The sequence below is a fragment of the Caretta caretta genome, chromosome 5, assembly GCF_965140235.1.
Source record: "Caretta caretta isolate rCarCar2 chromosome 5, rCarCar1.hap1, whole genome shotgun sequence".
NCBI lineage: Eukaryota > Metazoa > Chordata > Testudines > Cheloniidae > Caretta > Caretta caretta.
In genome coordinates, this window is record NC_134210.1 from 387,899 (window position 1) to 457,964 (window position 70,066).

The window sequence follows — 70,066 nt, forward strand, 5'->3', positions numbered from 1 at the left end:
TCATGGAAAGTGGACCCAGCTCTCTGGCCTGGACAGGCACTATGTGGACTGATTGGGGGGTTAGAAATACTTAAATAGACAGGACAGGCACTTGTTAATAAGTAAAGGCCACAGACTGGATTTTATTGCTTTTCTTTTACCTGTAACCTTATGTTTCCAAAGCCTTTTACTTACTTTTATTTGAATCTTTATCTCAAGCTCCATTAAATAAACTTCAAATTTGTTTTACTAGAGCCACGCCCCAGAGCTCTGTGCTAAGGCATGTGTCGAACTGGGTGAAGCCTGTGACCTGGGCTGCCCTGCTTCCACAGAGGCAGTGGATCGGTGGACATTGCAGGTGTCCAGAAGACAAGGAAGTGAGCATGTGACTGTAACAAGGTGGGCTGGGTAAATTGCTAGCTTGCAGCAGGAAAGAGTGGGGCTTGCAGTATCCCAGAGTGGATCACCTGTATTGCCTGCAGCCGGTAGCTTTGGGAGAACTTCCCCTGGTGGACACAGACAAGATGCCCTCACACCATAAGCAGGTGGTAGCAAGTCACCCTGGACACCTTCATTAACCCTGAAAAGTGTCACACTGGCTCCAGCTCCCTGCACAGAATGATCGTGAAAGCACAGACCTGCAGAATTCTGGCAGCCTCTCAGCAAATCCAGACTCAGAGACTGTGCACTGGGGTGGGCTGGGGAGGCACAAAGCACAACAAGCGAGGAGCGACAGGGCAGCCAAGGGGACAGAGAGATTCTAGCTCAATGTCCCAGATGTGACGGAACAAGATAAATTTATTTCCTCAAACTACCAGGAATCCGAAGTGATGTCTCTTCAGAGTGAGAAGGAAAAACTCCCTGCCTTTGGGAGATGGAGAGAGATGGCTCCGTGCTATGGAGGTGCCTGCTCTAGAGCAGGGACAGGCAGCAATGACAAATTGACGCAGGAGATCAAACCCCAAAGACAGGAAAGCCCTGATGTGGGCAAGTCCCCCCCTCCCCTCAGCAACAGAGACTGGAGGGGGCTGGCTCCTATACTTTGGCAAGATCTGTCTACCCAGTCAGGCCAAGAGCCCCACTGAAATGAGCTGGGGAGGGGGGCGCAGAGGCTCCCAGCTGTGGGCAGCTTCTCCCCACCCCTGACCCCCCTTGGCTAAGGACCAGACACATCTGTCTATCTTGTTAAACTTGCTTTAATATTTGGACATGAAGACAGGACAGAGCCGATCTGGCTGTGCACAGACAAGATGCCCCAGGGCCAGGGTATGGGCCGCAGGGTTTCCCTTCTCATGGATGTGTGGCTTTGGCCATGACGCAGTTCACTTGGTGCCTCCAGAGGGTGCCAATGGGGTTCAGGTGCAGGGGCAGGTGGATAGAGTGGGGCTCTTCAAGCGGCTCAGAGGTTGTTCAGCTCCAGCAGGGTCTGGTCTAGAACTTGGTGAATGCCAACGTTCTCCTCTTTGGCACTGGCCAGATTCTCTGTAAACACAAAGGACATCCAGACACACATCCAGACAGACAAACGCAGATGCCAGCCACACGTGATCAGCCACACGGATGGACAGAAAAACGGACACAAATCACACACAGACAGACACGCAAGGAGACAGGCCCACCCATGCTCAGGGACAGACCAACCGAGCCACCCGCCCAGACAGACCAAGCCAAGACACACGGAGACAGACCCATCCATACACAGGGACAGACAGACCAAGCCAAGACATACACACGGAGACAGACCCACCCATGCACAGGGACAAACAGACCGAGCCAGACAGGATCAAACCCAGACACACAGACACAAATGGACATTTCAGTGTCGCTGGGGAACAGCATTTCCACACAGCACCATAACGTACCCCAGCTCCAAGCCAAGGCCTTACCAGGGACACGGCCCGACCTCACAGAGCAGCAATAGCTCAGAGGCCAGGTAGGGTGCTTAGACCAATCAGATTCTGGCAGCCTAACTTCACACCCACGGCTTCTGCCTGTGCTCCCTGCAGGGTGCTACTGCACATGGGGCTGTCAGATGGCACAGCCCCATTTCCACAGCCATGTGCTTCCAGCAGAGCCAGGTCCATCCCCAGAGAGTCCTGCCCACGGACCGATGAAAGGTGCATAGCACTGCCCAGCTGCTCCGTGATTCAACTGGGAGTGGTGATCCATGGAGCAGTGGCAAGGCAGCAGCTCAGGAGGAGAGAGGACAGCACAGAGGGAAGAGAGACCAGCACTAACGAAACTGCAGGAGCCAGTTCTTCCAGCCCTCGTGTACAGAACATGCTACAGGGGAACCTGCCCACAGCCAGCGCTTCTGCGCTGTCCCCTACATCACTTCCGCTGGAATGAGACTTGCCATGACACCCTCAGCTGGGAGCTCACCCTTCCAGAGCCTCTGTCCTGCTGCCTACCGGAGCCTTTGCTGGGACAGGCGTTTCCATGAGGTCCACCTGCAGCCAAAGCCGCTGCCCTGCTGCCTAGAGCACCTGCTGGGAGAGGCTGGGGCCGGAATAGCTGGACTCCCACCCTGTTCCTTACAGTTCCTGGAGCTGGAGAAGCTGGATTTAACTGGGAATTGGTCCTGCTTCGAGCAGGGGGTTGGACTAGATGACCTTCTGGGGTCCCTTCCAACCCTGATATTCTATGATTCTATGACCTGCAAGAGCAGTATCCAGACAGCCTTTGCCTGCAGCAGTTGAGTGGTTTAGGAAGAGTGGTTTCCTGGTAGAGCCGGTGGGGGGCTGGCTGTCCCCTTGCCTTGGGGAGCACTACAATGTAGGGAGGGAGTAGGCAGGGTTCAGGTGGCTCAGCCCATCACATGGGCACTCCCTCCCCAGCCTGGGCAGCTGGTGCTGGCTCAGCAGTGCCCCTGTGGGGAAGGTGGGGGCTCTGGGTCATGATGGCAGCAGGCTCCCCCCTGGGCAAAATCAACCAGCTCAGGAGGCAGGAGTCTCCAGCTGTTCAGAGCAGGCTGGTCACTCTGAACTGTAAGGCCAGGGGGTGAGGGTCCATGTGCCAAGTACCCAGCAGCAGGGTGAGGGCAGGGACTCCCCAGGCCCAGCTGGCCTGGTGGAACCTGTTACCAGGACTCAGAGCTGCAGGGAATGTCCTGGGCAATGGAGGGGGCGGGCGATGGGGCTGGAACACCCCAGGAGACACAGGCTACATGACATAAGCAGGGCATGGGCTGAGGCTGGCTCAGTTGTTAAGTTCGTTAAGGATGACCCGCAGTTCGTTAGTGAGAATACGGTTTTTCTCCGCCTCCTGCTGGGAGCGCGCTATAGAAAACAGACATCAGCGGCAGCAGAGGGAGAGAGAGAGAGAAAGGAGAGAGTTAGTGCAAAGAGAAAGTCAGGTCAGCACAGAGACGCTATCAGCGTAGCTGAACCCCGGGGGCGCATGTCCCGAAGCCCATCTGCTCAGTGCAGGAAAGAGAAATGAATTCAGGTCTACAGGCAGAAGGGGAGCAGGCTCTGGTCTGGCTAGGGGATGGTGCAGCAAGGAGGCCATTCGAGAAGGATAGAGGACATGGTTCCAGGAGGTGGGGAGATTTGTAGCACAAACTGGGGTGAGTTCTGACCCAGAAACATAAGGCTCTTTGAAGGGGAAAATCAATCAACCTCCAGGAAGGAAAGTGCTGCCCTACTCAGCTACACATGAAGCCAGGTCAGGGCTGTGAAAAGGTGTGTGCGCTGGGGCAAGTCCAGGCAATGAAAGAGAGACAGGGTTGGATCTAGCTCAGTTCAGGCTGGGACCCGAGAACCAAGGACCAGGAGAACTTTCCTCTCAAATGGAGCTAGCTGTGCGTTCGTCCCTCTCCCTCCCCCGATGCACCGGCAAGGCTGAGGTCAAGGACTTCCCACAGGGTCTGTCCAGGTTCTTATGCTCGGCCCTTCCCCGCAGGGTCAGAGCACCTGTGGCTATCTGTGCTGTAGAGCACACCTGGCAGGAGAACCCCCCATAAAGGGCCATGTACAGGCATGAAAATGAGACATGGCTAGAAAATGAGTGTGAAGGTGAAAAACCAAAGCAGCATGAAGAAAATAAAGGCGAAACCAAGGAGAGAAAATGCTTTATTGAGACCAACGCATCGACCCAGAAGGACAGAAAAGAAAGTAAGTCATGAAATGTGAACTCAAGAGTAACGTGTGAAGGACAGGAAGAATGCAGAGCAGGGACTGGGAAGCAGTAAGGGCTGCCAAGCCTCCCACGTGTTTTCCTTCCACCCCATGGGAGTGACCCTCTCCTCTCCTCCTGCCCTCAGCTTTGGAGAGGCTGCTTCCAGCTGGGGGGAATCCCCTTCAGGGGGGTGTCAATGGGGAGCGGAGCCCAGGCAGATTTGGTCAGAGGACGTGGAGCCCACGCTGTCCCTCCCAATCCCAGCACTAGCTACTCCCTTCTTGTTCCCAGCAGCTGGGCTAAACGTGCCCGTTTCTTGGGACCTGACATAAGTAAAGCTCCCTTTGCACCAGGGCACGCCCCTCTGTCTCCTCCCCCTGGCCCCACGGCTGCCATCTTCCCCGGGCGTGTTAGAACTTGGCAGCCCTTTGACACAAAGCATGCCCCATGGAGCAGGTGAGGCAGAAGGGAGCCAGAAGGCTGGTACCCTGGGGAACCCTGGCTGCTTCTCCTGGGCTGCAACAGGAGCTTTTCTCTAGTTTACCGTCTGCACCAACTGCTCTTGAGGAAAGAGAGAAATCCAAATCTGCAGCCGTCCCCCCGCCCATGCCCACGGAGCGAGGATCAGCCCAGGCCAGCAGACAGAGACCCAGCATGTGGGGTGAGATGGGACCATGCACCTTCCATCCTCAGACCCCACCCCCAGGCAAGAGGTCAGCCCACTGTGTAACTGGACACTTCGCTGCAGCTCGGCAGATCAGGCTAGCTGGCCACACGCAGCACCCGAGCAAGGCTTATGCATGGCACATTGCAGACGGGCTGATCCTGGACCAGGGATGCTCCCCAGTCTGGGTTATGGGCTGCTCCCTGCTCAGGGACCCTCCTCTTCTGCAGCTTTCACTGAGCAAACTACAGCCACCCAGCAGCACTGGAGCTTGCGGGGACAAAGAGGGGAATGGACAGACTGACAGAGGTGGTGGGGAGCAGAGACCAAGGGATAGATGGAGGCAGGCAGGCAGGGGCAGCCATGGCGACTGAGGTCACAAGCAGGCAGGGTGGGAGGGGGTGGGCAGACAGCATGAGTGGAGTGCCATGGTGCTGGGACCGCTCAGGGGCTCAGAGGGAGGTGATGTCGTTAAGTGCATTGTCCAGCTCCTCACTGATTGCCTTATACTTCATCTTCTGAGCATACACTTCGTCTGCAGGCAGGAGGGTGTGCAGGGGGTGGCCCGTGGCAGAGAGCAGAGCAGGGCAGTGGCAGGGAGGGAGAAAGAGAGAGTGAATGTGAGAGAGAGAGAGAGAGAGAGACCTTGCTGCCATGGGAGGGTGCCGGGTAGGGTTCACACAGGTGCATGGGCCTCTGATAGGCCAGACTGGTTCCTCCCACCCCTGCCCTTACCTCATTGCTCCAGGGTTTCACTTGCCCCTTCTCACCAAGGGACTCTCCTGGCCCGGCCTGAGCTCCCTGGCCACTCTTCCTTCCCTCCCTGGCTATTGTGCTCCTGGCCAGCCCCTTGTCCTGGGACGCTTCCTGGCCCATGCCCATCGCACAGTGATCCTGCCTCCCCTCCCTTCAGACTGGGATTCCCACCTGGGGGACAGCTCGTTCTGTGAGACCCACCCAGGCTCCCTGTCCCTCCCTCCTCTCCAGATCCCAGCACTCAGCCACAGCCCCACGGCCGGAGGTTTCGGCTAAGCAGACCCTGAGGCATGTCCTGGGCCTCCTAGGCTGGCTGTGCTCTGTGGGGAGGGGGGCAAAGGGCAGGCGGGGTCTCTACCTTCTAAGTCGTCAATGGTTTTCTCCAGCTTGGCCACGGATCGCTCAGCAAACTCCGCTCGGGTCTCAGCCTAGGGTCAGGAAACGGGGCGTTAGCTATGGTACCGACTGTCTGATGGAGAACCGGGCAGAAGGTAGCATCTTCAGGGCCAGAACTCTCCACAGGCAAAGGAGGGCCAGATGCTACCCTGCTTGGCCCCATGGAGGCCCCCTTACTGGAGCTGGGACATGGCGAGCTGCCGAACCTCCTGTTGGACTCACTCCCCCAGCATTTCTGCAAGGCTCGGCTGGCCTGCTTTCTTGTATCTGAAGTTGCAGCAGATCTAGCCTACCTGTCAGCTGCTCTGCAGTGACTCCTGCCCTGCAACAAGGGGCCCAGGCCATGGCTGGAGGAGCAGCAGCATTCAGAGCCATGTATCTGTCCAAAGCAGAATCTGCCTTTGTACTGCTAATTTCAGCTCCGCTCCAGGAATGACTGTCTCTGTCCCACCCCCAGCACCCCGGGGCCCCTTAAGTGCATCAGAACCACATAGCTGGGCAGGGGAAGGGCAGTGGGGACTGCTCAGGTTTTGGGGCAGGGGAAGCCGGCCGTCTGCACAGTCCGGGAATCCTGCCCAGGCAGATGGTGGCTTTAGCCACTCAGGGGAGCGGGGCAGTAGACTCAGAGTGGGTCAAGGATGACCTCAGGGGTTGTGCCCACAGAACAGGTGCCGACTCTCCAGTGTGCCGGGGGGGGTGCTCGACCCCCAGCTCTGCCTCATGCCCTGCCCCCACTCCACCTCCCCCAACGCCCCACCTCCGCCTCGCCTCCTACTGCACCCTGCTCCACCCCCACCTCTTCCCGCCCAGTTCCGCCCCCTCCCCGAGCACGCCACAGCCTCGCTTCTCCCCCCGACCCCCAGTGCACTGAAACAGCTGTTTGCGGCGGGAAGGTGGGGGAGGCGCTGATCCGTGGGGCCTGCCAGTGAGGGGAGAGTTGATGGGGGGCTGCTGGTTGGTGCTCAGGACCCATCATTCCCACCGGGTGCTCCAGTCCCAGAGCACCCACGGAGTCGGCACCTGTGGCCCACAGCCAGTCCCACTCTGACGGGTGGCAGCAAACCCATGCACCCTGTGGAGGATGGGGCGATTACACCAGGCCCTGCCCTCCTGTCAGGGTCCCTGATTCTGGGCATCTCTCACCTCCTTCAGTTTGTCTGTCAGCAGCTTGATCTCCTCCTCGTACTTATCTTCCTTGGTGGAGTACTGTGAAGAAAGACAAGCCTGAGTCGCTTCCCAGTCCCTGTAGCACCCGCTGGGTCCCTCTCATAGCGACAGGCTGGCAGGCCCACCCCTAGGTGCCCCACCATTGCCCAGATCCCAGGGCATCTCCCAGGAGAGCAGCACTCTGCTCTGCTCACTTCTCGGGCCCTGCTCCTCGCCAGCCGCAGGGCCAGGTGCTGCGCTCCTCCGGTTCCTACCTTATCGGCCTGGGCCTCCAGGGACTTCAAGTTGTTGGTGACAATTTTCAGCTCTTCCTCTAGGTCCCCACATTTACTATTCCCAGCAGGCCAGGGCGCGCGGAAGAGAGAAGGGTGCAGGGTGGTGGGAGGAATGAAGGAAAGGAGAGAGAGAAAAAGCTCAGGAGAGAGAAACAGCAGTTCAGATGGAGAGGAAGCAACAGCCAGCCTGGCCCGTGGCCCATGACCTCAGGCAAGCCACCATCCCTGCTGACCTACCCCGGTGACAGCTCCTAGGAGAGTCCGGCTGGGACGCAAGAGGCAGGCTCAGACCCCCAGACTGCGCCCAGGCAGCGAAGGAGTAGAGTGAATCACCTGCCTGAGCAGGCTCGGCAGGTAACTGGACCTAAATAAGGGCCAAAAGTCCAGAGCAGAGATGCCAGAGTGAGAGGGCCACCCAGCCCAATTTGCCTCTGCCAGCTCAGCCCCACCTGGGGCCCTCACAGGACCGCGAGAACTCCTCCTGCAAGCAGCACAGTGGGAAGTAATTGGGACAGAGACTCTTGCGGTGCTGAGACAGATGTAGACAGGGAGTGGGAGAGGTCTCACTCCCCACCAGGGCCTGCCTCGCGCCCGCAGGGCCCCAGCCCCGGCCAACGCTCAGCTCACCCTGTGGCACAAGGAGTGGCCCTGTGACGCAGGCAGCCAGGGAGAGGTGTGGGTCGAACCAGGCAGCAGCCAGACCAAGGGCTGCCCAGCTCGCCTCCAACCCCAGCCCCTCAGTGCATCGAGCCCCATCTGTCTCAGCCCCAGAACTAGGACCAGACCCAAAGCCGCACAGGATGGCAAGGGAAGAAGGAGAGGGCTCAGAGTCATCTCATAGGAATGATGGAAAGGAGACAGCACGTCCAGAGGGTCAGAGAGGCGGAGAGGGACAGAGAGGAAGCTGCGAGTCTCCCCAGTTCCCTGCCCCAGTACCTCTTCCTCTGAGGCCATCAGGGATTTGAGGGTTTGGTCCATGGTGCGCAGCTCCTCTTCCAGCTGTCTCACTCGGCTAGGGGGGTGAGAGGGGGCATCCCAGGGGGACCGTTCAGCCATGGGAAACCGAGCAGAGAACAAGATCAACCATTCCCAATCCTTGCACCCCCACCCACCTGGCCGGGCCCCATAGGGACAGGGGACAGCGACAGGGCAGGAGCCAGCTGCCATTCAGCCTGATCAGAGACAGAGAGCCAGGGGCCCCCCTAGGATTGGGCCACCTGCTCCGTCAGCCCCATAAAAACCTCACGGCGCTGCACCTGGATTCTGTGCCTCTAACGGGGTCAGTGTCGCCCCCTGCTGGAGAACCAAGGGAAGGGACTCACCCCAGCCATGGGCTCTGGCTGCCCGCTGAGTGCCCTACGTGGCTTAGCTCCCCGAGGGCTGCATCCCAGCTCAGCCTCATCTGGGGGGGCGGGGGGAGAAGCAGAAAGTAGGGGCCCGAGAAACCCCATCCCCATGCCCTCCCCCAGTTGCCCGGAGGGTAGAGACAGTACTCACCTTTCTGCAACCTCCGCCCTTTCTTCCGAGCGCTCCAGCTCCCCCTCAATGATCACCAGCTTACGGGCAACCTGGCAGGCCCGGCAGAGGAGAGACTGTCAGTCTGGCGCAGGCCCCGCCTGCGGGAGCACAGCTCGGCAGCAGCCCCCTGCACTGCAGTGGTGGCTGCAGATAGAGGCCTCGGGGTGGGGGGGCACCCCCCAGGGTGGCAGTGGCAGCCGGCAGAGGAGATGCCCCCCAGAGACAGTGGGAGCAGGCAGAGAGTGGGCAGGGGCCGCAGCAGCAGGACCCACTTGCTCGTGCTCCATTCTCCTGGGACCTCTCCTACGAACGGGGGTGTTGCCAGGAGCTGCCAGCCCCCAGAGGCATGCACCCCCCCCCCCCCAAGGCAGTGCTCCAACGCACTAGGCCATCCTCGGTGTGAGCCAGCCGGAGCCGTGGGTGCTCCTGGGGGTGTCAGCAGGAGCCCCAGGAACGATGGTCATTGGGAAGGGCTGGTTCTCACCTCCTCGTATTTGCGGTCGGCCTCCTCAGCTATGTGCTTGGCCTCTTTCAGCTGCATCTCCTGGAGCTCCATTTTCTCCTCATCCTTCATGGCCCGGTTCTCGATGACTTTCATGCCTCTGAAGAAAATCCAAACCACAGTGTTACGGCTGAGATCTAGACTGCCCCGAAATTGAGGCATGATCTAGAGCACCCAACTTGCCTCACAGCAAGCTAGAACACCCCAGCTCTGCCCCACGCCAGAGCGTCCCGGCTCTGCCCCACGCCAGAGTGCCCCACACCTGCTGCAATCTGGCACATGCGCCCTCTCTTTTTGCAGCCCTGCGCACCCCACCCCTCCCAGTGAATTAAATCATTCCCATGTTCCAGATCATCTTCCAGTCTTGGGAATTAGCCTCACACTTATCCCAGTGCCCATCCTGCCACATCCTTCACCCCTCTCAGATCATTGCCACATGGAGTCAGATACTCCTAGCATTGAGCTAGCAGCCCCCTTCAGCCCCATCCTAGCTCACACACAGAGCTAGTTCTGCACCCTCTGTGTTAGGTATCTGTCCTGCCACCCATCACCACAGCATCTGAGTGCCTCCTTCAGAGGCAGTAGTAAGAGCGAAACCACTAGTGGGCATGGGCCCCTCTGGGACAGTGCAGATGACAAAGCCCAGCCCAAAGCCTGGGAGAGCTGGGAACAGAGCATTCTCCATCAAGGGGAGCCAGCTGCAGAAAAACCTCCCAGTGGAGATCAGGCAAATTCAGTCTGACCATCTTCAGGACACCCTTACACCCTCCTCTCCCCCACTAGTGATACTCACCGCCCTGACACCCCATCTGCCCAAATAGCCCCCACATAGTACACAAAAGCCTACAGCAAAGGATCAAATCATCCAAACGGGCTGGGAGCCCATGGAGGGACAGGAGCAGGGGCCCCCTGTGCAGACAGCCAGCAGTAGCCCTCAGCTGTGAGCCTCTGAGCCAGGTCGACAAGCTCGGGCTCATGGGGCCCCTGCTACACTCTCAAGTTGCAGCTCGGGCTCTAGTGTGGGCTCGAAGCCCAGCCCCACCCTAGGTTTCAGAGTCCGAGCTCCAGCCGAGCCACGTCGACCGGCTAGTGTTAGCAGGTAACGCAGGCCCTGCCAGCTCAGTCTGTCGACTTGGATCAGCAGCTCACTGGTGTGGGCAATGCAGACCGGTGCCTGGACCATGGAGAAGGCAGGCAGCCAAGGGAGCTACAGTGACCCAGCCTTGAGTGATGGACACAAGGGTCATCGGGCCCAGGCCCTCGGCCAGGGGGAAGGGACAGAGAGTCCTAGTGAACTGGAGGTGAAATACGGCATTTTTAGACAGCTACTCCCTGGTCCCCCAAAACTTAACAAGGAGTCAAACAGGACCCCAAGGCTTTGCACAACTCTGGTGAATGGAAGGTGGGGACAAAATCTTTCCAACAGCATCACTTTGGTCTTGTCTGGGGTCTCCAGCTGCAAGCCAACTGCCCTCCATCCAAGAGCCGATCTCTGGGACGTACTGTGAGTGACATCTTAGTCGTGGTGGTGGCTGCATCGGTGGTGAACTAGTAGATAGTTGAGTGTCGTTAGCAACTGAACCCTGGTGTCTTCCTCTGTCTCCCAGTGGAGTCACGTAGACATTGAGGAGAGGCCTCATGGATCAGGTCCTCAAGGAATCAATTCTGACGCACTTAGAGGAAAGTGATCAGGAACAGTCAGCATGGATTCACCAAGGGCAAGTCATGCCTGACTAATCTAATTGCCTTCTATGAGGAGATAACCGGCTCTGTGGATGAGGGGAAAGCAGTGGACGTGTTGTTCCTTGACTTTAGTAAAGCTTTTGACACAGTCTCCCACAGTATTCTTGCCAGCAAGTTAAAGTATGGGCTGGATGAATGGACTATAAGGTGGATAGAAAGCTGGCTAGATTGTCGGGCTCAACGGGTAGTGATCAATGGCTCCATGACTAGTTGGCAGCCGGTATCAAGTGGAGTGCCCCAAGGGTCGGTCCTGGGGCCGGTTTTGTTCAATATCTTCATAAATGATCTGGAGGATGGTGTGGATTGCACCCTCAGCAAGTTTGCAGATGACCCTAAACTGGGAGGAGAGGTAGATACGCTGGAGGGTAGGGATAGGATACAAAGGGCCCTAGACAAATTAGAGGACTGGGCCAAAAGAAATCTGATGAGGTTCAACAAGGACAAGTGCAGAGTCCTGCACTTAGGATGGAAGAATCCCATGCACTGCTACAGACTAGGGACCAAATGGCTAGGCAGCAGTTCTGCAGAAAAGGACCTAGGGGTTACAGTGGACGAGAAGCTGGATAGGAGTCATCAGTGTGCCCTTGTTGCCAAGAAGGCTAATGGCATTTTGGGCTGTATAAGTGTAGGGGCATTGCCAGCAGATCGAGGGACGTGATCGTTCCCCTCTATTCGACATTGGTGAGGCCTCATCTGGAGTACTGTGTCCAGTTTTGGACCCCACACTACAAGAAGGATGTGGGAAAACTGGAAAACATCCAGTGGAGGGCAACAAAAATGATTAGGGGACTGAAACACATGACTTATGAGGAGAGACTGAGGGAAATAGGATTGTTTAGTCTGCGGAAGAGAAGAATGAGGGTGGATTTGATAGCTGCTTTCAACTACCTGAAAGGGGGTTCCAAAGAGGATGGCTCTAGACTGTTCTCAGTGGTAGCAGATGACAGAACAAGGAGCAATGGTCTCAAGTTGCAGTGGGGGAGGTTTAGGTTGGATATTAGGAAAAACTTTTTCACTAGGAGGGTGGTGAAACACTGGAATGCGTTACCTAGGGAGGTGGTGGAATTTCCTTCCTTAGAAGTTTTTAAGGTCAGGCTTGACAAAGCCCTGGCTGGGATGATTTAGTTGCGGATTGGTCCTGCTTTGAGCAAGGGGTTGGACTAGATGACCTCCTGAGGTCCCTTCCAACCCTGATATTCTATGATTCTATTATTCTAAGCGGGTGATGCATAGGGAGTGGTGATGGGTAGAGCCTTCGGAGCTACACATCACCACTCCCCAAGTTCTGCTGGAGAGGAATGATCACCCACTGGAGTGCTGGGCCATCGGCTCCTCTGTCACGTAGGTGAGTTAGTACCTGTGGTCCACTGCAGTGCGGCAGCATGAGCATGGTGACCTTACCTGCATCCATGGCCCAAGGCAACCTCTCAGCGCCACTAGAGCGGTCTCTGTGTTGTGCATTAGTCTGAACCCAGAATCCCGTGCATCCACAATCACGGCGCATGTTGGAGCTTGGTTGGAGCCCGTGCATCCACAATCACGGTGCATGTTGGAGCCTTGATTATTTTACCATGGAACAGGAGGCTGGAGAGGTCTTCAGCGTTGACTGGTGGCTTCTAGAGGACAGGGCAGACTACTGGGCTTTCCAGGAGACTACCCTGCGCTACACTAGTGCTGAATTTGTACATCTGACCAGTTCCCTGCTCTCCACACTGGTTTCCCGTAGAAGAGAGAGTCCGGCTTTGGTCCTTATTTCCAAGATGCTCAATGGCCTGGGTCCAGCATATCTAAAAGGACCTAAAGCTCCAGGACGAAGCCCTGATCACCAATTCTGCTCCTTGGCACAATGGGACTCTCCCCCTGGAGGCAACAGTGCATCTGGATGCGAGACAGAGCTTTCTGGGACCAGCTGAGACTGTGAAAAGAACTCCCTCAGGGGCCTAGTACCATCACAAACTCCCCACCTTCCAGTCCCAGGGCCAGTGTGCTTTTCCAGCTCTCCTTTGCTGACACAGACACTGGGCAGCATGGACGTGTTCAAAAAACCTAATAGCCCTACCAAAATCAAGCCCTGCACTGCACAACTGGGTCCTCACCTGGGGAGAGGACAGGCACGCGTGACAGATGTTAGCCACAGGCCTTAACGCGCAGCTGGAAGGTGCCCAGAGACCTCAGCAGTCAGCGTGGGGAAAGAAAGAGTTTCAGGGCTGATGAGCCCTGCCTGAGACAACAAATATCACCTAGAGCAGGACTGTCACTTGCTCCCTGGGGAAGGCCTAAGTCCCCTTTTAATTATGGCCCGCAGGCTGGGTATATATTCTGAACTCTAGACACTCCGCCATGAATGGCGGAGCCCACTCAGGGGTCACTAAGAATTTGCATAGAGCATGGGGGAAACTCTATTTGTTATCTGCTCAGCACCTTACAGCCACAACCAGCATCACCCAGCGGGAACACGCTCCCCTTCAGGACCATTTCTGGGAGCTGTTTCTGTCCTCTGCGTCTCCCTTCCCCAGCCACGTTTGCCATCCGCTCCCTTTCACTACCTTTGTGTGTGTGTCTCCGCATTATCTCCCTTCTGCCCCCTCCTGAAGGCCAAACGATTAGCAACTGACTAATTAATGAGGACATTGCAAAAGTGTTATCGTTAGGCTTTAGAGTCAACACCTTGGTGAGGTCCCCAGCATGCGGGGCAGTTCACACCTCCCAGAGCTCCCATCCCAGTCGCTGTGATACTTGAAGTCTAGAGAGCTAGACCCTAGCTTTTGAAAAGCCCCATGAAATCTTAGTGCTGGCACAAGCTGAGCCTGCTCCAGGGGCCACGTGACCCTGCCGAGCAAGAGAGAAGAGGCCGGAGATGCCCCTGTTTGAGAGCAGTAACTGGCACTTTCAACTGTCCAACATACCGCTCATGGCAACCGAGAGCACAGCCGGCCTCGGGCAGGCTGCTGTCGTGCTGCAATCTTATCTGCAGCCTGATCTCCTGCCCCAAACTGCCCCCGTCCAGGGATGCCAAAAGGGGCAGCTAGGGGGCCATGGCCCCTGCACTTTTAAAAGTGGGAGGGCTATGCACTTCCCCTAAGAGCGAGAGACGGGGGAGGAGGCCAAAAGGAGTGGAGAAGAGCAAGCGGGGTGTTGGGGGCAAGAGGCGGCATGGGAGCGGGGCCTTGTGGGAAGGGGCGGGGCCTTGTGAGAAGAGTGCCTGTGGGCCCTCCACCTTCAGGGCGCATCCACCGCTCCTGCCCCCATCTCGCCCTGACATGGGGCTTAGCATGGGGCCCAGCTGCCCGTTGCTGTCTGTGACACCAGCAGGACCCCACTTCCATGGGACGGGGGGGTTGGAGCAATCCCGGAGCAATCCCATGGGGGCAAGCGGCCACATCCAGGCCAACTCGTGCCCTCCCCCCGCAGCTGCCAAGCCACATCCCCCTCCATACTCCTCCCTTCCCACCAACCACACACCTCTCGCTCTCATCAGCTGCTTTCTCAGCCTCCTCCAGTTTCTGCAGCGCAGTGGCCAGGCGCTCCTGGGCTCGGTCCAGCTCCTCTTCCACCAGCTGGATACGGCGGTTCAGGGAGGCCACATCAGACTCAGCCTGAGGGAGAAGCAGCACCAGAGTCAGTCCCACCCCAGAGCTGGAAAAGGGCCGAGAGCCACTGAAAGTGCGTGAGCCCCTCAGCACTGGGACCCTGCACAGAGGCCACAGGAATCACTGCCTGGATCAGCCAGGGGTCCATCCTGCACAACCGCCGGCCTCTGAGAGGGGCCAGCATCAGATGCTTCAAAGGTTCGTGCAAGATGCCCACAGTAGGGAGAGGTGGAATAATCTGCCCCCACACCAAATCTTGTCCTGGTCTCGAATTCTTTGAGATTGGCTCAAGCCCCTGAAGCACGAGGTTGAGTATACTTGCCAGAATTTATGGTAGCAGTAACTAGGATAGCCCTGGATATTCTTATCTATATAAGGATCCAATCCTTCTTTGAATTGGGCTAAATTTTGGCCCGAATGTCTTGTGGCAGTGAGTTCCACAGGATAATTATGAATTGTGTGACAAAGCATTTCCTTCTGTTACTTTTTAATTTGCCACCTTTAAATTTCTTTCACTGACCCTGGGTTCAGGGATAGCAGAAGTTCCCAATCTACATTCTCTAGATCAGCGGTTCTCAAATTTTTGTATTGGTGACTCCTTTCACACAGCAAGCCTCTGAGTCCGACCCCCCTTATAAATTAAAAACACTTTTAAAATATTTAACACTGTTATAAATGCTGGAGGCAAAGCGGGGTTTGGGGGTGGATGCTGACAGCTCATGACCCCCACATAATAACCTCGCGAGCCCCTGAGAGGTTACACCCCCCAGTTTGAGAACGCCTGCTCTAGACCATTGATTGTTTTAGATGCTTTTGTCATGTCCCCCTCTTATTTGTCTCTCTAACTCACAATCTTGATCAGTGCACTCTCCCCTCACAAGAGTTTTTCCAGGCCCCTGATCATTCTCATCGCCCTTCTCTGAACCCTTCTAATTCTGCAATATCCTTTCTGAGACAGGGTGCCCAAGGGAGGCCAAACCATTGATTTACATAAAACCATTCAAAATTCTCCATCTTACTCTCCATCCTATTCTGTATTCCTGACATCTCATCTGGGTTTTGGACCACACAATCTAGCCAGCGCCTGAGTCCAGTGAATCCTGCACCTCTCCCCAGAGTCCAGCTCAGCCCCAAGGAACTGCCCCCAGTGGACCCTGCACCGTCCTCCCAGACATAGGCGCTGACTTCTAGTTTTCCCGGGTGTGTGTGTGTGGGGGGGCACTCTCCATCCCTGCTCCGCCCCAAGGCCCCGTCCTCACTTCGCCTCTTCCTGCCCCTGCTCCACCCCGAGGCCCCACCCACCTGCTGCTCACTGCTCTCCGCCCTCCCCCAAGCCTCTCCCCCAGCCATCAAACAGCTGTTTGGCAGCGCTCCTGATTAGCTCATCAGAGGTGCTGCCAAACCACTGATTGGCGCTGGCGGGTGCTGAGCACCCTCTATTTTTTTTCCGTGGGTGCTCCAGCCCCAAAGCACCCCAGAGTCGGTGCCAGTGCTCCCAGAGTCCAGCACCGTCCTAAGAACGGATAGACAGATGGATGGATGGACAGACAGACACCCCCCCCAACCCCAAGCCAAAGCCCAGTCCGGTCAGCATGCCAGCCTGGGCAGACAGACTTGTGCGAGCAGGGCCTTCACGCCCGGCCGATGTTGGCTCTGAGCTCAGGGGGCCGCAGTCTCCACACTGCTTGTTTAGTGCCCGACCTCGGGCCCCACCAGCACACGACTGTCCCAGGCTCGGAGGCTGGCTCCCCGCTGCAGGGCAGACACAGCCCAGGAGCCCCCCACACGCCCCTGTGAGCCAGAGCCCAGCCCGGTCAGTCCTGGCTGGCCCCCACCGGCCCCCTGAGCCCAGCGAGGGAGGTGGCACTCTTCCCCGGCAGGGTGGCGCGGGGCAGCGTTTGGGTTTGCAGAGCGCTGAGTAAAGGAGCAGGAATGCCCGGCACAGATTCGCTCCCAAAAAGGAGATTGGAACAACTTGTGGGTTTCCTGTTTACTGAAGCCAGCAAGGCTGCCCGTGCAGGGTCCCCTCCCCCCCCCCGGCTGCCGGAGGCAGCACTGGCCAGGCTGGGGAGGGGACCTCGAGGCTGGGGGGCCTGCGGATGCCCTCGGGGCCCCGGTCACTCTCTGCCACCTCTGGCCGGAGGTTGGCTGGGCTCCTCAGCCTGGGGGGCAGAGCTGGGCCAGGCCTGAGCCCTCCCTGATTTACAGTCCCCAGGGACGGAATCCGGCAAAGCGCCTCCATGGGGCTGGCCCACAGCCAAGGCCAGGCTGCAAGGAGCCCCAAAGGCCAGAAACCAGCATATTCCCAGGCTCCAAGCACCACCCCTTCCCCACAGGCTGGGTTCCCTGGGGTGAAGGGAAGGGGGTAGGCGAGCCAGGGCAGAGGAGACTGGGGTGGGGCGGGGCGGGGAGTGGGATGAGAGCATGGGCAGTGGGGGGGGGGAAGAGAGGCCAGAGAGAGCTCTTGTGGGGAGTACAGGCACACTCCTGCAGCGGGAGCCAGGGCGTGGACTGGGAGACAGATCCCTGCCGGCCCCATGGACAGACCCCCCCCAGCCCCGCACCAGCCTCCCATGCCATATGCCAGCTCCCCAGCCCCACGCTAGCTCCCCCAGCTCCATACCACTCCCCCCTCCCCCCCTCCAGCATCTGACCAGCTTTTCTTTCCATTTGGTAACTCTCGCCTTGCTCCTACTCTCGGAGGCCTGAGCTCTGCCCCGGAAATGCCTCCAGCGGGTGCAGCAGCCCCCAAGCGCTGAACTCTGCGGGGAGAGGAGAGCGTGGCTCAGTGCTACTCAGCACCCCCCAGGGCACAGGCCACCAGGCTCCGTCACCCCAGCACTGGCTACTGAGTGCCCTGCCCAGGAGGCTGGGATCTGTGCACCAGGACCCAGAAAGCAGAGCACACAGAACAGGGGTGAGCCTACAGAGTTAGGTACACCCCCTCATGCCATCATGACCCTGCCCTATGTCCCCTTCCCTGGCCTCCCATGTCCACAGGGGTGCTGGAACTAGGGGTGCTGGGGGGGGCACACCCCCAGCTTGAAGTGGTTTCCATCCATACAGGATTACAGTTTGGACCAATGGCTCTCAGCACCCACACTATGCAAAGTGTTCCAGCAGCTCTGCCCTCAGGGACAGACAAACCCCCCAGGGACCTTGCCCCCTCCCCAGTTACAGCCAGACCCAGACCTGCCCTTCGCTGGCTGTAACTCCACAATGCCACCTCCTCCCCGGCCAGACACCAAGGCAGCAGAGAAAGGGGGTGGGATTGGCTTTAGAAGGGGCTTTGGGCAGAAGGCCCCAGGGAGACCACAGTGGCCTGCTCTCCTACCGCAACCCTCTCCCCCTGGAGCACTGTGCTGCCATGCTGGGGTCCGGGCTGGGTTCGCTGGCTCCACATCATGCCACAAGGGCTGGGAAGGCTCCCAAAGAACAGTCCCTGCCTGGCACAAGGCACAGCAGTGATGGGGCTCCAGTGGGGCCCCCCAGCACCAGCAGAAGGTGTTAGCCAGGCCACAGAAAGCTACCTGACCCCACAGGGCCTGCAATAATGTACTTGGCCTATGTTGGTTACAGGGACTCAGGGGGTGGGCAGAGCCCCCTTCTCCCGATTGGGGCCCCCTTCCCCTCCAGCCATGCTCACTCCCCGGCATGCCAGGGTTTCCCTGCAGCATGGTCATAGAACAGAGGAAGCCAGGAACAGGGCAGGACTTAGCACACACTAGTAGGGAGATCAGAGGAGACAACCTCCCCACCCCCACCCCCCACCTCCACCTGGCCAGGTTCAGCCCTTGGGACGCGCAAGCCAGGACTGGGCCCTTCCAAACCGAGGTCCCAGGTCCCTTCCCTCCTGGAGTCAGGGCAGGAAGCCACGCAGCGCAACTGCTCTATTGAGAGTTTCCGGTGGCTCCTGGACCTCAGCCAGGCCCAGCGCTGGAGTGACCTGCCAGGCTCTCTCCTAGAGATCATGTTACTGGGCAGGGCAGCCCGGCTTCCCCTGCAGCCAATGAGCACCACAGCGTGAGCAGACTGGGGCTGCGGGAACAATAGGAAAGCTCCCTGCAGGGCACCCTGCCCAGGAAGCTCCTGGCAGAGTCTGCTCCACCCAGCCTCAGGTACACGATCCCAACAACACAGCCAGGAACAGGAGCACTTGGGCCTGCTAGTGCCGCCCCAGGAAAGCAGCCTCTAGCCCAGCCGCACCCAGCCAGGGAATGCCCTCCTCTGCCCAACTGAACTCCTCCCAGAGTCAGATCAGATCAGCAAGGCCCAGTCCTGCATGTGAAGTTCCCTGCTGGGACCCCCTCCCAGGGGACTCTGCCCAAGACACCCGTAACCCACCTATAGGGCTCTCTCTCTAACCCACCTATAGGGCTTTCTCCTCTCCTCTCCTCTCCTCCTCATGCTACTTATGGCAGGAGCAGCTTCCCTGAAGAAGGCCTCTCTGGTATGGACTGAAGCAGGCCAGACTCCTGATTATCCAGACTTCCTCTGGGAACACGAGCTCCCCATGTGATGCTGTGGCGAAAAAGGCTACGGCAATCCCTGGATGTATAAGCAAGGGCTAGCAAAGGGAGTAGGGAGGTGGCATTAGCGAGACCATTCCTGGATCCCATGGTCAGTTTCGGGGGCCACACTTTGCTGACAAACTGGAAGGGTTCAGAACAAAGTTACAAGGATGATGCGAGGTCAGGAAAGCTAGCCCTACAGCGAGAGACTGAAGAAGCTCAATCTAAGAGAAAGTCAAGAGGTGACTTGACGATGTTCTACAGCTACCTACATGGGGAAGGGCTGCCTGGTAGCACAGGGCTCCTGCACCTGACAGATAAAGGCAGAGGGAGAGCCAGTGGCTGGCAGCTGAAATGAGACACATTCAGACTAGAACTAAGCTGCAGTTTTTAACAGTAAGGGCTCGGTGGATTCTGGGTTCTCTCTCCCAGACCTACCCCACTGGAACGGATGGGCTGGAGGTGGCAATCACTGGGTGACATTCTCTGGCCTGTGCTCATAATGGCCTCTTTGGGTCCCCACATCTCTGAGTGTCTGAGTCTAACCCCTCTCCTGGCAGGCAGCCCTGCACTCCCCAGCAGTGGGGATACCATGGAAATATTTGAGGCACCTGTCGCTCTGGCATCCGGGAGGGCATTACAGATGGAGTGCCTTTTCCGCACCCCCTCCCCCGCCAGCACTCAGCTACAGGGCAGGGCTAGGGAGGGCGCTTGCAGCCAGCGGAGGCCTGGACACCTGCGTCTCACAGCCTGCTTTGGAAGTGGCCAGGCTTGGCCACACACATATTTCCATTGGTGAGAATCCCAGAGGCAAGGACGCCACCCCAAGAATGGTCGACACCCCTCCTGCAAGTCCCTGCAAGAGAGGGGGCCTCTGAGATCACTGGGGCCTAGGCCAGCTAGTGCTTTTTGGATCCTTGGGGGTCTTTCTGAGCAGAACCAGTCCCAAGCTACCCCTTCCCCCATGGCTCGTCCCTACAGCTGAGTGCAGCACGGAGGGGGCGGTGGAGTCGAAGGCTGCTGGGAGAACCAGCAGTGTCAGCAAGGGCGGCCGATCTGTCCCTTGCTGTGAAGCGACAGAGCTGGCCACCAAGCCTACTGCCATTCCCAGGGACGAGGCCTAACTGATCTGGGTCGAGCACAGAGCCCTGGATGGGATCATGTGCTTCTGGAGCTCCACTCCCACCCGACTCAGGGCCGGGTCAGGCAGTTACACCAGCGTTCGAGGACAGCTTCCCAGGCCAGATCCAGCCCGACAGGCTTTCAGAGCTGCCTGCCCCTTGCCCCCCTTAGGCGGCCCAGCACTGCCCACTGCCTGTCCCCAGCCCCACAGGGCAATGAGCCAGCTCCCAGGGCCTCTCGAATCCCTGCTCAAGTAACTGGCTGTGACTCCACCGGGGAGCACAGTGGGACTGTCCCTTGGGCTGCCCTGAACCCTGGGAGCCAGTCGGCACCGAGAGCCGGTCGGGTCAGCTTGGGTTAATCAGGGCTGCACAGGTGCGGCGCAGCAAGGGAGAAACTCCTGCACCCACCCCACGTCATTGCCAATCATCCAGCCCCCACTCCCACCAGCAATGCCTCCGGCTCTTCCCCTCACCTCCTCTGCTCCAGGGCAAGGGGAAGCCACAGTGAGCCCGGAGGGAGGGAGGGGTAGATGGGGACACAGCTCTGCATCCTGTGTACCATCCCGGCGGGGCCAGGACAGCAGAGGCTGAGGCTGAGGCCTGGAGCAGGAGATGTTCCCTCCCCGACAGAGAGCCCGCTGTACCTCCAGCCAGACCAGAGCATGGCCAATTCTGGACTCGGGGCTCAGCAACTGACTGAGGTGAGCGCGTGGTGCAAGGCCTAGGCAGTGAGTCAAAGCTGCCAGAATGGGCACCCAGTCCGCCAGGATGGTCAGTTGGGGCAGCCAGCGGTAGGCCTGAAACTGACGCCACAGTGATGGGGACCCCAGAAGCACCCAGGGTGCAAGAAGGGCTTCATCCCTACTGGGGGGCACTTTCCCAGCTGGGTCTGGCCACTGTCCGAGATGCAGGCGCAGCCCGTAGCTGGACAGAGAAACTGAGCCTCACAGGGCCTGCTAAACCCACAGCCAGGTCAGGGGGCACATGGATGGGGATGGGCTTTCCTGGCAGCCAACTGCATCCAGAGTGCCATGAGTCCGGCACTTGGGTCATTCTTGGCTGTTGCCCTGCCCTGGCATCACCACAGGGACAGGCACCGGATACCCACCTACTAGACCACACACCTGGGACCAGCCCATGGGGAAAATCCCCCTACCCCCAACTCTATATAACCCCCAGGCCTGAATTACAGCACCAGGCCCCATCTCCCAGCTACTTCCCAGACCCCTCCCCCCGAGTCCTAACCTTTCCCTGGCTGCATCCTTGACCCAGTCTGCTCCCCGCCTTCCCCAGCTAAACCCCAGCAGTGTACACCCCGGCCCCTCACTGGGTCCATCCCAGACCCCCATCCCAGCTCTCCCTGCTGCAGCTCAGGCCCTACAGCCTGCTGCCCCGGCGGCTGGTTCGTTCTGCCTGGAGCAGGTGAGGAGAGCCCTGGCTGAAGAAGTTGGGAGTAAGTGGATCTGAGCGCCTGGCTGCCCTTTTCTTTTCCTCTTGGTCTGCCCCACCCTCCCGTGAGGGATGAACGGAGAAACCTCCAGTGCTGCCTCAGACTCTGGCTGGCTCTGAAACCCTTCAGCCCCCACCCCGGAGCCCTGAGGCAGGTGTGATCCCTGCTGGGGGGCCTTGTTTGCATCGGTACCCGGAGAATTGAATCCATGCATGCTGGGGGCTCCTGGGCCCATTGCACAGCCAGGGTAACCCTTGGCAGCCTGGGTCTGATCACTGCAGACACTGCAGTGCCCATGGCTGGGGTCACCACACAGAGTCTGGGGGGGGGGCGGTATTACTTGCGGGAGACAAGGAGAGCAGGGGGACAGGCGGGTGGTGGGATGCTGGGATTGGGCCAGACGGGGTGTGAGTGCAAGGAGAAGCTCCCTGGATGGGGAGTCCAGCATCAGGCAAGAAGGGTGCCCGGTGAGCCCAGCAGGGCTTGGGGTGGGGCTGACTGGGCCTGCCAGGCCCTGACACCACAGGGAGCGGAGGGGACGTCAAACCCAGGCTGGCACCCAGGCCTCTGGGGGAGCGGGGCAGGAAGGGCATTGGGAGGAGCTGGCTGGGACCTTCAAGCCCTGGACCGCCTTACCCGCTCCCTGGCCTGTCTCTCAGCATCCACCTCCCTCTGCAGATGCTCCGCACGCTCCTCAGCCTCGTCCGCCACCTGCTGCAGGCTCTGGATCTTCTTCTTCACCGCATCAATGGAGGTGCTCCCGGCCATCGTCCACCCCGGGGCCACGCCCAAGGAATGAGGCCTGAGGGTGCTGCTTGGGGACCTGAGCAGGACAGAGGCGTCCCCGGCTTGCCTGGGGCAGGGTCTGTGGCCTGGGGCACAGTCTGAGCTCCAATGCAGCCTGGTTCCAACCCACTGGGTCCTGCTGGCTGTCCCTAGCCAGCTCCCTGCTCCAGCCTGAGCTCGCTGGGTCACTGACTCTGCCGGTGACAGCTCCGCGGCAGCCTCCCCAGCACACTGTGCTTCAGCCCTTTGTGGGACTACCACTCCCGCTCCAGCAGGAAGAGCTCAGGATGCGAGCTCTCCCCTCCCTGCCTTCATCCCCTTTCCTGCTCCTCCTCCCCCTCTCCTGCATCTCCTCCTCAGGAAACCCAGTGTCAGAGCTTGCATACTTCCCTCCTCTTAAAGAGGCAGCACCAGGTATCCAAGCTGCTTTTCCCACTGCAGCTGCGGGGCTCCCCTCCCTCCCCCAGGGAACCAGCCCTCACCCTCCCCACGCCCAGAGAGCATTGCAGCGGGGTGGGCCCACAAGCGCCTGCTCTGGGTGCCTGTGTGTCCTGGGGAGCAGCTTGGCCTGCAGAGCCCAGAGAGGAGTGCCCAAGCAGGGGCTCTGCTGTAGGCGTTTGCTCTGTCTCTTTCAGGTGGGGCTGAGCAGAGAGGCCCCTTTTTGCATTTGCCACTGCTGTAGCCATGGGCATGGTTTCCGGACCCTACTTCTGCTCTCCATGGAGTCAGGGGGCTGGGAAATTGGGAGGGCTCCTTCCTGCCCCCTGGTGGGTCCTGCGCACAGCACTGAGGCCCTGGGGGGTGTAGGAAGGGGGAGCCAGGAAGTGGCGAGAACAAAGTTTCCCATAAACGTATGTCCATGAGTCAGGGTTTGTGATGTGTAAGAGAGGAGCAAAGCCCGAGCCGGGGAGACTGGAATGAAGGCCCAGGCGCAGAAGAAGGGAGACACATCAAGGGAGCTCCTGGAAGAAGCAGCACCTCCTTCCCCTCATCCAGGCTGCTATCGCTAGTATCTTTCTGAAAGGTCTCTAGCTTGCCCACAAGGGAGGGGCTGAATGCAGGAGTCACCGGGTCAGATCTCTGGCCTGGAGGGTCCTCCTGGGCCCTATGAAATCATTGCAGGGCCTCCCCATCCGACCAGGGGCTCTGACCTTAGCCATTAGAGGGGCTGCTGAGACTGCAGCCCCATGGGGGTTCTCAGACACTTCGCATTCATTTCTCGCTGGGAGCTGTGCACCCTTGGATGATCCTGGTCGGCTGCAATGCATCAAGTCCAAGAGCCAGAGCCAAGGTGCGTGGCTGCTCCAAATGCCAATGGAAGGGAAGGTTGTCTGGGAGGTTTAAGCCCCATTTGCCCCAGGTTCCAGCACTATTTCAGCATCCCTGCACTGTGGAACAACTGAAGTAGAACCCCGTGACACGCAGGAACCACGGGGCCTGCGGATGTGAACCACATGACAGCCTGCTGCATGCAATGACTCCTACAGCACAGCTGGGCCTTTAGGGTCAGCAGCCAGATATGAACGACTTGAGCTTCTGCCCGTGCTTGGACCACATCTCCATGGGAAAGGGTCTCCAAGCCCCAGGGTCCTGATACCATCCACCCCATTGCCTGGGATCTACAAGCCCCTTGGACAGACCTGCGGATTTCATGTCTGCAGCCTCGGTCTCTACTCTGCGCAGGATATAAGAAATCACACACACAGCTCCCCAGTGCTCAGACACATTTGCTATCTTCATCCCTGGTTGTCTTGGAGTGCATCACTGATGCTATCTGGTGTCAGGGGGTATGCCCTGGTGTCCCATGCTCTGGGACATGGTCTGATCCGTTACAAGGGGAGCCCTCCTGGAATTACACTCAATCCCTCCTTAATGAACAGCGACAGACAGCAGGCAGCTCAGCTGCACTTCACGCCTGCATTTAAAGAGCTCAGCCAGCACAAGGATTCCTGGGCTCCATATGCAACAGCTGAGCCCAGCCGCTGACCCAAGCCAGCGCTTGAGGGACCCCAGCAGGGCCTATGTCTTCACTGCTGAGAAGTCTGTTTTCCTTGCAGGGTAACAGGCAGGTGAGCTGTCCCGGTTGCACTGTACCCTGCCTGGGGCTGAGCTCGGCTCATTTACCTCAGGGTACAACCCAGAGCCTTGGCTCCACTCGCTCACGCATTAGTCACCCCTGGTCCTCAGCCGTGCAAGCAAGGCCTGTGCAGAGCCCGGCTGCAAGCATAGCACTTTCACACCAGCCGCAGGACAGGGCAGGGAGTCAGGGCCTGGCTGTCAGGAGTAGGGCAGGTTCAGGGGCCAGAGAGACAGTTCTTTGAGCAGCTGCTCTGCTAAGTGGCCTCTGCTCTAGCCACACCCTGGGACGCCAGCCAGCTCCCTCCCACTGGCTCAGGGAATCACCAAATAAGAGCAAAGTCTGGACTAGGAGGTGGGCTGGGGCGGATCCTGTCACAGCCTCACTGAGAACTTTCAGGATCATAGTCCTGGAATCCAGCAGCTTCTTTCTCGGCACTCTCCCTGCATGCCCCAGAGACACACACCAGCCCTGCTACTGCAGCTCCTGGCACAGCCCACTTATGGGCACCCAGACCAGCTCCTGCCCCAGGGACTGGGAAATGGAAGAGACTGGAGCAGCAGCTGGGTGCCTCCCACACAGCCAGTTCCACTGCAGGTTATTGGGCTCGCAGTGTTAATTACAGAGCAGGCAGGAATAATTCCCTCCACGGCCAGAGTCACTGGGTGAGGTTCCCTTGCCCATGCTATGCAGGAGGTCAGCCTACAAAAATCTAAGAATCAGTGCTCCCGCCCTGCACCCACAGCGCCTCCTGCTGGGAGAGGCTGGCACTGGAGAAGCCAGGCACGGCCCCCCCAGTGGCCAGCACCCGTACACTGAGCTCTGACATGCCCCGCTCTTGGGATTGGAGAAGTCAGCCCCCCCCCCCCCCCCAGCCAGCACCCCTAAACCAAGCTGTGACGCGCCCCACCGTTGGGATTTCAAGGACCTGCGAATCCCTGAGCCTGCCACACTTGGATTTATGCTGGAAGCTGACACCCCTCAGCAGGGTGTGCAGAACGGGGCTCACATTAACACCCATTAGCACAGACCCAATTACATTAGCATGTCGCAGCCCCATCTGCAAGCAAGCCGCACTCCTGTCTCCAGACAGGCTTGACAGCTCAGGCTGTGGGCCAGGGGCACGTTCCCGGTGTCCCCAGACGAGCACTAGAGAGGGTTAGTTATTTTAATGTATTTGTCAATATTTCTACAGAGAGCAGCTGCCTCTCTGGCTATCGAGGCCCAGGGAGCTGGGAGCAGCCCTGCATGGGTCAGGCGCTCCTGTCTTGCCCTGCTAGACTCACAGGAACGGAGCATCTTTCCATCTCCGGAGGTGCAGGCTCCGCAGGCTCCAAGGAAGGAGCTGTTCCAGATTCTCAGCCTGGAGGTTTATTCTCCTCCTTTCCCAGGTGCCCTCCAGCTCCTGCTGCACCTGCCCCACCATCTCCTAGCACCGTCCTGCCCTTGGATTCACTCGCGGGTGATTAGGCAATGAGAGATCCTGGAAATAAGCTCCAGCAGTCATGGAACAGGGTCCTCTCCCAGAACAGAGCTCCCCCAGAACAGAGCTCCTCAGGGGCTCCCAGAGAGAGATCCTGTTCAGACAGGCTTGGTCCCTGCACTTCATTGTCCAGGGTTCTGGTCAGTCCCGAGCAGTGAGGCTCCCAGCCCCACGCTGGGACACAGGTCCCCAGCCAGGTTGGTCCATCTCTAGCACCCATCACCGCAGGGCCTGCACTCTTCAGCTCACTCCCGGCAAGTTTTCCCCAACATTTCTTTCTGTTTTTCCTTTTCTGAATGGGACCCCATTCCTCCTGGTCTCTCCCTCTGGTCCCCGAACAATTCCCCTCCCTCCTGGAGGGTCACATCTCTCAGATATGTGGAGAGAGGTCGCAGGACTCCCCCTCGCCCCCGTTGTCAAACTAGGTAGGTTTGTACAGCCCTCCTTGAGTCTTCCTGTTACTCTTCTCTGAGCGCCCGCCAGTTTGCCAACACTAAGCACAATATTTCAGGGGTCGTCCCAAATCAGAGTCACATAACGAGGGACTCTCCCCCCCACCCCCCTTCCCGGAGCATGCACTGCACATCACGCTGCAAACTACACTGCGAACTCTGCATCCGCCCAGGCCTCTGACATCCCCCAGGGCCATCCCCTTTCCACCGCCACCCATCTGCAGCTCAGTTGGACCCCCGCCATTTGCACTCCGCGCTAGTCCACACCACGGGGTAATCTACATGCATATTTGCACATCTTTAGTTAAAGCAGTGCTAACCCCTTGGTGGTCACTTAGGCTGCATCTACACGGAAGACCCCCCCAAAACCCTGCAGTGGGAAATCTCAGAGCCCTGGGCCACAGCCTCTGGCTCACGGGGCTCCTGCTACGGCTCGGCCCAGAGTTCAGGCTCTGAAACCCGGTGAGGGGGGTGGCGCTCAGAGCCCAGGCTCCAGCCTCAGGGGGAATGGCTACACTGCTATGTCTAGTGCCCTGCCTACAGGCTGAGTCTGTAGATCTGGGTTTGAGATGCGCTGTTGTGGGGCTTTATTTAGTGGAAACTTACTTTAAAAACTGCTCTTAATCTTCACCAGCCGAACTGAAACAAGCCTGTTTGGAACCAGAGTGTCTGTCCACAGGTTTCTCCACTGGCTTAACTAAATCAGCATGCAGACAAGCACCAGGCCCCAGGCAGACCCATGTTCCGGAGGCCCCTTCCCCCTTCTCCGCCAGAAGAACAACTGATTAATAGATTCCTAAAGTTTTAGGCTAGAAGGGTCCCCTGTGATCACCTAGTCTGCCCCCTGTGGAACCCAGGCCAGAGAACTGCCTTGCATTAATTCCCATTTGAACTACAGCAGATCGACATCCCGTCTTGATTTAAAAACTGCCAGGAATGGAGAAGCTGCCATTGCTATGTTCCAATGGTTAGCGACTGTCACTGTGAGTAATCTGCCCCTTAGTTCTAGTCTGAACCTGTCTAGTTTCAGCTTCCAGACTTTGGGTCGGGTTAGATCTTTGTCTGCTAGAGACGGATGAGCCCATTATCAAATATTCGTTACACACTGGGATCAGGTCACCCCATAACTTTCCCTTTAAGCCAAGCAGATGGAGCGCCTGGAGTCTCTCATGATCAGGCAGGTTTTCCAGTCCTTTAATGCTGTACAGCCTGGCTCCAGCTGCCCAAAGCCCAGGGGAGCCTCTGCCAAGAGCCACCAGGGTGAACTCCTGGCTCTGTGGAAATCAATGGCAAAACTCCCATGGACTTCAGTGGGCCCAGGATCTCACCCCAGGACCCCCCTAGAACAGCTGCCTCAGGTTAAAGGGAGACAGAGGCCAAGAGGAGCTTCTCCTCGTCTCAAGTGCCCGGTTGCAGATTTCGCCCCCAGTTCTGCTGGGCTCCGATGCAGGGTTTGGCTCACGCTCCAAATGGAGCAGACCGTCCCAGAGCCAGAACAGCCAGAGAACAGGGAGGAGGTTGTTACATGCCAATGGTGGGCCCCAGACCAAAATGGAGTTACATGTGCTAACTTTTCCTTAACAAGGTAACAGCCTCCTCCACGCCGCCTTTATACCTGGAGCACTCGCGGGGACCAGGGCCAGTAGGCCACCACCTGCAGCCCTCCTGGCGAACTAGCCCCAGTTCCTTGCCTGCACGGACTCCGCCAGCTAGTGCTGGTTCGAGGGTCAGGAGTAGGTGCCGGGCACTTGTGCGCTGGGACTGTAAGCTCTTTGAGGCAAGGTCTGTCTCCCTGCATGTTTATTCAGAGCCTTGCACAGTGGGGCCCTGATCCTGGACTATCAATATGTTTGTGGGATGGGAGAGTCCTTCTGCCTGAACTCAACCAGGGCTTTTTGCTGCTCCTGGGAGTGGGGGAGGGGACGTATCGCACTCCCACAGCCTTGTCCTTCTCCGGACTCCCCTGTCCTTGGTGGCTGCCTCGGAGATTTGACACATCTCCCCCATTTAGCTCCACAGACCAGCTGGGATTGAATTTTTGCTCTTGATCCTAAAAAGCTTGGCCCTTCCCCCACTGGCTGTGCTCCAGATGGCTCCCTTCAGCTTCTCTTCCACTTGTCATGGGTGGTTTTCATCAAAGAAGGGCTGGCTATGAAAAGGAGGATTTATTTATAGGGTGTCAAATACCCTGGGTGGCACAGCGGGTCACTACACCCCATTCCACTCCCTGGAGCAGCCGGGGGCTGCACACAGCTGTTCCTCACTGTGCCCTGCCCCGACACAATGTCTTCCCCAAGGCAGGAGCTGCTGTCTCAGGCGAGAGAGAAAACCGTTCCAGGCCTGTCCTTCCAAGGGGCTGGGAGGGAGCCCTCAGCCCCTGGTGCTCATGGAGGAAAAGGATTTCCCCCAGCACAGCTATGACCTCCTTCCTTCCAGCCAGCCACTCTCCAGCCCCCCTCCCCCCCCCCGCCCCCTCCAGCCCTGGGTTTCTTTCAGACGCACAGACATGAGCGGTGTCTGATCCCTCCCCTTGGCTCCCGGCTCTCCTCAGCTTTCCCAGAACAGGCTAACAAGCACCCTGGAACTTTATGGGAGGCCGATGAGCTGTTCTGTATCCCGCAGATACCAACTGCCGATTTGAAGATACTCAATATTGGCTGGTGCTGTGACCGCTCCAGTCCTGGCAGGGCCGTATCACTACTAGAGGGGTGGGCCCAGCCCGCTGGAACAGCAGAGGCCTGCAGAGCTCCAAGCATATCTAGTGTTGTCAGCAATGCATTCCATCCATGAGCAAACTCCAAACAGCTTCTGACCTCCCGCAGGTCAGAGCTCACTGCCCCCCATCAAACTACACCCCTCTGCCCCTTCCCCCTCCTGACTGTGCCCTTACCTCCTATCGCCCACCAGACTGCACCTCAAACTGTCTCCCCCATCGCCCGCCAGACTGCACCCCAAACTGTCTCCCTCATCACCCGCCAGACTGCACCCCAAACTGTCTCCCTTGCCCTCCATCTCCAGCCAGACTGCACCCCAAACTGTCTCCCCCATCACCCGCCAGACTGCACCCCAAACTGTCTCCCGCGCCCTCCATCTCCTGCCAGACTGCACCCCCTCGCCCCATCCCTCCCATCGGGCTGCACCTCCCCACTCCAGGGGTCAGGCCCCTATTGTCCATTTTCTAGTGTTTAGTCCACTTTAGTGTAAGTGTCCCAGGTGATGAGATTTCGACTGCTTCCACCAGGAAAGGTTTCCCAATGGGGCTCCCACCCCTTAATCCCCCAGTGACAGGGCCCCACCCCTCCCACATGAGATGCTTCCCCGTCTCATGGGGAGAGGGGCTGGCAGTAGGTACGTACATCTGCTGCCTTCTTCTCCGCCTGTTCCAGCTTCTCCTGGGCCTCTTTGACGGACTCAGAGTATTTATCCACCTCATCCTCAGTCCCCTTCAGCTTCTTCTGCAGGGCCTGCTGCTCCTCCTCCAGCTGGGAAGGGAGATCAGAGCAAGGGGGTTAGGGGCCCGGACAGAGCTTCAGCGGGAGCCAGGCAGCATGCTAGATAACAGGAAAGGGGCAAGGCGAGCTTGGGTGGCATCCCAGAGTGGCTGCCCCAGGACTGGCCCCAATACAGAGCTCGGTTCTTGGCACCCGAGGCCAGTGGGAGAATGCTGGGCAGAGTCTCCAGAGACAGTGGCTCCCAGGATTGTCTCTTTGGGCTTCCAAGAACTAGGGGAGCCCAGGGCAGCCTCTCCCCGGTCCTGGCACAGACGTGGGGAAGTGATGTTCTCGCCCCACATTTCTGGTGAACCCGCTGCGTGGAGGAGAGAACCCCAGACTCAGCCCGAGATTCTGGCTCCATCCCAAGGGCCTGAGCTGCTAAGACAGGCAGTGTCCAAGGGGGGTGGGGCAGGATGTGCCCAATGCCTGGATGTGCTGGCGGGGGGGGGGGGGGAAAGGATGCCTGTTTGCAATGGGTCCCCTACAAGTCTAGCTCCAGGAGGGGCCAACATGATACCTGGTCAGGGGATAGAACTGAGGGTTCCTGAAGTGGTCCCCAACAGTGCAGTGACCCCCACTTGGTCCTCACCCTATCAATGGGGGTTTAAGGGGGAGGTGCCCTGAGGGATGAGGGTATCGGTCCTCACCCTGCTTAATCTGTCACTGGATGGGGATACTGGGCAGGGTTAATCCCAGCTGGGGGGGCTGGACAGGGGGCTGCCTGGAAAGTAGAGGGGCGCTACTCGGGGGGGGGTACTGGAGGGGGCTGCCAGGGTGTGTGCCGGGGGGGAGCTTCCCAGGGACTGGGGGGGAGCTGGGGGGTTGCCTAGGGACTCAGGGAGGCTGCTGCCCAGGTGTAGGGTGGGCTGGGGAGCCTGGGGACTCGGGGAAGTGTTGGGGCTACCTGGGGACTGTACTGCCAGGGTGCTGGGAGGGGCCCCGTTGGGGTTGCTGCCCAGGGACTTGGGGAGCAGGGGGGTCCCAGGTCTGCCTGGAACTTAGGGGGGGTTGCCTGGGAACTGGGGGGCTGCCTGGGGACTCGGGGGGGCACTGACGGGGGCTCCCGGACACCCCCCACACCTGCTTGCAGCGATCCTCTGCCTGCTTCTTGTCCGCCTCCGCCTGCTCGGCGCGGTCGATCGCGTTCTCCTTGTCCAGCTTCAGCATCTGCATCTTCTTCTTGATGGCGTCCATGGCTGCGGCGCGGGGCGGAGACCGGGCTGGGAGCGGGGCTGGAGCGGGCCGGGCGGAGCGGGGCCGAGCGGGGCTGGAGCGGGCCGGGCGGAGCGGGCTCTGGGGCCCGGGCGCCGCCGCCGCGCCTAAAAGCCGGGGAGGGGACGGGAGGAGCCGCGGGACCCGGACCCTCCCCCGCCGACCGCCGAGCACCTTTTAGGGACAGGCTCGCGAGCCGAGCCGCGGGGAGGGCGGGATCGGCGAGCAGCGGCAGCACCCCGTGAGGGACCGGCTCGGCTGCGCACCCAGGGACCCGGAACCGGAGACACCCCCCTGCGCCCCCAGCCCAGGGACCCCACACCCACTGCACCCCCTGAGGGACCCCCAACTCCACAGAGATCCCCAACCCCACTGAATCACATTGATCTCCCCCGAGACCCCCCTAATCCCACTGAAATGCTCTGCACTCTCCAGAGGGACCCCCAAACACCAGGGACCCCCATCCCCAGAGACTGACTCTGTTAGCCCCAGAGATTTCCATTTCCCAAATACAGAGGAAGCTACTTAAACAGAAATCAAAAGGAAAAGGCATGAGTGCAATGCCTGGAAGCTGCATGGAAACTTTAAAAAAACACCATAATAGAGGCTCAAATTAAATGTATACCCCACATTTAAAAAAATGATACCATGGCTCAACAACAGAGTAAAAGAGGCAGTTAAAGGGGAAAGGAAAAGGAGTACTTGTGGCACCTTAGAGACTAATTGGTTAGTCTCTAAGGTGCCACAAGTACTCCTTTTCTTTTTGCAAAGACAGACTAACACGGCTGTTACTCTGAAACCTGTCAAAAGGGGAAAGGGCATCTTTTAAAAATTGGAAGCCAAATCCTACTGAGGAGAATGGAAAGGAGCATCACTCTGGCAAGTGAAGTGTAAAAGTGTAATTAGGCAGGCAATAAAGAATTTGAAGAGCAACTAGCAAAAGACACAAAAACGAACAGCAAATTTTGTTAATGGCATCAGAAGCAGGAAGCCTGCCAAACAATCAGTGGGGCCACTGGACAGTAGAAATCCTAAAGGAGCACTCATGGAAGACAAGGCTGTCGTGGAGAAGCTAAATAAGTTCTTTGCATTAGTCTTCATTACAAAGGATGTGAGCCATACTTTTAGGGGATAAATATGAGGAACTGTCCCAGATTGAGATGTCAGTAAAGGTGGTTTTGGAACACATTGATAAATTCAACAGTAATAAATCACCAAGACCAGATAGAAAAGGAGTACTTGTGGCACCTTAGAGACTAACCAATTTATTTGAGCATGAGCTTTCGTGAGCTACAGCTCACTGCTCAAATAAATTGGTTAGTCTCTAAGGTGCCACAAGTACTCCTTTTCTTTTTGCGAATACAGACTAACACGGCTGTTCCTCCAAGACCAGATAGGATTCACCGAACAGTTCTGAAGGAACTAAAATATGAAATTGCAGAACTAAGAACTGTGGTATGCAACCTTATCATTTAAATCAGTCTTGGAACCAGATGATTATGGGGGAGGAATAGATCAGTGGTTTGAGCATTGGCTTGCTAAACCCAGGGTTGTGAGTTCAATCATTGGGGGGGCCATTTGGAGAAAAAATTGGGGATTGGTCCTGCTTTGAGCAGGGGGTTGGACTACATGACCTCATGAGGTCCCTTCCAACCCTGATATTCTATGTTTGGAGAATAGCTAATGTGATGCCAATTTTTAAAAAAGGTTCCAGAGAAGATCCTGGCAATTATAGGCCAGTAACCCTAACCTCAGCACTGGGCAAATCGGTTGAAACTATAGTAAAGAACAGAATTGTCAGACACATAGATTAACATGATTTGTTGGGGAAGCATCAACACAGTTTTTGAAAAGGGAAATCATGCCTCACCAAGCTATAAGAATTCTTTGAGGGGGTCAACAAGCATGTGGACAAGGGGGATCCAGTGGGTACAGTGTCCTCAGATTTTGAGAAAGCCTTTGACAATATCCCTCATCAAAGACTCTTAAGCAAAGTAAGCTGTCATGGGATAAGAGGGAAGGTTCTCTCATGGATAGATAACTGGTTAAAAGACAGGAAACAAAGGGTAAATGGTCAGTTTTCAGAATGGAGAGAGGTAAATAGTGGTGTTCCCCAGGGATCTGTACTGGGACCAGTCCTATTCAACATATTCATAAATGGTCTGGAAAAAAGGGTAAACAGTGAGGTGGCAAAGTTTGCAGATGATACCAAAACTACTCAAGATAGTTAAGGTCAAGGCTGAATCATAGAATATCAGGGTTGGAAGGGACCTCAGGAGGTCATTTAGTCCAATCCACTGCTCAAAGCAGGGCCAACCCCAACTAAATCATCCCAGCCAGGGCTTTGTCAAGCTGGACCTTAAAAACCTCTAATGATGGAGATTCCAACACCTCCTGAAGTAACCCATTCCAGTGCTTCACCACCTTCCTAGTGAAAAAGTTTTTCCTAATATCCAACCTAAACCTCCCCGACTACAACTTGAGACCATTACTCCTTGTTCTGTCATCTGCTACCACTGAGAACAGCCTAGAGCCATCCTCTTTGGAACCCCCTTTCAGGGAGTTGAAAGCAGCTATCAAATCCCCCCTCATTCTTCTCTTCCGCAGACTAAACAATCCCAGCTCCCTCAGCCTCTCCTCATAACTCATGTGTTCCAGTCCCCTAATCATTTTTGTTGCCCTTCGCTGGACTCTCTCCAATTTATCCACATCTTTCTTGTAGTGTGGGGCCCAAAACTGGACACAATATTCCAGCTGTGGCCTGACCAATGTCGAATAGAGGGGAACGATCACATCCCTCGATCTGCTGGCAATGCCCCTACTTATACAGCCCCAAATGCGGTTAGGCTTCTTGGCAACGAGGGCACACTGCTGACTCATATCCTGCTTCTCGTCCGCTATAATCCCCAGGTCCTTTTCTGCAGAACTGCTGCTGAGCCATTTGGTCCCCAGCCTGTAGCAATGCATGTGATTCTTCCTTCCTAAGTGCAGGACTCTGCACTTATCCTTATTGAACCTCATCAGATTTCTTTTGGCCCAATCCTCCAATTTGTCTAGGTCCCTCTGTATCCTATCCCTCCCCTCCAGCGTATCTACCACTCCTCCTAGTTTAGTGTCATCCACAAACTTGCTGAGGGTGCAATCCACACCATCCTCCAGATCATTACTAAAGATGTTGAACAAAACCGGCCCCAGGACCAATCCCTGGTGCAGTCCGCTTGATACCGGCTGCCAACTAGACATCGAGCTGTTGATCACTACCCGTTAAGGCTGACAATCTAGCCAGCTTTCTATCCACCTTATAGTCCATTCATCCAAACCATACTTTTTTAACTTGCTGGCAAGAATACTGTGGGAGACCATATCAAAAGCTTTGCTAAAGTCAAGATATGTCATGTCCACCGCTTTCCCCATATCCACAGAGCCGGTTATTTCATCATAGAAGGCAATCAGGTTGGTCAGGCATGACTTGCCCTTGGTGAATCCATGTTGACTGTTCCTGATCAGCTTCCTCTCCTCCAAGTGCTTCCAAATGGATTCCTTGAGGACCTTCTCCACGATTTTGCCAGGGACTGAAGTGAGGCTGACTGGTCTGTAGTTCCCCAGGTTCTCTTTCTTCCCTTTTTTAAATACGGGCACTATATTTGCCTTTTTCCAATCATCCAGGACCTCCCCCGATTGCCAAGAATTTTCAAAGATAATGGCCAATGGCTCTGCAAGCACATCAGCCAACTCCCTCAGCATCATTGGATGCATTAGATCTGGACCCATGGACTTGTGCATGTCCAGCTTTTCTAAATAGTCCTTAACCTGTTCTTTCACCATTTAAGGCTGCTTACCTCCTCCCCATACTGTGCTGCCCAGTGCAGCAGTCTGGGAGCTGACTTTGTCTGTGAAGACTGAGGCAAAAAAAGCATTGAGTACTTCAGCTTTTTCCACATCATCTGTCACTAGGTTGCCTCCCCCATTCAGAGTAGCAGCCGTGTTAGTCTGTATCCGCAAAAAAAAAAAAGGAGTACTTGTGGCACCTTAGAGACTAACCAATTTATTTGACCATAAGCTTTCGTGAGCTACAGCTCCCTTCATCACTTCACTTCAGCTCACGAAAGCTTATGCTCAAATTAATTGGTTAGTCTCTAAGGTGCCACAAGTACTCCTTTTCTTTTCCCCCCATTCAGTAAGGGTCCAACACATTCCCTGACCTTCTTCTTGTTGCTAACATACCTGTAGAAACCCTTCTTGTTCCCCTTCACATTCCTTGCTAGCTGCAACTCCAATTGTGCCTTGGCCTTCCTGATTACACCCCTGCATGCTTGAGCAATATTTTTATACTCCTCCCTAGTCATCTGTCCAGATTTCCACTTCTTGTAAGCTTCTTTTTTGAGTTTATACTCACCGAAGATTTCACTGTTAAGCCAAGCTGGTTGCCTGCCATATTTGCTATTCTTTCTGTACATCGGGATTGTTTGTTTCTGCACCCTCAATAAGGCTTCTTTAAAATACAGCCAGCTCTCCTGGACTCCTTTCCCCCTCTGTCACAGAGTCCCCGGGCGATGCTCTGGAACTGCTCCATACGAAGCCAGGCAGGACTCTGGGGAAGTCTCCTCTCTGTGAGCAGCCTGTCTGCAGGACACACAGCTCACACAGCTTCCACCTTCCTGGGTCTGACCTCAGAGCATTCAGCCTCCTCTGCCCCTCCGTGCGCTTCCCACAGCGAGTCCGCTCAGGCGGGGTCCTGGGGAAGCCAGAGGGTCCTGCCCCCCAACTCCGCAGTCAGACGGGACTCTTAGCCAGCCAGTAAAACAGAAGGTTTATTAGATGACAGGAACATGGTCTAAACCAGAGCTTGTAGGTACAGAGAACAGAACCCCTCAGCCGTGTCCATTTTGGGGGGCAGTGAGCCAGACAACCACATCTGCACTTCACTTCATCTCCCCAGCCAGCCCCAAACTGAAACTCTCTCCAGCCCCTCCTCCTCTGGGCTTTGTCCCTTTCCTGGACCAGGAGGGCACCTGATTCCTTTGTTCGCCAACCCTTTAGCTCTCACCTTGTAGGGGGGAAGGGCCAGGCCATCAGTTGCCAGGAAACAGGGTGTCGGCCATTCTCTGTGTCCAGACCCCTGCACACACCTGCCTTCTAGGGCTCTGCAATGATCATACACCCTTATCCCATCACCTAGATACTTAAGAACTGCCTAGGGGAAACTGAGGCACCCCCACAATATTCAGAGAAAACATTAAGAACAGTCCCACTTTGTCACACCCTCATATTAGCCTTCCAGGGGATCCTGCCCATCAGTTCCCTAAGGGTGTCTAAGTCTGCTTTTCTGAAGTCCAGGGTGCATATTTTGCTACTCTCCTTTCTTTCTTTTGTCAGGATCCTGAACTCGACCATCTCATGGTCACTGCTGCCCAGGTTGCTACCCACTTCTACTTCCCCTACCAATTCTTCCCTGTTTGTGAGCAGCATGTCAAGAGGAGCACGGCCCCTAGTTGGTTCCTCCAGCACTTGCACCAGGAAGTTGTCCCCAACACTCTCCAAAAACTTCCTGGATTGTCTGTGCACTGCTGCATTGCTCTCCCAGCAGATAGCAGGGTGATTGAAGTCTCCCATGAGAACCAGGGCCTGCGATTTAGTAATTTGCATGAGTTGTCCAAAGAAAGCCTCGTCTACCTCATCCCCCTGGTCTGTAGCACACGCCCACCATGGCTTCACCCTTGCTGCTGTCGCCTCTCAATTTGACCCAAAGACTCTCAACAGGCTGTTCTCCAGTTTCAAACTGGAGCTCTGAGCAATCATACTGCCCCCTTATACTCAGTGCAACTCCCCCACCTTTCCTCCCGTCCCTGTCCTTCCTGAACAGTTTATACCCTGACTGCGAAGAGTTACAAAGTGGAGAGTCTGCCGAGACTCATCAAGCCCTCGGACCACTACCCCTTCCTGCTTTTCCACATGGGCACCAATGATACTGCCAAGAATGACCTTGAGCGGATCACTGCGGACTACGTGGCTCTGGGAAGAATAAAGGAGTATGAGGCGCAAGTGGTGTTCTCGTCCATCCTCCCCGTGGAAGGAAAAGGCCTGGGTAGAGACCGTCGAATCGTGGAAGTCAATGAATGGCTACACAGGTGGTGTTGGAGAGAAGGCTTTGGATTCTTTGACCATGGGATGGAGTTCCAAGAAGGATTGCTAGGAAGAGACGGGCTCCACCTAACGAAGAGAGGGAAGAGCATCTTCGCGAGCAGGCTGGCTAACCTAGTGAGGAGGGCTTTAAACTAGGTTCACCGGGGGAAGGAGACCAAAGCCCTGAGGTAAGTGTGGAAGCGGGATACCGGGAGGAAGCATGAGCAGGAGCGTGTGAGAGGGGAGGGCTCCTGCCTCATACTGAGAATGAGGGGAGATCAGCGGGTTATCTCAAGTGCCTATATACAAATGCACAAAGCCTGGGAAACAAGCAGGGAGAACTGGAGGTCCTGGCAAAGTCAGGGAATTAGGATGTGATTGGAATAACAGAGACTTGGTGGGATAACTCGCATGACTGGAGTACTGTCATGGATGGTTATAAACTGTTCAGGAAGGACAGGGAGGCCAGAAAAGGTGGGGGAGTTGCACTGTATGTAATGGAGCAGTATGACTGCTCAGAGCTCAAGTATGAAACTGCAGAAAAACCTGAGAGCCTCTGGATTAAGTTTAGAAGTGTGAGCAACAAGGGTGATGTCGTGGTGGGAGTCTGCTATAGACCACCGGACCAGGGGGATGAGGTGGACGAGGCTTTCTTCCGGCAACTCGCAGAACTTACTAGATCGCAGGCCCTGGTTCTCATGGGAGACTTCAATCACCCTGATATCTGCTGGGAGAGCAATACAGCGGTGCACAGACAATCCAGGAAGTTTTTGGAAAGTGAAGGGGACAATTTCCTGGTGCAAGAGCTGGAGGAACCAACTAGGGGCAGAGCTCTTCTTGACCTGCTGCTCACAAACCGGGAAGAATTAATAGGGGAAGCAAAAGTGGATGGGAACCTGGGAGGCAGTGACCATGAGATGGTCGAGTTCAGGATCCTGACACAAGGAAGAAAGGAAAGCAGCAGAATACGGACCCTGGACTTCAGAAGAGCAGACTGACTCCCTCAGGGAACTGATGGGCAGGATCCCCTGGGAGAATAACATGAGGGGGAAAGGAGTCGAGGAGAGCTGGCTGTATTTTAAAGAATCCTTATTGACGTTACAGAGGCAAAACATCCCGATGTGTAGAAAGAATAGTAAATATGGCAGGCAGCCAGCTTGGCTTAACCGTGAAATCCTTGCTGATCTTGAACACAAAAAAGAAGCTTACCAGAAGTGGAAGATTGGACAAATGACCAGGGATGAGTATAAAAATATTCCTCGGGGATGCAGGAGTGAAATCAGGAAGGCCAAATCACACCTGGAGTTACAGCTAGCAAGAGATATTAAGAGTAACAAGAAGGGTTTCTTCAGGTATGTTAGCAACAAGAAGAAAGTCAAGGAAAGTATGGGCCCCTTACTGAACAAGGGAGGTAACCTAGTGACAGAGGATGTGGAAAAAGCTAATGTACTCAATGCTTTTTTTTGCCTGTGTCTTCACGAACAAGGTCAGCTCCCAGACTACTGCCCTGGGCAGCACAGCATGGGGAGGAGGTGACCAGCCCTCTGTGAAGGAAGAAGTGATTCGGGTCTATTTAGAAAAACTGGACGAGCACAAGTCCATGGGGCCGGATGCGTTGCATCCGAGAGTGCTAAAGGAATTGGCGGATGTGATTGCAGAGCCATTGGCCATTATCTTTGAAAACTCATGGCGATCGGGGGAAGTCCTGGATGACTGGAAAAAGGCTAATGTAGTGCCAATCTTTAAAAAAGGGAAGAAGGAGGATCCTGGGAACTACAGGCCAGTCAGCCTCACCTCAGTCCCCCGAAAAATCATGGAGCATGTCCTCAAGGAATCAATTCTGAAGGACTTAGAGGAGAGGAAAGTGATCACGAACAGTCAGCATGGATTCACCAAGGGCAAGTCATGCCTGACTAATCTAATTGCCTTCTATGACGAGATAACTGGCTCTGTGGATGAAGGGAAAGAAGTGGATGTGTTATTCCTTGACTTTAGCAAAGCTTTTGACATGGTCTCCCACAGTATTCTTGTCAGCAAGTTAAAGAAGTATGGGCTGGATGGATGCACTACAAGGTGGGTAGAAAGCTGGCTAGATTGTCAGGCTCAACAGGTAGCGATCAATGGCTCCATGTCTAGTTGGCAGCCGGTATCAAGTGGAGTGCCCCAAGGGTTGGTCCTGGGGCCGGTTTTGTTCAATATCTTCATTAATGATCTGGAGGATGGTTTGGATTGCACCCTCAGCCGGTTTGCGGATGATACTAAACTGGGAGGAGAGATAGATATGCTGGAGGGTAGGGATAGGATACATAGGGACCTAGAAAAATTGGAGGATTGGGCCAAAAGAAATCTGATGAGGTTCAACAAGGACAAGTGCAGAGTCCTGCACTTAGGACGGAAGAATCCAATGCACTGCTGCAGACTAGGGACCGAATGGCTCAGCAGCAGTTCTGCAGAGAAGGACCTAGGGTGACAGTGGACGAGAAGCTGGATATGAGTCAGCAGTGTGCCCTTGTTACCAAGAAGGCCAATGGCATTTTGGGATGTATAAGTAGGGGCATTGCCAGCAGATCGAGGGACGTGATCGTTCCCCTCTATTCGACATTGGTGTATATGAGGAAAAACTTTTTCACTAGGAGGGTGGTGAAACACTGGAATGCACTACCTAGGGAGGTGGTGGAATCCCCTTCCTTAGAAGTTTTTAAGGTCAGACTTGACACAGCCCTGGCTGGGATGATTTAGTTGGGATTGGTCCTGCTCTGGGCAGGGGGGTTGGACTAGATGGCCTCCAGAGGTCCCTTCCAACTCTGTTATTCTATGATTCTATGATATCCCAAAACTGGTGACTGGGCAAGAAAATGGCAGATGAAATTCAATGTTGATAAATGCAAAGTGATGCACATTGGAAAACATAATCCCAAGCATATCTACACAATGATGGGATCTAAATGAGAAGTTACCACTCAAGAAAGAGAACTTGGAGTCATCATGGACAATTCTCTGAAAACATCCACTCAGAGTGCAGTGGCAATCAAAAAATCTAACAGAATGTTAGGAACTATTAGGAAAGGGATAGATAATAAGACAGTGTGCAGTTCTGGTTGCCCCATCTCAAACAATATATATTAGAAATAGAAAAATACAGAGAAGGGCAATAAAAGGATGGAACATCTTCCATGTGAGGAGAGATTAAAAAGGCCAGGACTTTTCAGCTGGGAAAAGAGATGAATTAGGGGGTATATGAGAGAGGTCTTTAAAATAATGACTGATGTGGAGAAAGTGAATAGGGAAGTGTTATTTACCACTTCACATAACACAAGAACCAGAGGTCACCTAGTGAAATTAATAGGAAGCAGGTTTAAAACAAACAAAAGGAAGTACTTTTTCCACACAACGCAGAGTCAACCTGTGGAACTCACTGCCAAGGGATGTTGTGAAGGCCAAAAATATAACTGGGTTAAAAAAAGAACTAGATCAGTTCTTGGAGGACCATCAGTGACTATAAGCCAAGATGCTCAGGGTTGCAATTCCATGCTCTGGGTGTCCCTAAAGCTCTGACGGCCAGATACTGGGAATGGGCAACAGGGGATGCTGGGCCCAGCACTGCTCTGGAGAGTCCTAAGGGGAAAAAGCAGCAGAAAAAGCCTTTAAAAACAAACCAAGCAGTCAACCCTCCCTGTGCAGCGTGAAGCAGCCGAAAGGCAGCCAGGCTTTGCCTTCACATCACTGCTTCAGGGAGGGACGCAAACCCTGAACTCAGCAACAGAGCGCATATTCCAATTCTCACCCTGAAAGCGGGTAACACCATGAGCTGACTATCTGCCCTTGTACTCCTCCTGCAGTCCACGTCTCAGAGACACCCCCTGCTGCCAGTGTGGCCCACAAGGCTCACTGCACAGCGCTCCGTGGCTGCATTCTGCTGTGGACATGCTTCCCAAGGCAATACCGATGCCGCTGCTGTGGTTCACCGACCCACCCACGTTCTAGGACTGTGCTGAACTGCAGCAGGCAGTAGGTTGGCAGCTCTCCTGCACTCCAAACACCCTGCCCCACTCCCTCACCCTGCAAGGGCCAAGGCACCCTGAATGCATTCTGCTCAAAATCAATCATATGCAACAGGCTACACATGTAAAACCCCCAGACACAAGAACCTCTAAAAATCACACACACTGAACAGCTCATAAATGCGTCCAGTGTGAGCCAGGACAAGCCAGTGCTTGGGCCCTGTGGGTGCGCAAGGAGGGGCTGGGGCCACGGCAAGAGAAGAGGAGCTGGGCGGGAGGCTGCAGGGCGGGACATGATGGGGCTGAAGGGTTACGGCAGTGCTGGAGCGGTTGCTGGTGGAGCGGCTGAGTGGGGGTTCCCCGGGTATGGATGGGTTACGAGCGGACAGCCAGGGTGCAGCCATTGGGGATGGGAGTGGGGTGGTGATGCAGTAAATGCAGCTAGAGTGGGCGAGGAGAGAAGCTGTGACGGGGTTATGTCTATAACTGGAGTTTGTGATCATAGAGCAGGAATAGCCCTGCCAGGTTCCCTCCAGCCCATCTCCAGGGCCAGGGCAGGAGTCTTCCCTACAATCCATTTTCCAGGGCTCTGGCCAGTCCTATGCTGTGGGGTGCCCCACCTGGATCCACCCCCTCACCCCACACGGAGCAAGGGGCTCCTGACCCCTCCCTGGAAGATGATTCCTTAGCTTGATACATGTCGTGGCTGGGGAATGTGCCCTAAGATTCTGCCTACAGGTTCATTATTCACTTTTAATTTCAATTTAATTTCATTCCGACCCCTTGTACCAACCATGCCTCACCCTTCCCAGGTCCCTGCCCCTCTGCTCCAGAGTAACCCTGTCCCTTCAGTTAGCTCAGCTACCAGTATTTACCTGCCCACAGCCTGCGCAAGGAGTGCCCTCCCAGACCAGCATGCCCTTACTGCCTTCCAATGCCTCCTAAAAAGTCACGTCTGCCACGAGGGCCACAGGGGAAGGAATTAGAATTAAATTATCCACTGAGCAGCACACAAGACACTCCAGTCACTGCACTGTCTGATGTGCAGCCCATCCCACCCAAACCCACCTGGGCTGTGTTCTCCCTCGCTTGGGCTATGTCTAAAGGCCTGTTCCTATGTGCCCAGTGTTTGGGAAGGCACCTGGCACACCTTTGGGTGCAGCACAGAGACGGAAATCCAGGATTGGTTACAGTCCCAGCATCATGTTCGTTGCTGTCTGAATTCCTGAATTCCTCGCCAGGTGTTCGCAGGCTTCTCGTACGGAACCGAACACTGTGTTCAGGGGAATCATCACAAACCTGCATGCCTGGGGGCTATCAGCAATGATCTCTACAGCAGCAGCTCCAAAGCGATAGCAGGCTGCAGACTCCGGCCTCATTTGCTGTCCCCTCTGCTCAGGCACACGGAGAGGGGTGGGCAAGAGAGACGCTGCTTCCCTGGCTGATTTACTGGCATTCAGTCGCCCAACAAGCTGCCCAACATTTCTTACCTCGCCAGGTGCCTTTGGATCATTTCTCTCTCCTCAGCGCTGACCACAGCTCAGCCCCGGCTACCAGCATCCATAAACTCCATTGTGGTGGTGGGTCCCCACCTGTCCCAGCTCATTGCTACACACGCGGCGGGGGAGAGGGGGGCTGGCTGCCAGTGCTGCAGAGGTAGTGGGGGGCTGCATTTTCAGGCAAGATGCGTAGGTGGTTGGGGGGGACGTACAGGACAATGAAAGATGGGGTGATAGTGAATGAAGCCTGAGCTAGTGCTGGGCCCATGCACAGTGCAGACTCAGGGCTGACGGGTTACTGTACCCAGAGCAGGGGGGTGGTAAATAGGGAAGCTTCACACCACTTCACACATTTACAGTCAGACGGTGAGGGAAATGATCCAGGATATTGCTGTGCAAAAGGAGGAAGCTGTCTCCTCCAGAGCTCTGCAAAGAAAGAAGCGTTGGGGCGGGAAGGCGAGCAGAGGAGCCGATTTTAAGAAAGGGATGGAGAGTGCTGGGAAAGCGCTAATGGAACTGGAGCAGACAGAAAAGGAGGACTAGTGGCACCTTAGAGACTAACCAATTTATTTGTCTCTAAGGTGCCACAAGTCCTCCTTTTCTTTTTGCGAATACAGACTAACACGGCTGCTACTCTGGAGCAGACAGTGAGAGTAGTGCAAGGAGCAATGGGGATGGACAGATGCATCAGCCTGTCTCATTGCTGCCAGGCCTGGCAGCTCCCTTCTGATCCCCAGTGAGTTACAAAGACCAGGGGCTCAGGCTGGAACTTGTCACGCAGCAGGAGCCCTGAGAATCACACTAATGCGATCTCTCTCTCCCATTAACACCCACGCCACCGGAGTGCCCAGAGCAGGTGCACTGGAGGGCTGATACCGTAGGGATGTTGCCACCACTGGCATCTCGCTATACAGCAGCCTGCCCAGAGCAGAGCCCCCAGGACTCCGGCTGCTGCAGGGATGGAACTGCAGGGTTATTCTCAGCACGGGAGCCCCAGAAACTGAGCTTTCAACAGTACCACATTTGTCTGGAAGCTCCAGCTGGCTGTGGCGATCATGGGGTTGCAAGGGCAGCTGGGATTTCTGATCCCGGTACATTCCTGCTCTTGCTGTAGCAGCCATTCACAGGCTGGAGTAAAAGCTGCTCTGAAGGCCAGTCAAAGGGGATAATTGAGAATGACCTGGGGGGTCCTTTCCCCCACACACAGAGCCTGATACCTGAGCCCCTGCCAGCTCAGGGAGACGTCAGAAGCTGGGGTAGGATCCTTCCCCTTCCGCCACAGGACCACCAGAGACAGGGGCTTGCAAACTACTGGTCTTCAAAATAATCAGTACACGGAGGTTGAAAGGGACTGATGCAGGCTCTGATGCCCCACCCCCATTGTGCAAACACGCACATGCACAACCTCCCTCCCCACACGTACTCCGAACAGTGCAGCACAATTCAAAGCTTCACTCTTCAGAGAGACACAGGACCAAGGTTTCCAGAAGTGGGGCCTAAAGTGAGGCTGCGTGGCCCATATTTAGGTGCCTGACAGCTGGTAATCAATAGGGACTTAGGAGCCTAACCTGAGACACCTGGATTGGAACCATAGAATCATAGAATCATAGAATATAAGGGTTGGAAGGGACCCCAGAAGGTCATCTAGTCCAACCCCCTGCTCAAAGCAGGACCAATTCCCAGTTAAATCATCCCAGCCAGGGCTTTGTCAAGCCTGACCTTAAAAACCTCTAAGGAAGGAGATTCTACCACCTCCCTAGGTAACGCATTCCAGTGTTTCACCACCCTCATAGTGAAAAAGTTTTTCCTAATATCCAATCTAAACCTCCCACACTGCAGCTTGAGACCATTACTCCTCGTTCTGTCATCTGATACCATTGAGAACAGTCTAGAGCCATCCTCTTTAGAACCCCCTTTCAGGTAGTTGAAAACAGCTATCAAATCCCCCCTCATTCTTCTCTTCTGCAGGCTAAACAATCCCAGCTCCCTCAGCCTCTCCTCATAACTCATGTGTTCCAGACCCCTAATCATTTTTGTTGCCCTTCGCTGGACTCTCTCCAATTTATCCACATCCTTCTTGAAGTGTGGGGCCCAAAACTGGACACAGTACTCCAGATGAGGCCTCACCAATGTCGAATAGAGGGGAACGATCACGTCCCTCGATCTGCTCGCTATGCCCCTACTTATACATCCCAAAATGCCATTGGCCTTCTTGGCAACAAGGGCACACTGCTGACTCATATCCAGCTTCTCGTCCACTGTCACCCCTAGGTCCTTTTCCGCAGAACTGCTGCCTAGCCATTCGGTCCCTAGTCTGTAGCTGTGCATTGGGTTCTTCCGTCCTAAGTGCAGGACCCTGCACTTATCCTTATTGAACCTCATCAGATTTCTTTTGGCCCAATCCTCCAATTTGTCTAGGTCCTTCTGTATCCTATCCCTCCCCTCCAGCGTATCTACCACTCCTCCCAGTTTAGTATCATCCGCAAATTTGCTGAGAGTGCAATCCACACCATCCTCCAGATCATTTATGAAGATATTGAACAAAACCGGCCCCAGGACCGACCCTTGGGGCACTCCACTTGATACCGGCTGCCAACTAGACATGGAGCCATTGATCACTACCCGTTGAGCCCGACAATCTAGCCAGCTTTCTACCCACCTTGTAGTGCATTCATCCAGCCCATACTTCCTTAACTTGCTGACAAGAATACTGTGGGAGACCGTGTCAAAAGCTTTGCTAAAGTCAAGAAACAATACATCCACTGCTTTCCCTTCATCCACAGAACCAGTAATCTCATCATAGAAGGCGATTAGATTACTCAGGCATGACCTTCCCTTGGTGAATCCATGCTGGCTGTTCCTGATCACTTTCCTCTCATGCAAGTGCTTCAGGATTGATTCTTTGAGGACCTGCTCCATGATTTTTCCAGGGACTGAAGTGAGGCTGACTGGCCTGTAGTTCCCAGGATCCTCCTTCTTCCCTTTTTTAAAGATTGGCACTACATTAGCCTTTTTCCAGTCATCCGGGACTTCCCCGGTTCGCCACGAGTTTTCAAAGATAATGGCCAATGGCTCTGCAATCACAGCCGCCAGTTCCTTCAGCCCTCTCGGATGCAACTCGTCTGGCCCCATGGACTTGTGCACGTCCAGCTTTTCTAAAAAGTCCCTAACCACCTCTATCTCCACAGAGGGCTGGCCATCTCTTCCCCATTTTGTGATGCCCAGCGTAGCAGTCTGGGAGCTGACCTTGTTAGTGAAAACAGAGGCAAAAAAAGCATTGAGTACATTAGCTTTTTCCACATCCTCTGTCACTAGTTTGCCTCCCTCATTCAGTAAGGGGCCCACACATTCCTTGGCTTTCTTCTTGTTGCCAACATACCTGAAGAAACCCTTCTTGTTACTCTTGACATCTCTGGCTAGCTGCAGCTCCAGGTGTGATTTGGCCCTCCTGATAACATTCCTACATGCCCTAGCAATATTTTTATACTCTTCCCTGGTCATATGTCCAACCTTCCACTTCTTGTAAGCTTCTTTTTTATGTTTAAGATCCGCTAAGATTTCACCATTAAGCCAAGCTGGTCGCCTGCCATATTTACTATTCTTTCGACTCATCGGGATGGTTTGTCCCTGTAACCTCAACAGGGATTCCTTGAAATACAGCCAGCTCTCCTGGACTCCTTTCCCCTTCAAGTTAGTCCCCCAGGGGATCCTGGCCATCCATTCCCTGAGGGAGTCGAAGTCTGCTTTCCTGAAGTCCAGGGTCCGTATCGTGCTGCTTACCTTTCTTCCCTGTGTCAGGATCCTGAACTCAACCAACTCATGGTCACTGCCTCCCAGATTCCCATCCACTTTTGCTTCCCCCACTAATTCTACCCGGTTTGTGAGCAGCAGGTCAAGAAAAGCGCCCCCCCTAGTTGGCTCCTCGAGCACTTGCGCCAGGAAATTGTCCCCTACGCTTTCCAAAAACTTCCTGGATTGTCTATGCATCGCTGTATTGCTCTCCCAGCAGATATCAGGAAAATTAAAGTCACCCATGAGAATCAGGGCATGCAATCCAGTAGCTTCCGTGAGCTGCCGGAAGAAAGCCTCATCTACCTCATCCCTCTGGTCCGGTGGTCTATAGCAGACTCCCACCACTACATCACTCTTGTTGCACACACTTCTAAACTTAATCCAGAGACACTCAGGTTTTTCTGCAGTTTCGTACCGGAGCTCTGAGCAGTCATACTGCTCCCTTACATACAGTGCTACTCCCCCACCTTTTCTGCCCTGCCTGTCCTTCCTGAACAGTTTATAACCGTCCATGACAGTACTCCAGTCATGTGAGTTATCCCACCAAGTCTCTGTTATTCCAATCACGTCATAGTTCCTTGACATCACCAGGACCTCCATCACCAGGAACATCTTGGCCACTGCAGCTATTCAAACCCACCCACGATGCACGTTCGCTCAAGTGCGGGAGCTTTACGGAGATTCAGCTGTAGCCGGAATGCAGTATTTGCAGTGGATGGAAGGGCAGCTTGTAATAAAGTCTTGTCTTATTTCCTGGCTGCAATGTTCTTGTAACCATGTTGGCCCCAAGATACTAGAAACATCAGAGAGACAAGGTGAGTGAGGTCATATCTTTTACCGGACCAACTGACCTCACACCCTCCTTATCTTCTTTTCTGTAATATATTTATTCCTGTTTCCTTATGGTGCCCAGCCCCATAATCTCTGGGTTCACTGGACAGAGCCGAGCATCTGAGCGCCATAAGTCCAATGCCTGTGGGTAGAGAGCTAATCCCCAGGTAGCTGTAATGGACAGACAAAGGGTTCGCGGAGAGCAGCAGGGGGAATTGGAGGCAGCCTGTGGAAAGCCTGGGCAGAGCAGCCACTCTGACAGCACATGGCCAGATTGGGGTACAGGTAGATTTCTGGGGTGCTGAGCTCCAGAGGGGACAGTGCCCTGGCGCTGCTTCCCTTGAATGTCCCAGCTGCTCATTCTGCCAGACCTGTTCTGTGCTGCCCATTCCCCACACTTTGTCCTTGGTGCCATGGGACGGCACAAAGATCGCGAGGCCAGCGACAGCCCAGCTCATGTCTGAGGCATGTGTCTATTACCTGGATGACACCCTGACGCAGCGTCAGGGCAGAGCAGATTGCTGGGGACAGCTGGGGAGTGCTTGGCATTCCTGACCAAGAGGAAAAAAATCCTTCCTGCAGCCAGGCCCCTGGAGAGCGTCCCTCAGCTGACAGGCAGGAGGCCACGTCAGCCCTGCTGTGCCTCCCAGGGACAAAACTGGGGCAGGTCAGGGGGTGGAGAGGCACCTTAGCTCCCGGCCTGCACCCCACCCTGCCTGTGGTTGCCTTCCCTTGCCTGGGACCATTACGCTGCCGTGGCTGCAATGCTCAGAGCAGAGACACATGGTGGCAGCCTGTCAGAGGCTCCCTCTCCTGCTTGCCCGGTTTAGATGAGAACAGTCGCCATCCCCCTGGCATGCAGACCATTGACTATGTGACGACTGTGTCGGCTCCGGGCAGCTCCAGCTTCTGCTGCCAGTGCAATGGCTGTAGGACAGAGTTACCGTCTCCTCGTTTAAAGTCCCACAACAAGGTCTGGGAGGCCAGAACCCCCCTGCTCCTCTCTCCCCAGAGGGGGTTAGATGGACTCCTCAGTGCTCGTCCCCCACAACAATCCCATTCCCTGTCTCCCTGTGCTTGGGGTGCAGCATGCCTCCTTGCTACGGCACCTAGCCCTGGTGCTGAGGTGAAGTGGGTGGGGGTCGTCGGGCAGGACCAGCCAAGCCTCCAGCTGGCCTGCTCCGCTCTTCTACCGACAGATCTCTGGCCGCGGTCGGGCTTTGTTGACGGAGTTGTTTCTCCAGGCCCAGATTTAGCTGCCTTGGCTCCAGACCCCCATCCCTGGCTGCATGTCAGCTGAGGGGACAGCTGAAAGACGGATCTTTCACTGCCAGGTTAACTGAATGCCCAAGGGGGCTGGTTCAACCCTTGGTTATGTCTAAATGGGAGATCTGGCCTCTAGGCAAGTCCAGGAGCCATCTGCAGCAGCAGCTCCCGTTCAGCTGGGCATTTCAAGGGGATGTTCTCGCACCTTGCCTTCCCTTCACCCCCTTCTTCCGCTCTGGCCTCCTTCTGCACCACCCTGTATGCCTGGGACATCAGCCTCCACCCTCACCTCCTCCCACCCACCAGCCACTCGCTTCTGCAGTATCATGGTCTATGTGGACCAATCGGGTGGGACTCAAGGACCTGGACTGGTGTGTGTGTGGGTGGGGGGAGATACTAAAACCCATCACTAGTCAGCCCTTCCCCAGATCATACGCTCGGTAGGGAAGAGACCTGGTTCCTTCAGGGCTAGGAAGGTGTCTATCATGGCCCTGGTTGCACTGCAAATGATAATTAATTAATACAGCTTCCTCTGGGGCAGTGCTCCTCCCCAGCTCTCTGGCTGGACACAGCACCCCTCCTGCCTCGGAAAGGGCCCAGAGCAGGGTGAACAATAGCACTGCACTTCTGCACCCAGGAGTTCACACCTGCCAGGGCAAATGGGAGACAGGTCTGCTGGCTGCAAGCTGCTCACCAGACACCCCTGGACTATGCGGGGGCTGGGGTCGCGGTGTGTCAGGGTGTCATGGAGTCCCTGGGCGATGCTCTGGAGCTGCTCCCCATGAAGCCAGGCAGGACTCTGGGGAAGTCTCCTTTCTGTGAGCAGCCTGTCTTCAGGACACACAGCTCACACAGCTTCCACCTTCCTGGGTCTGACCTCGGAGCATTCAGCCTCCTCTGCCCCTCCCTGCGCTTCCCACAGCGAGTCCGCTCAGGCGGGGTCCTGAGGGGGCCAGAGGGTCCTGCCCCCCAACTCCGCAGTCAGACGTGACTCTCAGCCAGCCAGTAAAACAGAAGGTTTATTAGACGACGGGAACATGGTCTAACACAAAGCTTGTAGGTGCAGAGAACCGGACCCCTCAGCTGGGTCCATTTTGGGGGGCCGTGAGCCAGACAACCACGTCTGCCCTTCACTCCATGTCTCCAGCCAGCCCCAAACTGAAAACTCCCTCCAGCCCCTCCTCCTCTGGGCTTTGTCACTTTCCCAGGCCAGGAGGTCACGGGATTCCTTTGTTCTCCAACCCTTTAGCTCTCACCTCGCAGGGGGGAAGGTCCCAGGCCATCAGTTGCCAGGTGTGACGATGTGACTCAGCAGGGAGGGGGGAGTGTTGACCTGGGAATGTGCCCTGGGGATGGGAGACCTGAGAGCCTGTCACCTGAGCCAGGAGGGGGAGGGGGAGGTGACACCTCTGCCCGGGAATGTGGACGGAGGCTGCAGGAGGGAGCCTGCTGGGGTAGTTTAGTTTTCAGTTTGGTGCTGGGTGGAGGAACACAGGGAACCCCAGGGCTGGGGTCTAAGCTCCCTGCTTCCTCAGAAGGATTTGACTGAGGGGTCGTGGGTGTACCCCAGAAGCTCTGTTTTGGGCTGTGTTCCTGTTGTCCAATAAACCTTCTGTTTTACTGGCTGGCTGAGAGTCTCAGTGAATCCCAGGAAGGGGGGGTGCAGGGCCTGGACTCCCCCACACTCCGTGACAACTGGTGGCAGAGGTGGGATGTACTGCACCCCGTGAACGGAGCTTCCTGCAGTAAGTGACTGGGGAACAGTAAAACGAAGGGGGATTGACGGGGACCGGGCGTGCTGAAGATTCAGAGAGAGACCGTTTCAGGGGGCAGTTAACCCCTGGGAGTGTGTGACCAGAGAGAAGGACTTTTGCAGTAACAGGGTCCCCCGGGAGATCGCAGCGAGCGGTCCCAGGGGCGGAGGAGTCTGCAGCTCGACCCTGGCAAAGAGGTGGTAACCTCAAGAAGGACTGGCACACTAGGGGCTTTTCCTGGAAACCGTAGAAAGCTGCCCGGCCTGCGAGTGGCCAGCAGGGAGACGTACGCTAAACGCCTGAAGAGTGACCTGGTGGAGCTGTGCAGGCAGAGGGGGCTGCGCATCAGGAGGTCCACCAAGGAACAGCTGATTGCCCAGTTGGAGGAGAGGGATCCCTTGGATGACCCGATCCCTGTCCCTGAGGGAAGCCACCCGGTGGATGCAGTGTGGGCCCTGGGGCCTGACCAGGCTGGGAGGGGTCAGACTGCTGCCCAGGAATCATAGAATCATAGAATATCAGGGTTGGAAGGGACCCCAGAAGGTCATCTAGTCCAACCCCCTGCTCGAAGCAGGACCAATTCCCAGTTAAATCATCCCAGCCAGGGCTTTGTCAAGCCTGACCTTAAAAACCTCTAAGGAAGGAGATTCTACCACCTCCCTAGGTAACACATTCCAGTGTTTCACCACCCTCCTAGTGAAAAAGTTTTTCCTAATATCCAATCTAAACCTCCCCCACTGCAACTTGAGACCATTACTCCTCGTTCTGTCATCTGCTACCATTGAGAACAGTCTAGAGCCATCCTCTCTGGAACCCCCTTTCAGGTAGTTGAAAGCAGCTATCAAATCCCCCCTCATTCTTCTCTTCTGCAGACTAAACAATCCCAGCTCCCTCAGCCTCTCCTCATAAGTCATGTGTTCTAGACCCCTAATCATTTTTGTTGCCCTTCGCTGGACTCTCTCCAATTTATCCACATCCTTCTTGTAGTGTGGGGCCCAAAACTGGACACAGTACTCCAGATGAGGCCTGACCCATGTCGAATAGAGAGGAACGATCACGTCCCTCGATCTGCTCGCTATGCCCCTACATATACATCCCAAAATGCCATTGGCCTTCTTGGCAACAAGGGCACACTGCTGACTCATATCCAGCTTCTCATCCACTGTCACCCCTAGGTCCTTTTCCGCAGAACTGCTGCCTAGCCATTCGGTCCCTAGTCTGTAGCTGTGCATTGGATTCTTCCATCCTAAGTGCAGGACCCTGCACTTATCCTTATTGAACCTCATCAGATTTCTTTTGGCCCAATCCTCCAATTTGTCTAGGTCCTTCTGTATCCTATCCCTCCCCTCCAGCGTATCTACCACTCCTCCCAGTTTAGTATCATCTGCAAATTTGCTGAGAGTGCAATCCACACCATCCTCCAGATCATTTATGAAGATATTGAACAAAACCGGCCCCAGCACCGACCCCTGGGGCACTCCACTTGACACCGGCTGCCAACTAGACATGGAGCCATTGATCACTACCCGTTGAGCCCGACAATCTAGCCAGCTTTCTACCCACCTTATAGTGCATTCATCCAGCCCATACTTCCTTAACTTGCTGACAAGAATACTGTGGACATCCTGAGACCCTTCCTACCTATGCCTGGGGGAGGGGTTGGGGGAAGCCCGGCAAATACCGAGGGCACCCTGACCCCGGCAGCCAGCAGGGGATCCTCCCGGCAGAGCTCCCCAACCCTGGAGCGGAGGCGGCTGGAATGGGAGAGGGAGATGAAAATGAGGGAGCTGGAGGATCATGAAAAACAACGTCAACATGAGCAGGAGGAGAAGGAGAGGGAACGTCAGGAGAAGGAGAAACAAAGACAGCATGAACTGGAGCTGGCCAGGCTGAGGAGCAGTGGGGCCCCGGCTGCGGTGAGTGAGGGGGGACCCAAGACTGCAAGGAGCTTTGATAAGTGCTTCCTGGCCCAGCGGAAGGAGGGGGAGGACATAGATAGCTTCCTGACGGCCTTTGAGAATGCCTGCGAGATGCACAGGGTTGACCCTGCAGACAGGCTCCAGTTCCTCACCCCCTTACTGGACCCCAAAGCCGTGGAGGTGTACAGCCGGATGACAGGGGCGGAGGCAGGGGACTATGAACTGTTCAAACAGGCCCTGCTCCATTAGTTTGGGCTGACCCCCGAGATGTACTGGAGAAGGTTCCGGAGTCAGTGTAAAACGCCTGAGGTCACCTACCTACAACTGGTCAACCGGATGCAGGGATATGCCCGCAAGTGGACAGCTGGGGCCCGAGCTAAAGGGGACCTGCTTGACCTAATCGTACTGGAGCAGCTGTATGAACAGTGCCCTTCCGACCTGAGGCTGTGGTTGGTGGACAAAAAGCTAGAGAACCCCCAGCACGCAGGGCAGCTGGCCGACGAGTTTGTGAACAGTCGGTCAGGGGGTAGCCGGGAGGAGTCCCAAAAGAACAGGCCCCCCCCGATGCAGAGAGAGAGTCACCATGAGGCCTCCCAGTGGGGAAATAGGGAGAACCCCCTCCCAAGGGGAACGCCTGGCGTCGGGCCCCTCCGACCCGCTCGATGGGACCAACGTGACCTGAGCTGCTATCATTGTGGCCAGAGGGGCCACGTACGGACCCAGTGCCCCGGGCTCAGGGACAAACTGAGCAGACCCAACCTACCCAGGGTTAACTGGGTAGGGACCCAGCTGGACGAGGGGCAGACAACCCAGGCAAGGGGGGCTACCAGCTTACCACCTGCTGAGGAGGGAAGAGTACCCCTGGCGAGCTCCGCCAGAGGGCTGGAGGCCCTGGACTCAGGGTGCTCGGTTTACAGGGTGGGCGCGGGGCTGTCCCTCCGGAGAGAGTGCCTTGTTCCCCTGGAGGTGGATGGGAGGAAGGTCAATGGATACTGGGATACGGGCGCGGAGGTGACGCTGGCCCGGCCCGAGGTGGTGGCCCCAGATTGGGTGGTGCCCAACACCTACCTGACCCTGACGGGGGTGGGCGGGACCCCATTTAAGGTGCCCGTGGCAAGGGTACACCTGAAATGGGGGGCCAAGGAGGGCCCCAAGGATGTGGGGGTACACCACCATTTGCCCACTGAAGTTTTGATGGGGGGGAGACCTAGAGGACTGGCCAAGCAAGCCCCAGACCGCCCTGGTTGTGACCCGTAGCCAGAGCCGGCGAGGGCCACTGCTCCCTGACCTTCGAGAGGATACCACACCGGAGGCGCAGGACCCTAGCCTGGTGGGAAGGGAGGGCCGAGGGGCACGGCTCAGAGAGGCTGAGGCCTCAGGCCTGGCCACTGAGGGGGAACCAGGCCCCATCCCTTCCCCAGCTGCTGGTTCCAGGCCGAGCTGAGGAAAGATCCCTCCTTGCGGAAGCTCAGGGACCTGGCCGACCTCGGTGTGGGACGGACCATGAGGAGAGGCTGCCAGGAGAGGTTCCTGTGGGACAAGGGGTTCCTGTACCGAGAATGGGCTCCCACAAGGGAAGTAGAGTCCTGTGGGATCAGGAGGCAGCTGGTGGTCCCCCAGAAGTATCGCCGCAAGCGCCTGTACCTGGCCCATGACATCCCCCTCGCAGGGCACCAGGGAATCCGGCGCACCCGGCAGAGGTTGCTACAGAACTTTTACTGGCCCGGGGTCTTTACCACGGTCCGGCAGTATTGCCGATCCTGTGACCCCTGTCAGAGGGTGGGGAAGGCCCGGGACAAGGGGAAAGCGGCTTTGAGACCTTTGCCCATCATAGAGGAGCCTTTCCAGAAGGTGGCCATGGACATCGTGGGGCCTCTCAGCAAGACGACCCGTTCGGGGAAGAAATACATTTTGGTGGTGGTAGATTTTGCCACCCGCTACCCCGAGGCAGTGCCCTTAGCTTCCATTGAAGCAGACACCGTGGCCGATGCGCTCCTGACCATTTTCAGCCGCGTGGGGTTCCCCAAGGAAGTCTTGACAGACCAAGGCTCTAACTTCATGTCAGCCCTGCTCCGGTGCTTGTGGGAGAAATGTGGGGTCCGGCACGACTGGGCCTCAGCTTATCACCCCCAGTCCAATGGGCTGGTGGAGAGGTTCAATGGGACGCTAAAGATGATGCTGAAAACCTTTATGAACCAGCACCCGCAGGATTGGGACAAGTACTTACCTCACCTGCTGTTCGCATACAGGGAGGTGCCCCAGGAGTCTACCGGATTTTCGCCTTTTGAACTGTTATATGGAAGGAGGGTGAGGGGCCCCCTGGACCTGATGAGAGACGAGTGGGAGGGGAAGGCCGCTGCCGATGGAGAGTCAGTGGTGGAGTATGTCCTGATCTTCCAAGAGAGACTGGCTGAATTCATGGGCCTGGCCAGGGAGAATCTGGCCAGAGCCCAGAGGAAGCAGAAGGTCTGGTATGATTGTCGGGCTCAACGGGTAGTGATCAATGGCTCCATGTCTAGTTGGCAGCCGGTATCAAGTGGAGTGCCCCAAGGGTCGGTCCTGGGGCCGGTTTTGTTCAATATCTTCATAAATGATCTGGGGGATGGTGTGGATTGCACTCTCAGCAAATTTGTGGATGATACTAAACTGGGAGGAGAGGGAGATACGCTGGAGGGGAGGGATAGGATACAGAGGGACCTAGACAAATTGGAGGATTGGGCCAAAAGAAATCTGATGAGGTTCAATAAGGATAAGTGCAGGGTCCTGCACTTAGGATGGAAGAATCCAATGCACCGCTACAGACTAGGGACCGAATGGCTAGGCAGCAGTTCTGCGGAAAAGGACCTAGGGGTGACAGTGGACGAGAAGCTGGATATGAGTCAGCAGTGTGCCCTTGTTGCCAAGAAGGCCAATGGCATTTTGGGATGTATAAGTAGGGGCATAGCGAGCAGATCGAGGGACGTGATCGTTCCCCTCTATTCGACATTGGTGAGGCCTCATCTGGAGTACTGTGTCCAGTTTTGGGCCCCACACTACAAGAAGGATGTGGATAAATTGGAGAGAGTCCAGCGAAGGGCAACAAAAATGATTCGGGGTCTAGAACACATGACTTATGAGGAGAGGCTGAGGGAGCTGGGATTGTTTAGCCTGCAGAAGAGAAGAATGAGGGGGGATTTGATAGCTGCTTTCAACTACCTGAAAGGGGGTTCCAAAGAGGATGGCTCTAGACTGTTCTCAATGGTAGCAGATGACAGAACGAGGAGTAATGGTCTCAAGTTGCAGTGGGGGAGGTTTAGATTGGATATTAGGAAAAACTTTTTCACTAAGAGGGTGGTGAAACACTGGAATGCATTACCTAGGGAGGTGGTAGAATCTCCTTCCTTAGAAGTTTTTAAGGTCAGGCTTGACAAAGCCCTGGCTGGGATGATTTAACTGGGAATTGGTCCTGCTTCGAGCAGGGGGTTGGACTAGATGACCTTCTGGGGTCCCTTCCAACCCTGATATTCTATGATTCTATGACCACACGGCGCGGGCCTGTGCCTATGCCACTGGGGATCAGGTGATGGTTCTCATCCCTGTGAGAAAGAACAAACTACAGGCCGCCTGGGAGGGCCCTATCAAGGTCGTCAAGCAGCTCAATGAGGTAAACTATGTGGTGGAGCTGTCGAACCGGGCGCACCACCGCCGGGTGTACCATGTGAATATGATGAAGCCATATTATGCCAGGGGGAAGGTGGTGTTGGCCGTGTGTGGACAGTGGGAGGAGCAGGGAGATGACCCTTTAGTGGATCTATTCCCTGGGACCAGAGCTGGTTCCCCCCTGGAAACAATTCCCCTCTCAGATCAGCTAACCCCTGCCCAGCAAGCTGAGGTCAGGAGGGTGCTGCATCCATCCCGACAGCTGTTTTCCAACCAGCCTGGACGCCCTAATCTGACTGTCCACCGGGTGCAGACAGGGTCGCACCCGCCGATAAGATGCTCCCCCTTCCGAGTCACAGGGAAAACTGCTCAGGACCTGGAAAGAGAGGTCCGGGACATGCTGGCTTTGGGGGTGATCCAGCCATCTACCAGCCCTTGGGCCTCGCCGGTGGTGCTGGTCCCCAAAAAGGACGGGTCGGTCCGGTTCTGTGTGGACTATCAGAAGCTCAATGCCATCACAGTATCTGATGCCTACCCCATGCCCAGGCCGGAAGAACTCCTAGACAAGCTGGGAGGAGCTCGGTACCTTACCACCATGGACCTTACAAAGGGCTACTGGCAAGTGCCGCTGGATGCAGATGCCCGGCTGAAATCAGCCTTTATCACCCCTCTGGGGCTCTATGAGTTCCTGACCCTGCCTTTCGACCTCAAGGGAGCGCCAACCACCTTTCAGCGCCTGGTGGACCAGCTCCTGAGGGGGATGGAGAGTTTTGCTGTGGCGTATATTGATGACATCTGTGTCTTTAGCCAGACCTGGGAGGACCACGTGTCCCAGGTTAGACAAGTGCTGGACCAACTCCAGGGGGCTGGGCTGACTGTAAAAGCGGAGAAGTGCAAGGTGGGGATGGCTGAAGTATCTTACCTGGGCCATCAGGTGGGGAGCGGCTGCCTAAAGCCGGAACCAGCCAAGGTGGAGGTGATCAGAGACTGGCCCGCTCCCCACACCAAAAAGCAGGTCCAAGCCTTTATTGGGATGGCAGGATACTACCGAAGATTTGTGCCCCACTTTAGCGCCATAGCCACCCCCATCACGGAGCTATGCAAGAAGGGGAAGCCAGACAGGGTGGTCTGGACCGAGCAGTGCCAGGAGGCTTTCCGGGCCCTGAAGGAGGCTCTGGTCAGTGGCCCAGTTCTGGCAAACCCAGACTTTGAGAATCCCTTTGTGGTGTTCACCGACGCCTCCGACACGGGGCTGGGGGCGGTGTTAATGCAGGAGGATGAAAAGGGGGAGAGACACCCCATCGTGTACCTGAGCAAGAAGTTGCTACCCCGGGAGCAACACTACGCGGCCATCGAGAAGGAGTGCCTGGCCATGGTGTGGGCCCTCAAGAAACTAGAGTGACACTTCAGGTGACACTTCACCATGTACACCGACCACTCTCCCCTGACCTGGCTGCACCAGATGAAAGGAGCCAACGCCAAACTCCTGAGATGGAGCCTGCTCCTGCAGGATTATAACATGGACATGGTCCACGTGAAGGGAAGTGCCAACCTGATAGCGGATGCGCTGTCCCGGAGAGGGGGTCCCGAACTTCCCCAGGTCACTGGTCACAGTGACCCCGCTCAGTTCAGTCTCGAAGGGGGGAGAGATGTGACGATGTGACCCAGCAGGGAGGGGGAAGTGTTGACCTGGGAATGTGCCCTGGGGATGGGAGACCTGAGAGCCTGTCACCTGAGCCAGGAGGGGGAGGGGGAGGTGACACCTCTGCCAGGGAATGTGAACAGAGGCTGCAGGAGAGAGCCTGCTGGGGGGGTTTAGTTTTCAGTTTGGTGCTGGGTGGAGGAACACAGGGAACCCCAGGGCTGGGGTCTAAGCTCCCTGCTCCCCTAGAAGGACTTGACTGAGGGGTCCTGGGTGTACCCCACAAGCTCTGTTTTGGGCTGTGTTCCTGTTGTCCAATAAACCTTCTCTTTTACTGGCTGGCTGAGAGCCTCAGTGAATCCCAGGAAGGGGGGGTGCAGGGCCTGGACTCCCCCCACACTCCGTGACACCAGGAAACAGGGTGTTGGCCATTCTATGTGTCCAGACCCCTGCACACACCTGCCCTCTAGGGTTCTGCAATGATCATACACCCTTATCCCACCCCCTAGATACTTAAGAACTGCATAGGGGAAACTGAGGCACCCCCACACTATTCAGAGAAAACATTAAGAACAGTCCCACTTCATCACACAGGGTTCCTTCCCCACTCTGAACTCTAGATGTGGGGACCTTCATGAAAGACCCGCTAAGCTTATTTCTAGCAGCTTAGGTTAAAACTTCCCCAAGGCACAAATTCTTTGCCCTTGGAGGGTACATTGCCACCACCAAGTGATTTAATAAAGAATCAGGGAAAGGACCACTTAGAGTTCCTATTCCCCCAAAATATCCCCCCAAACTGTTACACCCCCCTTCCCTGGGGAGGCTTGAGAATAATATCCCAACCAATTGGTTACAAAGTGATCACAGACCCAAACCCCTGCGTCTTAGAACAATAGGGAAATCAGTCAGGTTCTTAAAAGAAGGATTTTATTTTTAAAAAAGGTAAAAAATCACCTCTGTAAAATCGGGATGGAAAAATAACTTTACAGGGTAAAAAAAGATTCAAAAACACAGCAGAACTTCCTCTGGGCTTAGTTTCAAAGTTACAAAAAACAGGAATAAACCTCCCTCCAGCAAAGGAAAAATTCACAAGCAGAACAAAAGATAACCTAACACGTCTGGCCTGGCTTTTACTTACAATTTTTGTAATATGAGAGACTTTTAGGATGGTTTATAGGAGAAGGAGTTTTCTGACCTGATGCTTCTATGCTTCCCAAGAGAACACACACAACAAAGCCTCTCCCCCCCCTCCCGCCCCCCTGAGATTTGAAAGTATCTTCTGTCCCCATTGGTCCTTTTGGTCAGGTGCCAGCCAGGCTATTTGAGCTTCTTAACCCCTCACAGGTAAGGCGGGGTTTGTGGCCACCCTCAGCTGTAGGGTTGTAACACAGTGTGTGGCCCATAACGGGCGGTGGGATTGGAGCTAATCTGGGTCTGATGGGCCCAGAGAGGAAGCATTGCGGGGAGGCTCCAGTGTCAGAGCAGAGGGGGGTTGGCAGATAGGGAGTCGGGGGAGTGGGGGGACAGAGCGGAGGGGGGTTGGGTCAGAGCAGAGGGGGGATGGCAGGGGAAGAAAGGGGGTTGTTGGGAGGGTCCAGAGTCAGAGGAAAAGGGGGCTGCAGGGGGGAGCTGGGGGGATGGTGGGGAGCCCTGTGGTCAGAGCGGAAGGCGGTTGTAGGGGGGAGATGGGGGGCTTGTGGGGGGCCCTGTGGTCAGAACAGAAGGGGGCTGCAGGGGGGAGATGGGGGGGTCTGTGGGGTGGCCCTGGGGTAGAGAAGAAGGGGGCTGCAGGAGGGGCCCTGTGGTCAGAGAAGAAGGGGGCTGCAGGGGGGAGATGGGGGGGGCTGTGGGAGGGCCCTGGGGTCAGAGCTGAAGGGGGCTCCAGGGCGGAGATGGGGCCTGCAGGGGGGGGCCCTGTGTTCAGAGAAGATGGGGGGGTCTGTGGGAGGCCCTGGGGTCAGAGCGGAAGGGAGTTGCAGGGGGGAGATGGGAGCTGCAGGGGGGGCCCTGTGGTTAGAGAAGAAGGGGGCTGCAGGGGGGAGATGGGGGTTGGTGTGAAGGACATGGGGAGGATGCAGAGGGCGGGTGGCAGACCGACAATGTGGAGGGAGTCCAGAGACGAGTGGCAGAAATATTCCGGGGGCCGGGACCTGCGTTCCGAGGCAAGATGAAAAGAGCTAAATCTGTCCAGCTTGGCTAAGCTGTGGCTAAGGGGCGGGGGGTTAGACCAGTCTGCAAACATGGGAAAGGTGCAAGCCCCGAGGGGGCAGGGCAGATGTGGGGGATACTTGGGCCTGGGCTGGGCTGGAGTCAGCAGGAGATACCTGGGCAGCTGGCACAAAGAGCTCTCCAGCTGTGCCGTGTACCAGGCTGGGGAGCAGCCTCCCGGGGGAACGGATGGCGTGCCAGCTCGGGGCAGCATGTCTCCTGGGGGCGAAGGGACAGCACTGGGAATCCTCTGGGCTGTGGGGGAATCATCCCAGGGGGTGGCCCCCTCGCTGGCGGATCAACGCCCAGACTGAAGTGGGAGGGTTGCTGGCGGGAGTCCTGCTGCCGGGCCCTGGACGGGACCATGGCAGGTGTGCTATGGAAGCGCTCCCACCCAGCACTAGCCACGCTGGGCTCTCAGCCACCTGCGGGACGGGCGGGAGCCACTCCCAGCCCCGTCTGCCTCAGCGCCCTGATCCCGCGCCTATCAGCTGCCATCCTTTCCCCTGGGCAGCTAACCACAGCCAGGCCCCCGAGCTCTCTGGGCAGTCTGGCAGGCCAGGACCCCAGCAGTGCCCACGGAGCCCTGTCCCACCCCGCCAAGCGGCTGGACGCAGGGATCCGTGGTTGGGTTTGGCTCTGGCTCTGCAAAGGCCAGGTTGGGTGGGCAGAACTGTCCTGCCGGCCTTAACACCACGAATCTAGGCCATGGCATGGCTGAGCATGGCCTGTTGGCTGGTCTGTGACCAGTTGGGGGGGGTGTCAATGGGAGGGGTGGGCGGTGGCTAGCGGGGGGTGTGTGTCAATAGGAGGGGTGCGCCAGTGACCAGCGGGGAGGAGGGGGTGTCAATGGGAGGGGTGGCCCGGTGACCAGCAACGGGGGTGTCAATGGGAGGGGGGGCGACCAGTTTGGGGGGGTGGGCACTGTCTGGAGGGGCCATTGCCCAGCCCTGGGCTCTGGTCAGGGTGATCCTGTTGCCAGCCTCGGCTGTATTTGCAGCTGCCCTGGGGTGGGGGCATGGCTGAGAGGGACCCCGTCCGGAGGGCAAACTCCCAGCTGCTCCCCAAAGCCTCCCCGGCAGAGTGAGCTGCCCGCCTGCCCCTGCTCTGACCCCTGGCAGGGGGTTCTCCTGCCCCCAGGCCTGGGGGTGGCTGGTCCCTGCGCCGCAGAGGGGGCATATCAGCAGCCAGCTCCCCAGGACACAGGGTCCGGCCCTTCGCTCATGCCCTAGGGCAGCGTTGACTCCAGCCCGGGTCCCCCCCCGCCGCACCCCCAGGAGCCTGGGCTCAGCTCAGGAGGTACGGCCCAGCTGTCCTGGGTGCTCACTGCCAGCTGCCCCCTTCGCAGGCCCTACCGCCCTTCCTCCTGTCATCCTCCCTGCCCCCCTGTACCCGGGGGGGAGCGTCTCCCTCTCCACAGCTCCCCGCTCCCCACGCCTAGCCGCCTCCCTATCTCCTCACGTTTCCCACCCAGCGGCTACCTGCGCGGCCCCCCACGCCGCACCCCCCGCCCTCCAGCAGCGGCAGGGGACCGGCAGGCCCGAGCGATGCGGGGAACTCGCCTTCCTGCCTCCTGTTCCCTCTCGTTCCCCAGTGACAGGGTGGGAACAGGTGCCAGGGAGCGCTGCCCTTTCTCCGCAGCTGCCGGCCGTCCGCTTGGCCCCTGGGCTCTATTTCTAGGCGTGAGATAATGCAGGCAGCCGGGGCCGCGCTGGCCCCACATTCCGGGCCCCTCGCAGGCCACGTGGGGCTGTCTCGCACAGCGCTGGCCCTGGCTGGCTCGGACCCGCACTTTATTTAGACACAACAGGCCAGAGTCAGGGGGAGGGGCCCGAGCGGGGCCCGCCTGCTCCCCTCCCCCCGGCAGAGACGGAGGGGCCCGAGCGGGGCCCGCCTGCTCCCCTCCCCCCGGCAGAGACGGAGGGGCCCGAGCGGGGCCCACCTGCTCCCCTCCCCCCGGCAGAGACAGAGGGGCCCGAGGGGGGCCCAAGGGGGGCCCGCCTGCTCCCCTCCCCCCGGCAGAGACGGAGGGGCCCGAGCGGGGCCCGCCTGCTCCCCTCCCCCCCGCAGATACAGAGGGGCCCGAGCGGGGCCCGCCTGCTCCCCTCCCCCCGGCAGAGACGGAGGGGCCCGAGCGGGGCCCGCCTGCTCCCCTCCCCCCGGCAGAGACGGAGGGGCCCGAGCGGGGCCCGCCTGCTCCCCTCCCCCCCGCAGATACAGAGGGGCCCGAGCGGGGCCCGCCTGCTCCCCTCCCCCCGGCAGAGACGGAGGGGCCCGAGGGGGGCCCGCCTGCTCCCCTCCCCCCGGCAGAGACGGAGGGGCCCGAGGGGGGCCCGCCTGCTCCCCTCCCCCCGGCAGAGACGGAGGGGCCCACCTGCTCCCCTCCCCCCGGCAGAGACGGAGGGGCCCGAGGGGGGCCCGCCTGCTCCCCTCCCCCCGGCAGAGACAGAGGGGCCCGAGGGGGGCCCGCCTGCTCCCCTCCCCCCGGCAGAGACAGAGGGGCCCGAGCGGGGCCCGCCTGCTCCCCTCCCCCCGGCAGAGACAGAGGGGCCCGAGCGGGGCCCGCCTGCTCCCCTCCCCCCTGCAGACGGAGGGGCGTGAGCGGGGCCCGCCTGCTCCTCTCCCTCCAACGCGGGGAGGAGCTGGAAAACAAGGGCCCAGTGCCTTTGAAATTAAACACACAGGGGGAGATTGATGATCCTGGGCTGTGCCGAGTCCAAAGATGGAGCTGCTGCACGGGGCGGGGCTGGGGACACAGGAATGCAGAGCCAGAGTCCAGCTAGGGATCCTGGCAGCCGCTCTCCCACAGGGCTGGAGACTGGGGTGATGGGCACACAGAGAAGACAGAGACAAGGGAGACTGGCCCCAGCACTGCGGGCAGCTGGGGGGATGAAGCTGGGGGGAGGGGCCCTGAGACTGGCCCTGTAGCTCCATTCCCGTCGGGGAGGGGGCCAGGGTGGGGACGGCCCTCTCCAGTCCCAGCTGCCCCGTTCGAGGGTGGGAGGCTGCCGGACAGGGAGCGGTTACTCCCTCCTCACACTTACCTCACTCGGCTTCACGGCCTTTCCGCTGGCACCGGTGCGACTCCTGGCTCTGCCTGCACCAGGCACGGCTGGCGCTGAGCCGGGGGCCCAGCCCGCTAGGTGCGCACCCCTGCGTCCCTGTGATCTCTGCAAGGCACCTGGCTGCCAGCCAGCGAGGTCCAGGGCCTCGCACGCCGGCCTGGCTGGGAGGCCGGGCAAAGTGTGGGGCACTGGACATGAGCTGCTGTGCACAAGCACCGCTGGGGCTGCCGAGACCTCCCAAACCCACCCCAGGTAGAGCCGCAGCCAGCACTGGCCAGTGCACGGGGGGAGCAGGTGGACCCCTGTCAGGCCCCTCTCTCTGCAGGGGCAGGTGGCCACAGTCACGTGGGGCGAGGGAGGTGGAAGGTGAGTGGGTGTGCAGTGGGCACGTGTCTAGTGTGCCAGCACCAGGGTGAGCATCCACACACCCAGCATAGTCAGTTGGAACTGCAGTGAGCGGCCATGGTGAAGGCCGCCCTGTTCTGGCCCTGCAGTCAGGCTTGCTGGGCTCAGCTCATCTGCCCCCATGGTCTAGGAAACAGGGCTGTAAGGAACAGCCAGCCTGGCTTAGTCAAGAACAAATCATGTCAAACCAACCTTGTTTCCTTCTTGAGCAGGGGTACAGGCCCATGGCTTGGGGTGTGTGCTGGGCTATGCACCCCAGCCCAGCCCTGGGAGGGTTAATGACAGCCTGAGACACCAGTTAGGTGACCAGGCATGACCTGTGCGAAGGGTTAACTGAGAATGAAGCACTAAAAGCAGGAAGCTGAGGGCTGCAGGGAAAGGGGGCAGCAGGCACTCCCTGGGAGGAGGCTGGCTGGCTGTGAGGGGCGAGCAAGCTTTGGGTGCCTGCCCTGGAGTAGGGCATCTGAGCCGAGGGTAGGAGGGGTGCAGTAGCCACGGGGATGGATTAAGCTCCAGGGGGGCTTGGTAAGAAGGGCCCAAGGGAAACAGGGAAATGGGGACAGAGGAACTGGACTGTTGGTGACAGGGACCCTGGACTGGAAACTGATGTCATGGGTGGGCCTGGGTTTCCCTGTCAGCCACTGATATAATGGCACAGAGCCCGAGCTGGGGCCAACCGCCATCTGGAGATGGCATGTGGACAGGGGTTCATGTTACCGGAAGCAAGGCTATTGCAGAGCGAGCAAGGAAGAGCAGGGGGGCACCCGACGCAGCAAGAGCTCCATTCCCCAACTTAGCTGCAAGGAGGCGTGCTAGTGGTGAGTGGCAATGCTATTACTGGGGAAGCTGGAGATGGGGGGTATCTTGATTGTAATAAGGCTTTTGACGCATTCCCATGTGACATTCTCATAAGTAAAGTAGGGAAATGTGGTCTAGAGGAAATTACTATAAGGTGGTTGCACAACAGTTATCAATGGTGTGCTGTCAAACTGGTGGGGTCCCCCGGAGTCAGTCCTGGGGTGGGCACTAGTCACTATTTTCATGAATGACTTGGATAATGGCATGGAGAGTCTGCTCAGAAAATGTGCAGACGACACCAGTCTGGGAGGGCTGGAAGCACTTTGGAGGACAGAATCAGAATTCAAAACAACCCCGACAACTTAGAGAATTGGTCTAAAAGCGGTTGGTTTGGCAAAATTTGAAGATGATACAAAAACTACTCAGGATAGTGAAGTCCCAGGCAGCCTGCGAAGAGCTACAAAGGGATCTCACAAACCTGGGTGACTGGGCAAGAAAATGGCAGATGAAATTCAATGTTGATAAATGCAAAGTGATGCACATGGGAAAACATCATCCCAACTAGCCATACAAAATGATGGGGTCTAGATTACCGGTTACCACTGAAGAAAGATCTTGGAGTCCTTGTGGACAGTTCTCTGAAAACATCTGCTCGATGTGCAGTGGCAGTCAAAATAGCTAACAAAGTCATTAGGAAAGGAATGGATAATAAGACAGAAAATATTATAATGCCACTAGATAAATCCATGATAAGCCCGTATCTCTAATAGTGCGTGCAGTTCTAGTCATCCCATCACAGAAAAGATCTATTGGAACTGGAAAAGTTTCAGAGAAGGGCAATAAAAATAGTTGGGGCATGGAACGGCATGAGGAGAGATTAATCAGACTGGGACTGGTCAGCGTGGAAAAGAGACGACTCCGGGGGGATGTGACAGAGGTCTGTACAATCGTGACTGGTGCGGAGAGAGTGAAAAGGGAATGTTATTTACCCCTTCTCATAACAAGAACTAGAAGTCACCAATGAAATTTACAGGCAGCAGGTTTAAAACAAACAGAAGGAAGTATTTCTTCACACAATGCACAGTCAACCTGTGGAACTCACTGCCATGGGATGTTGTGAAGGCCAAAAGTATAACTGGGTTCAAAAAAGAATTAGAGAAGTTCCTGGAGGATAGGTCCATCAGTAGCGATCAGTCAATATGATCAGTGGCTCAACTTCATTCTCCGCGTGTCCCTGAGTCTCTGATTGCCAGATTCTAGGACTGGATGACAGTGGGTGGATCACTTGATGATTACCTGTTCTGTTCATTCCCTCTGAAGCACCTGGCATTGGCACTGTCGGAAGACAGGATACTGGGCTAGGTGGACCTTTGGTTTGACCCAGTACAGCCGATCTTATGTTCTTATAAAGAGGATGGTGATCAGTTGTTCTCCACTTCCACTGAAGGTAGGATAAGAAGCAATGGGCTAATTTCTGTAGCAAGGGAGATGTAGGTCAGATATTGGGAAAAGCGTTCTAACTCTCAGAGTAGTTAAGCTCTGGAACAGGCTTCTGCTGGAGAATGTGGAATCCCTGTCACTTGAGTTTTAGAGAAACTGTCAGGGAATGAACCGGATGACTTCTCAGGGTCCCTTGCAGGCCTACGTTTCTGTGATTCTTTCCCCCGTCAGGCCCATGCACAGAGAACACCCAATCTCACTCTGGGATGGGCTGCAGCACCCGGGGCGTTAGCTGAGTGGGCAGGAATGGCCCAATGTAGCAAGGGCTCAGCCTTCTCCCTAGGCCCAGGCCTGATGCTGGCCCAGATGCACAGGGAGGGAGCTGGCAGAGGCGGCGAGTGCTGCTGGCCTGCTGTTTGTCAAGCTGCCACGTTCTGCGTCTTGGGATTTCCAGGCTGCCAGCCCCAGGGGCAGAGTCCCAAAGCTCTAGCCAGGGCTGCAGGGACACAAACAGCCAGACCACTGGGCTGGGCTAGATCTTCTCTGGGGGAGGGGGTCCTGGCCTGGAAAGAGGCGTCTGGCACAGTTGTTGTTTTCTGGGCTGTCATGGAGTCCCTGGGCGATGCTCTGGAACTGCTCCCCATGAAGCCAGTCAGGACTCTGGGGCAGTCGCCTTTCTGTGAGCAGCCTGTCTGCAGGACACACAGCTCACCCGGCTTCCACCTTCCTGAGTCTGACCTCGGAGCATTCAGCATCCTCTGCCCCTCCGTGCACTTCCCACAGCGAGTCCACTCAGGTGGGGCTCCTCGGGAAGCCAGAGGGTCCTGCCCCTCAACTCCGCAGTCAGATGTGACTCTCAGCCAGCCAGTAAAACAGAGGTTTATTAGACGACAGGAACATGGTCTAACACAGAGCTTGCAGGTGCAGAGAACAGGACCCCTCAGCTGGGTCCATTTTGGGGGGCAGTGAGCCAGACAACCACGTCTATACTTCACTCCATGTCCCAGCCAGCCCCAAACTGAAACTCCCTCCAGCCCCACCTCCTATGGGCTTTGTCCCTTTCCCGGGCCAGGAGGTCACCCGATTCCTTTGTTCTCCAACCCTTCAGCTCTCACCTTGCAGGGGGGAAGGGCCCAGGCCATCAGTTGCCAGGAAACAGGGTGTCGGCCATTCTCTGTGTCCAGACCCCTTCACACATCTGCCCTCTAGAGCTCTGCAGTGATCATACACCCTTACCCCACCACCCAGTCACTCAAGAACTGTATAGGGGAAACTGAGGCACCCCCACACTATTCAGAAGAAACATTAAGAACAGTCCCACTTTGTCACATGGGTGTCTGGGATCAGCACTTTGGGCTTCTTTGGTGAGCGGAGGGCAGGTGCATAGAATCTTGGAATCCTAGAATATCAGGGTTGGAAGGGACCTCAGGAGGTCATCTAGTCCTACCCCCTGCTCAAAGCAGGACCAATCCCCATCTAAATCATCCCAGCCAGGGCTTTGTCAAGCCTGACCTTAAAAACTTCTAAGGAAGGAGATTCCACCACCTCCCTAGGTAACGCCTTCCAGTGTTTCACCACCCTCCTAGTGAAAAAGTTTTTCCTAATATCCAACCTTAACCTCCCCCACTGCAACTTGAGACCATTACTCCTTGTTCTGTCATCTGCTACCACTGAGAACAGTCTAGAGCCATCCTCTTTGGAACCCCCTATCAGGGAGTTGAAAGCAGCTATCAAATCCCCCCTCATTCTTCTCTTCCACAGACTAAACATCCCCAGTTCCCTCAGCCTTTCCTCATAAGTCATGTGTTCCAGTCCCCTAATCATTTTTGTTGCCCTCCGCGGGACTCTTTCCAATTTTTCCACATCCTGGTCCACTCTCCGCAATGGTACCTGTGGAGGAAACATGAAAGCGGTTAGTTACCTGTGTCCGCGTTGCTGGAACCCGGATATTCCCCCTTCTTCTTCTGGAGGTCACATGTTGCCACATCCTTCTTGTAGCGTGGGGCCCAAAACTGGACACAGTACTCCAGATGAGGCCTCACCAGTGTCGAATAGAGGGGAATGATCACGTCCCTCGATCTGCTCGCTCTGCCCCTACTTATACATCCCAAAATGCCATTGGCCTTCTTGGCAACAAGGGCACACTGTTGACTCCTATCCAGCTTCTCGTCCACTGTCATCCCTAGGTCCTTTTCCGCAGAACTGCTGCCTAGCCATTCGGTCCCTAGTCTGTAGCTGTGCATTGGGTTCTTCCGTCCTAAGTGCAGGACCCTGCACTTATCCTTATTGAACCTCATCAGATTTCTTTTGGCCCAATCCTCCAATTTGTCCAGGTCTTTCTGTATCCTATCCCTGCCCTCCAGCGTATCTACCACTCCTCCTAGTTTAGTATCATCCGCAAATTTGCTGAGAGTGCAATCCACACCATCCTCCAGATCATTTATGAAGATATTGAACAAAACCGGCCCCAGGACCAACCCTTGGGTCATTCCACTTGATACCGGCAAGCACTGGTGGATCATTCGTGCCCCTCTACCCACCCTGCATGAGGACAGTCTCCTATAAAGCCACCCCTGGTGCTGTAGGGGAGAAGAGAGCCTGGGGGGAGGGGGGAGAGTAGAAATGTGATGGGGTATCAGGTGCATTTCCCCCCACACACACCAGGGAGAGGCTTTCAGTGGGGGACCCCTGTGACGGGCTGGATCACAGAACCTCCCCAGGAGCTGCCCCCTGAGGTGCCAAAACTACTTCTACCCCTGCTTTCCTGCCCCATCAGCTTAGGACTCCAGCGCCCTGCTTGGTTTGAGCCAGACCCGCTAGCCTGCTGCAAACCCAGACCCGGGTCTGAACCACGTCCCCTAACAGCTGTAGGCTTAACTGAAAGCAGCTCACAGAAGTGTGCCTGTCTTTAACACTCAGATGCCCAACTCCCAATGGGGTCCAAACCCTAAATAAATCTGTTTTACCCTGTATAAAGCTTATACAGGGTAAACTCAGAAATTGTTCGCCCTCTATAACACTGATAGAGAGAGATGCACAGCTGTTTGCCCCCCCCCCCAGGTATTAATACATACTCTGGGTTAATTAATAAGTAAAAAGTGATTTTATTAAATACAGAAAGTAGGATTTAAGTGGTTCCAAGTAGTAACAGACAGAACAAAGTGAATTACCAAGCAAAATAAAATAAAACACGCCAGTCTAAGTCTAGTACAGTAATAAAACTGAATACAGAAGTAACCCTTCTGCCCATCAGAGCTGGCAGCAACAAGGGCCGGGTTCAGTATCTAGGGGATCCGTTCCAATAACACAATGCAAACCGGCTCGAGCCCCCACCCAGTGCCATGGGACAAATATATACCACCCCCGCTGGGCGCCTCCAAGAGGCAATACTTCCCCTCTCGCAAGCACATAGTCTGAGTGTGGCAAAAAGCCTTTTAATAACCGAGAGAAACAATGTGGCATTATGTTGGGGAAACATCACCAACAGGATTCATAACACAACCCATGAGCAAAAAAACCCCACCCCAAGCAAATTGGGGCATGCCCTTTCCCTTTGGTTCTTGAGTCCAGCAACCCCAAATCACCCAAAGTCCCAAAAGTCCAATGACCCAAAAGTCTCTGTCCCTGGTCATAGAATCATAGAATCATAGAATATAAGGGTTGGAAGGGACCCCAGAAGGTCATCTAGTCCAACCCCCTGCTCGAAGCAGGACCAATTCCCAGTTAAATCATCCCAGCCAGGGCTTTGTCAAGCCTGACCTTAAAAACCTCTAAGGAAGGAGATTCTACCACCTCCCTAGGTAACGCATTCCAGTGTTTCACCACCCTCTTAGTGAAAAAGTTTTTCCTAATATCCAATCTAAACCTCCCCCACTGCAGCTTGAGACCATTACTCCTCGTTCTGTCATCTGCTACCATTGAGAACAGTCTAGAGCCATCCTCTTTGGAACCCCCTTTCAGGTAGTTGAAAGCAGCTATCAAATCCCCCCTCATTCTTCTCTTCTGCAGGCTAAACAATCCCAGCTCCCTCAGCCTCTCCTCATAACTCATGTGTTCCAGACCCCTAATCATTTTTGTTGCCCTTCGCTGGACTCTCTCCAATTTATCCACATCCTTCTTGAAGTGTGGGGCCCAAAACTGGACACAGTACTCCAGATGAGGCCTCACCAATGTCGAATAGAGGGGGACGATCACGTCCCTCGATCTGCTCGCTATGCCCCTACTTATACATCCCAAAATGCCATTGGCCTTCTTGGCAACAAGGGCACACTGCTGACTCATATCCAGCTTCTCGTCCACTGTCACCCCTAGGTCCTTTTCCGCAGAACTGCTGCCTAGCCATTCGGTCCCTAGTCTGTAGCTGTGCATTGGGTTCTTCCGTCCTAA

The 70,066-nt window shown here is 56.2% G+C and overlaps 1 protein-coding gene across 12 annotated transcripts; it reads right to left on the bottom strand.

Annotated features, from left to right (window-relative positions):
* Positions 1–1,157: 1,157 nt before the first annotated feature.
* On the bottom strand, positions 1,158–31,383 carry TPM2 (tropomyosin 2). 12 transcript variants are annotated; one of them, XM_048834669.2, is made up of 9 exons: positions 31,167–31,383; positions 29,949–30,074; positions 14,582–14,715; positions 9,359–9,476; positions 8,854–8,924; positions 7,336–7,411; positions 7,058–7,120; positions 5,877–5,946; positions 1,158–3,257 (listed from the first exon to the last, which is right to left on the bottom strand). In XM_048834669.2, exons 1-9 carry the CDS (start codon positions 31,278–31,280, stop codon positions 3,178–3,180), a joined length of 852 nt encoding a protein of 283 aa, XP_048690626.1. In that variant the 5' UTR covers positions 31,281–31,383; the 3' UTR covers positions 1,158–3,177. The 12 variants fall into 12 exon arrangements, with proteins under 12 accessions (XP_048690626.1, XP_048690621.1, XP_048690625.1 ...); XM_048834664.2 differs by having other exon boundaries at positions 1,158–1,461; positions 31,167–31,381; XM_048834668.2 differs by lacking the exon at positions 7,336–7,411 and adding an exon at positions 8,293–8,368 and having other exon boundaries at positions 31,167–31,381.
* Positions 31,384–70,066: the final 38,683 nt, after the last annotated feature.

What these genes read in the sequence shown, in the direction of transcription:
- TPM2 (XM_048834664.2), bottom strand. Translation starts at nt 31,280, where the DNA reads ATGGACGCCATCAAGAAGAAGATGCAGATGCTGAAGCTGGACAAGGAG. An exon ending in CAGAGGATCGCTGCAAGCAG is followed by an intron (nt 30,075 to 31,166) that starts GTGTGGGGGGTG and finishes CTCCCTTCCCAG; the next exon opens with CTGGAGGAGGAGCAGCAGGC. An exon ending in TGGAGGCCCAGGCCGATAAG is followed by an intron (nt 7,121 to 7,335) that starts GTAGGAACCGGA and finishes CTTTCTTCACAG; the next exon opens with TACTCCACCAAGGAAGATAA.